The sequence below is a fragment of the Urtica dioica genome, chromosome 9 (assembly GCF_054948205.1).
Source record: "Urtica dioica subsp. dioica isolate 48M chromosome 9, U.dioica_male_clone48M_v1_H2, whole genome shotgun sequence".
NCBI lineage: Eukaryota > Viridiplantae > Streptophyta > Magnoliopsida > Rosales > Urticaceae > Urtica > Urtica dioica.
Genome location: NC_142764.1, coordinates 19,884,198 through 19,955,808, shown reverse-complemented (window position 1 = coordinate 19,955,808; position 71,611 = coordinate 19,884,198). Strand labels below are relative to the sequence as shown.

At 36.2% G+C, this 71,611-nt stretch overlaps 5 protein-coding genes and 1 pseudogene across 5 annotated transcripts; 1 reads left to right on the top strand and 5 right to left on the bottom strand.

Annotated features, from left to right (window-relative positions):
• Positions 1–14,747: 14,747 nt before the first annotated feature.
• On the bottom strand, positions 14,748–18,081 carry LOC149385608 (putative complex I intermediate-associated protein 30). Its single transcript, XM_089627190.1, has 8 exons — positions 17,765–18,081; positions 16,523–16,625; positions 16,332–16,445; positions 16,183–16,224; positions 16,007–16,098; positions 15,832–15,912; positions 15,625–15,723; positions 14,748–15,283 (listed from the first exon to the last, which is right to left on the bottom strand). The coding sequence occupies exons 2-8, from the start codon at positions 16,572–16,574 to the stop codon at positions 15,092–15,094; spliced, it is 672 nt and encodes a 223-aa protein (XP_089483316.1). The 5' UTR covers positions 16,575–16,625; positions 17,765–18,081; the 3' UTR covers positions 14,748–15,091.
• Positions 18,082–19,626: 1,545 nt separating this feature from the next.
• On the bottom strand, positions 19,627–20,557 carry LOC149385607 (putative complex I intermediate-associated protein 30). Its single transcript, XM_089626372.1, has 5 exons — positions 20,341–20,557; positions 20,150–20,263; positions 20,002–20,043; positions 19,826–19,917; positions 19,627–19,731 (listed from the first exon to the last, which is right to left on the bottom strand). Exons 1-5 carry the CDS (start codon positions 20,390–20,392, stop codon positions 19,627–19,629), a joined length of 405 nt encoding a protein of 134 aa, XP_089482498.1. The 5' UTR covers positions 20,393–20,557.
• Positions 20,558–30,921: 10,364 nt separating this feature from the next.
• On the bottom strand, positions 30,922–31,757 carry LOC149385606 (auxin-responsive protein SAUR78 pseudogene; annotated as a pseudogene).
• A 6,775-nt stretch (positions 31,758–38,532) lies between these two features.
• LOC149385605 (HSP20-like chaperones superfamily protein) lies at positions 38,533–39,378 on the top strand. The gene is made up of 2 exons (XM_089626602.1): positions 38,533–38,863; positions 38,946–39,378. Exons 1-2 carry the CDS (start codon positions 38,642–38,644, stop codon positions 39,201–39,203), a joined length of 480 nt encoding a protein of 159 aa, XP_089482728.1. The 5' UTR covers positions 38,533–38,641; the 3' UTR covers positions 39,204–39,378.
• A 374-nt stretch (positions 39,379–39,752) lies between these two features.
• On the bottom strand, positions 39,753–45,772 carry EDA25 (CCAAT-binding factor). Its single transcript, XM_089625661.1, has 16 exons — positions 45,054–45,772; positions 44,736–44,811; positions 44,422–44,541; positions 44,208–44,283; positions 44,027–44,095; positions 43,852–43,938; positions 43,525–43,596; positions 43,225–43,317; positions 42,881–43,042; positions 42,643–42,726; positions 42,408–42,551; positions 42,222–42,311; positions 42,005–42,087; positions 41,537–41,911; positions 41,204–41,426; positions 39,753–40,686 (listed from the first exon to the last, which is right to left on the bottom strand). Exons 1-16 carry the CDS (start codon positions 45,715–45,717, stop codon positions 39,976–39,978), a joined length of 3,129 nt encoding a protein of 1,042 aa, XP_089481787.1. The 5' UTR covers positions 45,718–45,772; the 3' UTR covers positions 39,753–39,975.
• A 5,792-nt stretch (positions 45,773–51,564) lies between these two features.
• On the bottom strand, positions 51,565–58,762 carry LOC149385603 (phosphoinositide phosphatase SAC2-like). Its single transcript, XM_089625639.1, has 16 exons — positions 58,099–58,762; positions 57,362–57,566; positions 57,095–57,260; positions 56,190–56,412; positions 55,792–55,868; positions 55,431–55,618; positions 54,980–55,077; positions 54,691–54,824; positions 54,465–54,593; positions 53,997–54,363; positions 53,534–53,655; positions 53,336–53,449; positions 52,555–52,740; positions 52,280–52,462; positions 52,127–52,184; positions 51,565–52,018 (listed from the first exon to the last, which is right to left on the bottom strand). The coding sequence occupies exons 1-16, from the start codon at positions 58,195–58,197 to the stop codon at positions 51,911–51,913; spliced, it is 2,457 nt and encodes an 818-aa protein (XP_089481765.1). The 5' UTR covers positions 58,198–58,762; the 3' UTR covers positions 51,565–51,910.
• Between the last annotated feature and the right edge of the window lie 12,849 nt (positions 58,763–71,611).

Genomic DNA, 71,611 nt, shown 5'->3' with positions numbered 1-71,611 from the left:
TCACACATCGAGCATAAGTCGATCTCACGGGGCATCCGCCATTCCAGCTTTGGTGACGCTTCTCTGTCTGCATTCGGAAGATTGGCTCTTATTCCCCAGGCGTGAGTGCGAGTCTCTGTTAAAGACGAGTAGTGACGTGGACTTCGTCTGTCATGGAATTTTTGACGCCCAAAGGGTAAGTTTCCCTCCGTTTGTTTGTTTTGTTTTGCAATAGTCTCGCTTTGGCTAGCCTGTTCTTCAAATCGTTACAGGTGCTTGCTTGAGGAGCGGGACTCGACTCGAGGAGAATGGCTCGACTCGAGGAGCAAGGCTCGACTTGAGGAGACCGACTCGACTTGAGGAGTGAGGCTCGATTCGAGGAAAATGACTCGACTCGTGGAGCGAGGCTCGATTCGAGGAGAACGACTCGAGGAGAGTGACTCGACTCGAGGAGCAAGGCTCGACTCGAGGAGGTTGACTCGACTCGAGGAGCAAGGCTTGACTCGAGGAGGATGACTCGAGGAGCGTGTCTCGACTCGAGGAGCAAGGCTCGACTCGAGGAGGGTGACTCAACTCGAGGAGCAAGGCTCGACTCGAGGAGAATGACTCGACCCGAGGAACGAGGCTCGAATCGAGGAGAATGACTCGACTCGAGGAGAATGATTTGACTCGGGGAGCAAGGCTCGACTCGAGGATAGTTATTTGACTCGAGGAGCGAAGCTCGACTTGAGGACAACGATTTGACTCGAGGAGCGAAGCTCGACTCGAGGAGAATGACTCGACTCGAGGAGCGATGCTCGACTCGAGGAGATTGATTTGACTCGAGGAGCGAGGCTCGACTCGAGGAGAATGACTCAACTCGAGGAGCGAGGCTCGACTCGAGGAGAATGACTCGACTCGAGGAGCAAGGCTCGACTCGAGAAGATTCTACATGACCTCACTCGTCGCCTAGGACTCTTCCAGGGGGAGCTTGCTCGTGCGAAGTCTCAGCTAGCTCAGGCCGAGCGAAGTTCTTGCTCAGAGGCGGGGTTCGCGAGTCTTTGCGAGCAGCTTCAATTAGCTTGCGTGGAATGGGGAGTCTCCCAAGGTGAGTGTGATCGTGTTCAGTTGGCGATGGTGAAGATGGCAGGACCTACGCCTTGTATGGCGGTTCAGGTGCGCCTTGTGGTGGCTTCAAGTGCATTACGATTAGTCATCACATGCAATGCCTTGTGGCGACTCAGAGGGCGTCGTGAGAGACGGTTTCGTGTGTCGTTTAGGCGTCTTAGGCACGTCGCGAGGGATGGCCTAGATGTGCCATGTAGGCTTTTTAGGTGCGTCTCGAGGGACGACTTGGTTGCGCCATGTAGGCGTCTTACGTGCGCCATGTAGACGTCTTAGGTGCGTCGCGAAGGGACGACTTGGTTGCGCCATGTATGCGTCTTACGTGTGCCATGTAGGCGTTTTAGATGTGCCATGTAGGCATGTTAAGCGTGCCATGTAGGCGTCTTAGGTGCGTCACGAGGGACGACTTGGTTGCGCCATGTAGGCGTCTTACGTGCGCCATGTAGGCGTCTTATGTGCGCCATGTAGGCGGCTTCAGTGCGCCATGTAGGCGGCTTTGGTGCGCCATGTAGGCGTCTTAGGTGCGTCGCGAGGGACGACTTCGTTGTGCCATGTAAGCGTCTTACGTGCGCCATGTAGGCGTCTTAGGTGCGCCATGTAGGCGTCTTTGGTGCGTCGTGAGGGACGGCTTTGGTGCGCCATGTAGGCGTCTTAGGTGCGCCATGTAGGCGGCTTGGGTGCGCCATGTAGGCGTCTTAGGTGCGCAATGTAGGCGTCTTGGTTGCGCCATGTATGCGTCTTACGTGTGCCATGTAAGCGTTTTAGATGTGCCATGTAGGCATGTTAAGCGTGCCATGTAGGCGTCTTAGGTGCGTCACGAGGGACGACTTGGTTGCGCCATGTAGGCGTCTTACGTGCGCCATGTAGGCGTCTTGTGTGCGCCACGTAGGCGGCTTCAGTGCGCCATGTAGGCGGCTTTGGTGCGCCATGTAGGTGTCTTATGTGCGTCGCGAGGGACGACTTCGTTGTGCCATGTAGGCGTCTTACATGCGCCATGTAGGCGTCTTAGGTGCGCCATGTAGGCGTCTTGGGTGCACCATGTAGGCGGCTTTCCTGCGCCATGTAAGCGTCTTAGGTGCGCCATGTAGGCGTCTTGGGTGGGCCATGTAGGCGTCTTTGGTGCGTCGCGAGGGACGGCTTTAGCCTGCATCTCTGGGATGTCTTATGGCGCGCCGCGGAGGCGTCTTAGCCTGCATCTCTGGGATGTCTTATGGCACGCCGCGGAGGCGTCTTTAGCCTGCATCTCTTGGATGTCTTATGGCGCGCCGCGGAGGCGTCTTCAGCCTGCATCTCTGGGATGTCTTATGGTGCGTCGCGGAGGCGTCTTCAGCCTGCATCTCTGGGATGTCTTATGGCGCGCCGCGGAGGCGTCTTCAGCCTGCATCTCTGGGATGTCTTATGGCGCGCCGCGGAGTCGTCTTCGGCCTGCATCTCTGGTGTTGGAATTGATCTAGGGTTTAAGAAAAAGTTTAACGCTTCGTTAAGCGGCGGAATTTTAAAAAATTTCTTTTTCAAGTAAAACAGTTTTTACTAACCTAGACAAAGTGCAAGCACATGTAAATAAAAACTAATATGAGCATAGAAGTTTACTAACCTTTGTAGACGCTTGAACGTTGAGAAGCTTTTGGAAAAAGGTTGCAACGTTCGTCTCCCCTCGCAGCACGTCTCTCTTCCTTCCTCGGCAACTCGAGCAACCACGAAAGTTTCTATCACTAAATCACTCGAGAGAAAAGGAATTAGTGTGTGGGCACTTTTAAACACTACGACTTAAGAACGAGTCTTGAAGTCGCAGAGCTAAACACTAGGTCGAATGAGGACCTAGGTGCCAAAACAAAAACGAAAAGAACTTAGAGAGAGAGAGAGGAGATGGGCGGCCACAAGGTCTAGAGAGAGAAGTTCTCAATCTCTAACTTATGTGGAAATGAATGAAATGAGAGAAATGAGGTGGGGTATTTATAGGAGAAGCATTACCTTCAAAAGGTAGTTTCCTTTTCTCTATAGAATATCAAATATTCATGAGAAAATATTATTTCCTCTTTTTCACACATCATGGGCGTCCAACATGCTTCATGGAAGCTTTGGATTTGTTTCCTCATTTGCTTCCTTCTCTCTTGGCCGAAAATCAACTTTCCTTCTAGAGGAAATTTGTTTCCTCTTTTTCTTTTGGCAAGTATCTTCATACATTAATGCACAAAATAATCTCTCTTTCACACTAAGGGCTGCACGAAATTTAGTTTCCCATTCTCTTGGGTTGGACGGCCAAAGGGCTTCTAGAAAGCCTTTCTAGATTTTTCTTTACTTGTTCATGACAACATAAGAAAAACCCATTGAGAATTTTCAAGTAAAATTCGATGAAATGAAATTAATCCACAAGGCCCAATGAACACATCATGGCCAAGTGATCTAGGCCATCATATGACCATGTCAAAAAATTTATTGACATTCATTTCATGCTATGTCCAAAAAGACAAATTTACCCTTTTGACAATTTTCGTAAAACTTGTCTCGTTCTTGTTTTGACTTAGCTTCTAGTTTAACTATTCCTACTCGATATGATTTGTGACAGTGACCTCATGGATCCAAATGAACAAAGCTTGAGCTAAACACTTGGACTCAAAAGTTCACAAACCTTTTCCAAGTTTAGCTTAATGTCAACTGACTCCACTAAAGAGTTGACACTGAAAATCTCTCGGTTCAAATGAATTTATTTTCTACTCAAGAATTCAACCAAATTATGATGAGTGGATCCACTGAATATTATCTATGTTTACCCTTCATGAATATCATCAGCTAGTCGGGATTTACAAAATTACCATTTTACCCTTCTAGCTGTTATTTCCTCAACTCCTTTGTCGCTTGTGAATAAGTTAGAAACAATGTATTGACGAGGAGCTAACAAGTCACATTGTTTCATCCAAAAGAGTCATGACTCAATTTGGACACTAGCCAGTTCATTTATTCACACTCCAAGGAACAAAGCATGAGGTGATATACATTGCATTTCAGGAATCTTGTACAGGAATTCCATATCTATGAGAACTTCACAAAGTTACTCATGACATTCTCACAACTTAGTACTTCACCAATAGGCCTTGTTCGGAATCACATAGTGAGTCCGAACTCTGACTTTCTCAAATGAGAATACGTAAGGTGTGAAATGGCATGTCTCATTTCAGGATTAAGGTAAGCACGATGCAATTCATACGTAGTGACTTCGAGACATAAGAGGTTAAATGGTTTGTTCTTATCTTGTCTCTAGAAGTGCACTGGTCAATTCAGTACCTTCGGAAGATACCTAGAAGAACTATAGAGTCTCCAACTCTCAATGCCCCATAACCACACATCATAGATTCTCATAACAATCGTACTGAGGTCAATAGTCCTTTGACCCTTAGATTGCGAATATATCGTTTTAAGCAAACTACGAAGAGTTTGTTCATGCAAATCTACATTTGTCTCTTCGTAAGTTGTTTAGTTTGTTTATGGACTAAAGACTAATGTTTTATCATAAAGCTTCAAACAGACACGGAAGAATGAATGAACGTTTCAACTTTTTATTAATGAATAAGCAATTACAAGCAAGAGTCTTCATGAGACTTTATTACATCAAATGTACAATATAAAGATTACAACTCTTCTTGTGGGCATCATTGACAACATCTGGGATGTCTTATGGCGCGCCACGAATGCGTCTTTTGTGAATGCTCGTTCCCTTTTATGTTCGGGTGTTTTGTTTTGGTGGAGCGTACTTTCTTGAGGATTTTGAGTGTACTTACCTTTGCCTATGTCACTAGCCCCCCGAGTTTTTGGGTTTATGAACGTTATCGAAAAACTTTGATAAAGCGGATTTTGAAAGAAAAACCTCGAACTTTATTAATATTGAAGAAATTTGAAATCCTAAAACATTGGCTCGTAGGCCTTATTGAATGTTGGAAAGCAAAGAAATAAAATGGGGGGAAGCGCTGGCTACTGGTAGTACTGTCTCAAGTGTTCCGCATTCCACAGGCGACGGATCAGTGTATCGTCCGTGTATTTGATGTAGTGCGTCTCGTCATGTATGATTTGGCAGACTTTGTGGGGTCCATCCCTGTTTGGGATGAGTACGTCGGCATCTTGCACTTGGGTGTCATGCAGATGTCTTCGTGGACTTCGCGGAGGACCTTGGTCGACTCGACGCTATCTCTTATTTTGGAGATCGTGTTAACCGTCTTTCTAGCGGTTTTTCCATCGATTCCTTGGATGTAGCATATTCTGGCTTGGGATTGATCTCCAGCCATGATGCCGGTTCCATCCTTGGTAGGAAACTTCACCAGTAGGTGGTATGTAGAAGTAATGACCCTTAGTCGGTTCAGCGTGGATCGACCAATGATGACATTATATGGCGACTCTTAATCAACCACTAGGAATGGGACCATGTGAACGACTTCAATGTCTCCGGGAGTTCCGAAGGTGACCGGCAGATCGATGATGCCTTCGGTCATGACTCTCTCCCCAGTGAACCCGAATAGAGGCGTTTGGGTCGGAGTTGGGCGTAGCCCCCCGAGCTTCATGCGCTCTAAGGTGGACTTGAAAACTATGTCGGCAGCACTGCCGTTGTCGATGAGAATTCTTTTCACCAAGTTATTAGCCACTTGGGCCTTGAGCACAATCGCGTCATTGTGTGGATGCACAACTCGCTTGGCCTCTTCATTGATGAAATACATCGTCTCGTGAGGCACGGACGGAGGTTCTTTATGCGTAAAGTTGACGTGCATAGCAACGTCTTCCTGAGCCACGGCCCTAAGGAATTTCTTCCGTTGTCAGGCCGAATCTCCATCTTGCGGACCCCCCAGTATGGTGGTCACAATGTTGAGTTGCGGATTGGCGTTGGCAGTAGCCGTGGTTTGGTGGGCATAAGCGGTTGTTCCTCTTCCCTTGCCAGACTCTGGTCTGTTTGTGGTGGGGCCCACAGCGCTGATCATGCGCAACACGAACTCTTTCAACTCACCCCGTTGGATCAATGCCTCGATCTGCCTTTTAAGACTATAGCATTCGGAGGTCAAGTGACCATATTCCTGATGGAACTCGCAATATTTAGATCGATCGCGAGTCGCAGGATCTTTGCTCATTGGAGCCGGGGGAGTGAATTTGTCACGTGCCAAAGCTAGGATTTGATCTGGCGTCGTGTTCAACGGCGTGAACGACGAGTAGCCCTTAAAGTCTTCCGCAAGTCGCGGCTTTTGGGGCATCAGAGGTCGTCTATTAGAAGTCTGACCCCCTCTGTTTCATCTTTTACGGGAGTTGCCTCACTCGTTGCTAGGCTCATTTCGGCGGTGAGGGCTTTGATTATCGCCCTTGCGGCCATCGAGGTAATCTTCGACTCCCATGAAGGTCTTGGCTCGAGCCATTAACTCGGCCATGTTAGAAGGGACACGGCCGACGATGGACTTAAGGAAGTCACTTGTGCGCAAGCCTTCAATGATGGCAGTGATTGCGTCTTTATCGTCAAAGCGGTCGACCTTATTTGATTCTTCAGTGAATCGGGCGAGGTATCTTATAAGAGACTCGCCATTCTCTTGCCTGATTGACCACAGGTACATCCTGGTCTTCTTTTGGACCATAGATGTAGCGAAGCGTGCTAGGAACATGTCATTCTGGTCTTTGAACGATCGGATGCTTCCTGGCCTTAAGTTCTTGTACCACTCGAAGCCGGGTCCGGCGAGGGTAAGACTAAAAGCTTGGCACATAGCACCAGGAGAGACACCCTGCATCGTCATCCAGGTTTCATAGTGCTGGATGTGGTAAACATGATCTGCTTTTCCATAAAATGGAGCAAGGTTCGGGAGTTTGAAGTTTCTCGTACATACCTCGGCCAATATCTGAGCCGTGAAAGGCGATGAATTCTCCTCGACGACCCCATAGGCACTTTCGCCTATTCCGTGTTCTCGGAGATCTCGTACTTCATTTCGAAGACTGTGGATCATAGTGATCACATCGAGACCGGTAGTCGGAGTAACTCCCTGTTCGGGAAGAGTTACCTGCCGCCTTTCATTAGACCCTTGACCCGTGCAGCGGTTCCCGTTAGTTGGGGCTGCTACGGGGATGTTTGACCGAGAGCTTAGTCGCTCTCTTAGGTCATCGCCACGCTTGTTGCGTTGGGCAGTAAGATGATCTCTAAGATCCGGGCTCGCTGCACGGAGGCGCATGCTTCGTCTAAGACGGCGCGCTCTTCGCGTGCCCTGACTTTTCGCAACATTCTCCCTTTGACCAAGTCGGTCATGGGCCGAACGTCGGGAGCTCCCTGCTTGGGAGGCCGCAGGTGCGTTTCCCGTCTTGGGTGAAGGATCCGAAGGACCGGCTTCATTCACAGCGGGGAGTTCCCCGTCCTTTGTGAGAGAAATCTCGATATCCTCCGAATCATCAGCACCCTCGTAATCTGAATCGCGGTCGCGACTTTCCTCATTGATGTTCTCGGGATCTCCATCGGGGATCACCGTGTTATGCGCGGGTTGCTTCGCAGCCACTCAACTGTGGTACCTCGCATTCTTCGCCTTTAGTTGGCGGATACTCTCCTACAACTCCATGATGCGGTTGTCCCTGCTATCAGGAGATGGAGATGGTGAGCGGGTCGGGCTTTCTTCATGGAGCGACTCTTCGTCACCACGCGCTCGGGAGCGCAAGAAGTACTTTTTGGTCCCAGTGATGTTATCGGGGTTGTTTACGCCCTCAGAACGTACAGGTGGTTGACTACTCATCTTTTCTCAAGTTCGAGAAAATTGAGTTTGTAGAAGAAAAGAAGAAGATGAACAGAAGGGAGAAGCGTACTCGACGAAGGAGACGGAGCGCGGAGGAGTCCTCGGCGACGTCTCAGAACTTCGGAGATCGCGAGCGCGAGAGAGAATGTTTGTTTTCTCTCTTTTGGAGACGTGGAAAACTCTAAGTCAAGAGTTCCTTGTTGTGACGGAGATTCCGGACGCGTAGGCGATTTCTAGTCGGAAATGCCGGACGCGTAGGTGATTTCTTGTCAAAAATGGTGGACGCGTCTAGGGTGCTAGACGCGTAGGCGATTTTCAGTCGAAAACCGTTAGAGTACTCGTGGGCTCAAGATTAATCGTTCGATCAAGAGAGGCGGCACTCGGGAGTCCCCGGAAAGCGCTTCAGAATCTCTGAGAACGAGAAATAGAGGAGAATCCACTTCACGCCAAGGATGGCATCCAGAGAAGCAGAGAGAAGTCTCAAGTTCCTTGAGAATGAATGGGATGACTTTCCCCTCAATGAGAGGAGGTATTTATAGGTGTTTGAGGGCCTTAGGAGGCTTCTTTTTCGTCTATGTGGGACTAGGGGGCGTTCACCCTTCAAGTGCAGGCGCACGGCACGTGCGGCGCATAATGCGTGGCGCGCGGGTCACCGGGCTTGTCCTGGCGCGGCGCGCGTTCTAGACGGCGTGGCGCGCGGCTTGCTGTGCATGGCTGGCCGGCGCGACGTGCTGCGCGCGCGGCGCATGGCCCGTCTCGTCGGACTCTTGTGGGCCTTAGGGATCTTCGGATATCACGCTTGTTATGCGAAATATGAAGGTTTCTACTTGACGAGAGTGACTCGATTCGAGGAGGACGACTCGATGCTCGACTCGAGGAGGACGACTCGAGGCTCGACTCGAGGATGACGACTCAAGGCTCGACTCGAGGAGAATTGCTCAACTCAAGGAGCGAAGCTCGACTTTGAGGAGCTGAGAGTTTGGCACGAGGACTTGCCAGTCGACTCGTGACGGAAGGCTTGCCGCTCTTCAGGACCTCCGGCCTGACCATCGGAGGCGCGTCTTCTAGGCGTTACGGGTTTTCCGAAAACGACCGACAACAATAGTCTTCTTGGCGTTCTGGGTTTCAGAGTGCCTGCATGAAACATATGGAAAATTGATATCTATTTTATTCGTGAGAAAGTTCAAGCAAAATCTCCTTACGTGTGACATGTTCCAATTGGCGACCAGATCGTGGATATGATGAATAAACTATCAAACTGCTTATTTCATAGACTGAGAAACAACATAGTAATCATACTTTTGGAGGAGCTCCATTCAATAGGTGTTAAGATTACAACATTAAACAACATACAATAGAAATAGTTGTTTCTTTTATTTTTAAATGTGCTATATGTTTATTCCGTGTGTCTTCTAGAAGCTGGCGATGTGGTCATGTTAGCATACTAACACAATTTTTTCAGTACATATCAAATCATACTGTTACTCGGAAAATATTTGAAGAGAGGATAATTACTTAGTTAAGGATGACAACAACGAAAACGAAGATTGAAAGCTTATATACAACCTTATCAGATTTTGTTTATATTAATTTTAATTATATTTGTCCGAATTTTATATTATTGTATTTAGTTTAAATTCTTTTATGGCTTTTTACCTTTTGTATTACATTATAAAACACTTATTATTTATTTCAATAAAAGAAAATACAAACAGATGTGTTAAGTCCCGTATGTTCCCTCTCCTCCCATTGGCAGAAAATTATTTTCATGTCTTCATTTTTGAGCTATTCGTGTATGTTTGTCGCGTCTACAAACAAACGTAATTTATCAAGTCTATTTTATTTGAAAAGTTACACGAACTATTCAACCTCAAATGTTGCATTCTAGCTGACGTTTCAATTTTTTTTATTAACTAGCCAAATCGATGATGTGGCTACTAATTTTGAATTTCTTTTACCAATTATTTTTTTCTGAATAAAATGATTTAGTTTTATATTAATTTAAAAATTAAATAAAATTCTATAATTAATATGCATTTATGCTGATTTACCTCAATAGCTGTCAATAAATGCTCTTTATTTGGTCTTCCTTATACATCACTCTCTCTCTCTCTCTCTCTGATTAAGAACGGTGTAATGATCCATCAACGAATAAGATTTCAAGCGTGGTGGTCCCGATCGAGTAGAACTTGAGGATATCTCCAGCCTCTTCATAAGCAAAGTGGGATCAATGTCCATGTCATCGTGCTTAACATCGAAGATCAATGCAACGGCGAAGAGGCTGAGATTCAAAGTTACATAGTTAGTTTCAGATTTATTGACTGGGTTTCAAGCAAATCAACAAGGAAAGAAGACAAATCGCATTAAGGTAAGTTTTTATTATTTTTCATTTTTTATTTTTAACAATAATGCATTTTCAATCCATTTTTGTTTTTACCTCTTGACGATTTTTAGGGGTTTTTCTTCCAGATTATAAAAAATTAATAATGAATATGTAGTTACTTTTGAGATTTTTTGGTTTATGGATCGTTATATGTTTTTTTTAGTACTGTTTGACAAAAAAAATGAACTTTTCATGTTTAGTGTGAATATCATGAGTTAAAAGTTTATTTGTTTTAATAAAAGTTTATTTATGTTAATAAAAGTTCATTTGTATTAATATCATTATATATATGTAATTTCGTTTATCTCTGTTTATTTCAGTTTATTTGTGTTTATTCGTTAATTCATGTTATTTCGTTCAATGTTAATTCGTTCATTCCGAGTGGCTGCTTCGGGCAGAGTCGGAGGCGGCGAAGTGAGGGAAGGTCTATGTCTTCGGTCGGAGAATCAGCGGCTCGAGACGGATGACAAGTTGACTGGGCGGTGAAGATCAACAATGAACATCTTGTAATAGTTTTAGAGAATTTTTTTTAGGGCAAACTAGAAACGTAGCCTTTTTGAAACGTGCTATTTAAGATCTAGCCCACGTTTGGTAAATTTTATAATCTAACTATTTACTAAAATTTACGACTATGAAATATCGAATATACCCTTGTGTGGTTTAAATGAGTGAAAATAAAACAGTAGTCAACGTTTGAGTCCTACTAATAAGAAAGTCAACACCTTATCAGACTCAATACACGCTTGGATTCAAATTTGAATATTTAAAAGAAAAATCATTAATGAATATAATATAAGAAACAAATTAAATATTGATTAAAATAAGTAACTTGTGAATCGTCAATAAATTTTCGTTAATTTTTATTTATGCGTTTAATAAATAAACGAAAATAAACCAAAATAAATAGACGATATATTCAGCCGACTTTTAAACAACGGATAAACATGTAAATTGTTAAATGACTAATAAAAGTCACGTCATCAATTGTGGCTATGTTTGAAACTTAGCTGAAACATTGGCTAGATTGTAATTTCCACGTTTCAAGTGGCTTAGTCCATATAATTTTTTTTTATCTATTAATGAAAGCGTTATTCATTGTAATGTTTTTCATTTATTTATTTTATTTTTATGAATTAATTTATATTTTTTAATCCTTCATTTTAATGAAGAGTATTTTTATCTGATCAAGTTGATTAATGTAGTTTATTGACTATTTTGTAAAATAAATGAAATATTGAATATTTTGATAAATTTATATTTTTGATTGATTTGTATAGTCTATTTTAGATACAAGCCAAAAAACGTAACTCAACTTGTCCTATTTTATTTATCGTGTATAAAAGATATAGGGAAAATACCTAAGGCTGATTGAATGCAAATCTGATTCTTGCCTATTTTGGAATTCTGTCGTTGTTCATTTCATATGTATATAGTGCCATTACCAAGAATGTCAAGGCTGCATGTTGGACCAGTGGACAAAATAATTGATCGATGCCAATAATGATAATAAGCACTGCTCCATTCCCTTACAAAATAGCATTCTTTTTGTGGTAGCTAGCTTGGTCTAGCGGTAATCTCACACTCACCTCGACGGAGAGATCATGGGTTCAAACCCACATGAGATGCAGAAATGCATGTCCCCTAAGATTTATTCTAATAAGTATGTAATATTGGCCAATAGTGCCACCTATTATGTAATCTTGGCCGATAGTGCCACATGCGCTTTGCACTGCTAATATATCATGTAATCTTGACCGATAGTGCATCAACTAAAAAAAATAGCATTCCTTTTTTTTTTTTTTCTTCAAAATTGCATTGTGTGTATGTGAGTGTCTGAGAGAGAGAGAGAGAGAGAGAGAGAGAGAGAGAGAGAGAGAGAGAGAGAGAGAGAGATCATAGCTAGCACTAAAGCTGGCCATATGGAACCTGGGAAATGGGATCCTCTGGTCCCGTCCCATATTTTGCGGGAAATGGGACTCTCGGGACCGTAAAAAATGGTACCGGGAAATCTCGGAACCATTTTCCACGGTACCGGGAATTCCCGGTACCATATTTCGCGGTTCCGGGATTCCCATATTTCCCATATTTATTTATTTTATTTTATTTTAATCATAAATACATTTAAAAATAAATAAAAATTCATATATTTTCAATTAAAAAAATACAATATAAAAAATACGGTACTAAACGGTGCTAAACGGGGATCCCGGTTCCGTCCCATTTCCCGGATGGTTCCGGGACAAAAGTCCCGGTACCATATTTTATAATATGAGTTTTTCCCATTTCCCACATGGTACCAATAATACGGGAAACGGGGTCCCGCGGGATCCCATGGCCACCTTTAGCTAGCACTACGACCTTGAGCCAAAAAAATAATAAGATAAATGAATACCGTCCGTTGAGATCCACGTTGATGACGAATATCGCTGATGTCATTTACCATTTTACCGATATTTTTTTATCTGTTGCATATGAATCAGACGTTTGGAATAAAAATAAAAGATGTTTTGTAGAAAAAAGGGAACCCAAATTATGGCCACAAGAATTAATGGTACTACAGTGGTACTACTAGAAGAAGAGAAGAGAAGAGAAGAGAAATAGAATCATCAAAATATAATATGGTTGGTTCTGCATAGAGAGCTATCAAGTGGTCCAAGAGTACCAAACAAACCCATGTGACATTCACGCCATGTCTGATCGAAGCACTCTCGAAGTCACGTGCCTAACCTGAACTATGTATGATTCTGTCAATATTAGCTAATTAATATCTAGATATATACTCTCGCATTCAACAATCTGTTCACAATTCTTTAATATGCATGTATTTGTTTGTATTTTTTTTAAAATGAATATGCTTGTACTTGTGAGCTTAAAAAAACGACCTAAATTCCATGCTATTCATTCTCTTTTTCAGAGGAACAAACAAATTGGCTTGAAAGTTGCTTTAACTTGGGCCGAAATAGTTGCATATTTTGGTACTATATATTCTCAAATATATTGCGTGTCAATATGGTTATTATGATCACCGAAAGTTTTAGGTTTACATATATACCACATTTCTCATTCTGCTCGATTTCTGGGGTGGACGATATATAAACCTAACCATCCGGCTTTAATGATTGGAGATTTTTTATTTTTTTTTTTATTTTATTTATTTTATTTTTTTACAAAGAAATACCTTGGAAACTTTTCAGTTTTCGATGTTTTGGAAACTTTCCCGATCTGGATGATTGCATTCGATCTCAACAAATTTCAGCCTTCCGATTATTTGATTTTTTTTATTTATATTATTTGTTTTCCCATTTGCATGTTATTTGTTTCCGTTTTTAGTTAGTCTTCTTTTTTTCATTTATGACTTGATTCTCTTTTTTAGTTAGCCTTCCGATATATAAAACTCTATATGTATGTTTTTTAGTTTAGACTGAATGAAAAAAATAGATCTTTTGATCAAATCTGTTTTTCCGGTTTTCTTATCATTCGAGTCTCATCAATACCTATAGTTGATTATTGTGGCATTTTTAATTTGGGTTGCAAAAGATCCCAAGAGCGGATCGTCAAGAGTTTGAATATTATATTTTGTGCTTAAATCTTTAATGTTATCGATGATATAATGTATTACGTATTATTAAAAAAAAAAAAAAAAAGGAATAAAAAAGGGCGGTGCCGTATTAGTTTCGAGAGAGTACGAAGAAATAAGAGTAAAGCATATGTGACATGGCTTTGGCACTCAGGCTTAACTTTCATAAAGCTTCAAGAATAATTTAGAATTTATAGCAAGATAAATATGAAATAGATATTTTATATTGTTGATAAAGAGGAAAGACAGAATTCTGAACCTCTCGGTACCTATACCTCCATGGCATCTCACATGCATTAATCACGTTGAAGAAGTAAATAAAAAAAGAAAAAACAAATATATAAAACAGGCCATACAAAATACACGCCTAGAGACTTCTTTATTCACGTTCCTCTCCACGCAAACCCATTTTCTGGTTTGTCATTAAAACACTAGAACATATTACAAAAATGATGATGCCTAATATTACGTTTGCCTAACCGATATGGATATAGATAAAAAAAAAAAACATGATTGTATATTAAAATTTTCAGATAGCCATTGTATTTAGTCAGAAAAAAAATATATTCTAAGGAAGATTTATTTTTCGGCTTTATCACGAAAAATATTCCGTGATCAAAATTACGTGCTTTTAATTGCATTAAGTATGATTTATAGGGGGCTCCGAACTAATTGGAATTTAAAGTCTTCAAATTATACTCCCAAATTGTGTTATATGTTACCCCCTATACATATCGTATCAGAAAAAATGTTCTCATATATGTGGTAGGAAGAGTGCAAACGCAAGTTGCGTGGTTATCTGAAAAAAAAAATTATATTTTTCTGATAAATTAATATTAATTTTTATCCTCTTGTTTTTCTTCAAGAATTATTGTCCTTTTTTCTGTTTCTCTTCTGAAGCTATACCATGTCAAAGAAAGAGATGAAAATGGTGGTGGTACATTTATTTAAGTCGCCACGTGTCACCAACATGAGCATGGCCTGGCCTTTTTTTTTTTTTTTTTTTACATCAAGTCAGAATATCAGATGACATTTTGTTTTCAACCAAAAACCAAAAATGGCATTCATTTCACAACTGTCTGGCTATAATGCAACATGGCCTCAGATATTTCTCAACCTAATGGCAATTTTAAACCATATATATTGCTATGTCCTCAAAAATCTTGCCAGCTCTTACAGAGAGTCTTAAATGGAATCCTATCCCGAACCAACCCCACGAATTGGGACCGCATTTAGATTTGATCCAGAAATAGCCGAACAAAAGACTCGTTTACTTCGTTGATTCACCTCTAACTTGCGGGTCAAGTAACCGTATCAGGGCATCGTTCTCAAAGCCTTGATCCAATCGATCTCGACCCTGAAATCACCGGGCCCGTTTCTGGAGCCGGGGACTCCACCCATTGCGTTCACCGAAATTGACATTCCAAGGACCCGAGAAGGGTTCATTTCAAGATCTGCATCGATCACATTCCCTCTCCAAGTCGGTAGATAGTTAGCCAGCGGAATCTAAAACCATAATCGAACAAGAACGGTATAGATAATCAACACCGTTAATAATCATGAATTACAATCCAGAAATTAAACCTCTCATAGAAAATCCGTGGGACTCGATAAATCGCTTTGTTAGCTCTTTCGTTATCTTCCTTTGTTTCTGAATTCCAATTATTTTAATTGAGATTGGTCTGGCGCTATTTAGTTTGTACTTTGCTTTAGCCTATCTAAACTATTCTTGATTATTTTTATTCGAGTTTCTTTACCAAAGAAAAGATCATGTACTACTATCGGAAAAACTCACGTCGACACTCAAATTATCCGAAACTAGCCTCGAGCTGAGCACGAACTTTTACCTTCTTGATATACCAGTTGTCTTTGGGCACGTAAACAAAAGACTGCCATGAATTATCTTCCATTTGTCCAGGCGAATTCACCCAATTTTCAGTGTAAATCTGCAACAGCACAAACAAACAAAACACAACAAAACAAACGCAATGTTACTACCTTTGATAGAGGAAAGTAAAGAATCTGAATCAGAGTTTCCCCGATCGAACACGCACTGTAGAAATATAGGATCTTCCGTCTCCTTTAATCTTCATCGCGATCGTATCGAACGGCTCCAAATCAATAAAGTCATTAAACTGCCAACAGTAATTAAAAAAAAAGTAAAGAAAAAACTACACAGAGCAAATAAAAATAAGCTAAGCTCATAGTTCCTAAGATCAATGATTTCACCTTCTTTGATCTCATACCACAGAACCCACCCCGAGAAACGTTCCACTTCGTACCCCCAACGACATCCAACGAAAGGTCGCCAGAGAAAACCCCTGCCAAAGACAATCACCATAGATTCTAAATCACCAAGAAAATAAGTAAATTGTATATAGAAAAAAATAAAATAAAATAAAAACCTGTTCCAGATTCAGGGATCTCCAGAGACGCAGAGGAAAGCCCTGCAATGATTAATTAGAAATCTGCGCACATTTTGATTACTTTTTGACGGTGTAACACAAATTGGGGGTTTTCATACGCTAAAGAAATGAACAGAGACAATAAGTACCTCCGAATTCTGAGTCGGAATACAAGTGCCAATTTTTTATCTCGTCTTGGGATTTGAAGCTGAATATGGTTTTCTCCGACGGTGGAATCAGATCCTCGGCGCTCCACGTCAACGCTTCGGCAACACCATGGCACCAAATTGAATCACATCGAAATGCAAAAATGCAGATTGAAACTGAACACTGAATTTACCTTTCTTTGTCGCACTCAATGAAGCTTGCCATATTGCTCGAAATCTCGACATAGTCTCTGTTCGTGCTTGTTTTGGTCTTCTTCTTCTTTGACAGTAAACAAACTGAAAATAGACTATACACATCAAGAACTATCAATATTTACAACTTAAAAAATGCTATTTTTACACACTACTTTTTTAAAGAAAAATACAAAAAAGAACTACCATTTTATTTATATTTAAGGTGCAAATAATCTTGATGTACATACAACTAAAAATAAGGGGAATATAACAAAAACGGTGTTTTTAAGGTGCAACATTTCTAAAATAGCGGCAATTATAAACTTTCTATAACTTAATTTTTTCAAAAGCTAAATAGTTATTCTCTTATAAATAAAACGGGAATTAGGCCAATAGCCCAATATATCGCCCTCATGTAATAAGTACCTCAAGTTTCATTTCACTTAAAGAATAGCTCACCATCCCCGCAGTAAATTGATAAACTAAAGAGTAAATTAAATTTACTTTTTAGTTAATTAACTTAATGCAGATCTTGTGGACTATTTTTTTAATAAAATGAAACTTTGAATAGAATCTTAAAAGATCTAAAGGAATGATTAGTTATAACAAATTCCTCTAAATAAAATTATAAACAATAATAAAATGAAATAGAGCCCAAAACACTAAACAAATTAAATTAACTGTAAAAATTACGAAAAATAACTATTTACAATTTTAAAATACTATTATTTTGCAATAAAAATTTAAATATGTGATGTAGCGGGAGGTGGGCTGAAAAATAAAAACAAATGTAAAAGAAAGGGGATAAATCTATAGATCTGTTGATTCGCTCGCGAATGCCGGATTATAGCTTCCCAGACTTATTGACTCAAGAAATACTAAGAATTAGGCATCTAAAACTCGTCGATTCAAATGAATGGAGTTACCACATAAAATAACAAGTCTCAACCACAATTTCAAACACAGAATCAACCCAAGAACATCCAATCACGGCCATAAATTAAAACCCCCCAAATTTCAAAATTAAGAACCCTAATTCACCATTTTCGTCCAAAAATTCAAGAAATAAATCCAAATGACAATTTCAATTCATAAATCCGAGTTCTAAACGTCACAATCAAGCTCAATCAACCAATATAACACTTAATCTCGTGAAAATTCCTTTAGAAATCGAAAATCCCCAAATTGTCACGAGTAACCCTAGATCTCAAAAATTAATCTCGGATTTAAGTGATTCTCACCTAATCTTCGTGAGATTCAGCCTCCGTGGAACTCTCTCTCTTTACCGGAGACTCTTCCTCGGGCGGCGGCCACGGCGAGCTCGCGGCGACTTCTTCTTCTCGGCGGGCGCGGTGGCTCGGGTTGGAGCTGATGGCCGAGCGTGAGGTGCTGAAGAAGAAGAATGAAGAAGAAGATGAGGAAGAAGATGGTGGTGGTCGGGATGATAATGAGGAATGATTCTTGTTGCTGAAGTTTTTTTTTTTTTCTTCTGTTTTGTGCAGGTGTCGCACGCGGCAAAGGAAGGAGAAGAAGAATCGGGAGAGAAGAAAAGGAAAGAAGGAAAGGAAAAATGAGGCAAAATAAATAAATAAAAAATAATTTTATATGGAAATGAAAATCCCATAATTGCTCATTAAATTCTCCAGTTTCATCACCGACCTAGTTTGACCCCGAACTCCAACTTTTCATTTCAATTGAGCCCGAAAAACATAAAAACCACGTCCTTGTCACAAAATTTTGTGACAAAACCGTAACCGATCGAACTTTTAATTAAAAGATTCAAACCGAGAATTTTCTCATTCGTTCTCGATTAATTCAAATATATTTAAGGTTTTTCGGAAATAATTCTCGTCATTGAGAATTTATTTTCTTAAATTAAATTCCGGAATATCTCATCGGAAAATAATTTATTATTCACGACGAACTCGATAAATCCTCTATTTTATTACGAGATTTCTCCTTACCTTAATATATTTCAAATCCAAAAATACTGTAAATACTACTTAGAAAATTAATTTACATAATTTTTCCGTCCTTTGATTAACTTAATTTACAAGATTAATCTTGAAATTTTGATTCGCTACATTCTCCGATAAGGGTCGAAGAGCCACTGAGTTGCTGGAACTAGTACATTCTGATGTATGTGGTCCGCTCAGTCAATAGGCACATGGAGGATACAAATACTTCGTTACATTCACCGATGATTACTCACGATATGAGTTTGTCTATTTGCTCAAACACAAATCCGAGACCTTTAACGTATTTAAGGTCTTTAGGGCTTTAGTGGAAAAGCAAACTGGAAAAGTGATCAAAACCCTTCGATCTGATCGAGGTGGTGAGTATATGTCTGGAGATTTCGATGACTTTCTTAATGAAGAAGGTATCGCTTCTCAGCTTACCGCACCTGGCACACCTCAACAAAACGGAGTGTCAGAGAGAAGAAACCGAACTCTTATGGAGATGGTTAGATCAATGATGAGTTACTCATCACTCCATCTTTCCTTTTGGGGATATGCCCTCGAAACAGTCGCATACATTCTGAACCAAGTTCCGTCTAAAACGGTTCCTGGTACTCCTTATGAACGATGGACTGGCCGTAAAGTAAATCTTGGCCGCATCAAAATTTTGGGTTGCCCTGCACATGTGCTGAGGCAAAAGACTAGCAAGTTGGTTAGTAGGTCAGAATTGTGTCTGTTCATTGGATATCCGAAGGAAACCAAAGGTTTTACTTTGTATAGTCCCGAGGACAATAAGACTTTCGTTAGCACGAATGCTCGTTTCCTTGAGGATGACTTTATGAAAGATGTAAAACCTAGAAGCAAAATTGTACTTGAAGAAAAGTTGGGTGAGGAAGTTTCTACCTCATCTGTAAGAACTGTTCTTACCCCAACTGAAACACAACCTAACTCTTCAGAATCTCGTCAAGTAGTACTTCGACGTAGTGGGAGGGCTTCTCAAAAGCCTGACAAGTACATGTCTTATGGAGATACTCTCGTAGCCGTCTCCGACATGGATGACCATGTTTCCTATAGCCACGCGATGGTTTGTTTTGAATCAAACCCTTGGTTTGACGTCATGAAAGTTGAAATGCACTTGATGTATGTCAACAAAGTCTGGAAACTTGTAGACCTTCCCGAAGGATTAAACCCACCCCTTTAATCTTCATCGCGATCGTATCGAACGGCTCCAAATCAATAAAGTCATTAAACTGCCAACAGTAATTAAAAAAAAAGTAAAAGAAAAAACTACACAGAGCAAATCAAAATAAGCTAAGCTCATAGTTCCTAAATTAATGATTTCACCTTCTTTGATCTCATACCACAGAACCCACCCCGAGAAACGTTCCACTTCGTACCCCCAACGACATCCAGCGAAAGGTCGCCAGAGAAAACCCCTGCCAAAGACAATCACCATAGATTCTAAATCACCAAGAAAATAAGTAAATTGTATATAGAAAAAAATAAAACAAAATAAAAACCTGTTCCAGATTCAGGGATCTCCAGAGACGCAGAGGAAAGCCCTGCAATGATTAATTAGAAATCTGCGCACATTTTGATTACTTTTTGACGGTGTAACACAAATTGGGGTTTTCGTACGCTAAAGAAATGAACAGAGACAATGAGTACCTCCGAATTCTGAGTCGGAATACAAGTGCCAATTTTTTATCTCGTCTGGGGATTTGAAGCTGAATATGGTTTTCTCCGACGGTGGAATCAGGTCCTCGGCGCTCCACGTCAGCGCTTCGGCAACACCATGGCACCAAATTGAATCACATCGAAGTGCAAAAATGCAGATTGAAACTGAACACTGAATTTACCTTTCTTTGTCGCACTCAATGAAGCTTGCCATATTGTTCGAAATCTCGACATAGTCTCCTTTCGCGCTTGTTTTGGTCTTCTTCTTCTTTGCACATGAAACAGTAGCTGTGTTTACGATTTCTTTTCTGGGGCTTGACAACGCGATAGGTGTAAATTGTCGTCTCTGTATGATTTGTCGTTTTTGTGAAACGTTGTACGACCGTCGTTTTCGCGGAATCAATCTATCATATTGATACTTGTGTTATTTAGGGGCTTGGACTGAGAGGCCTTCTGTAGGCTTTCGTTTTTAGCTTTTATGCTTTGGGTAAATATAACATACCGTATATGAGTGAACTATTTTTTTGCTCAAGAAGGGTAAACTATTTTAATTTTTTTTTAAATAGCATTTTTTTACAATTAATTTTTTTATAAATAAATTTGTAAACAATAAATAAATATAAGTAGAGTGAAAAACAGTAAGCAAACTGAAAAAAATACTATAAACGTCAAGAACTATCAATATTTACAACTTAAAGAATGCTATTTTTGCACACTATTTTCTAAGGAAAAATACAAAAAGTAACTACCATTTTATTTATATTTAAGGTGCAAATAATCTTGATGCACATAAAATTAAAAATAAGGGGAATATAACGAAAATAGCGTTTTTAAGGTGCAACATTTCTAAAATAGCGTTAATTATAAACTCTTTATAAATTAATTTCTTATAAATAATTATTTTCATATAAATAAAATGGAAATTAGGCCAATAGCCCAATATCTCGCCCTCATTTAATAAGTACCCCCAAGTTTCATTTCACTAAAAGAATAGATCACCAGGCCCGCAGTAAATTAATTAACTAAAGAGTAAATTAGATATACTTTTTAGTTAATTAATTTACTACAGACTTTGTGGACTATTTTTTAATGAAATGAAACTTTGGATAAAATCTTAAAAAAGCTAAGAGAATGATTAATTGTAACAAATTTCTGTTAATAAAATTGTAAACAGTAAATGAAATGAAATAGAGCCCAAAACACTAAACAAATTAAATTAACTGTATAAATTACGAAAATAACTATTTACCATTTTAAAATACTATTCTTTGCAATAAAAATTTAAATATGTGATGTAAAATAAAGGGGATAAATGTATAGGTCTGTTGATTCGCTCGCAAATGCCGGATTATAGTTTCTAAAACTTATTGACTCAAGGAATACTAAGAATTATGCATCTAAAACTCGTCGATTCAAATGAATGTATAGTTTCGGAAGAATTGAGAGAACATTCTCAAAAGATTTTTTTTTCATTCCATCATAATCTTTCTAATAAAAAATAGGTTCTCTTGATATATAGTGCATCAAGAGACCTTTCACAACCCAAACAACAGAATTAAACAGAAAATAAATGCCATTAACACACATCAACATAAAAAAATAAAGGCCAGTAACACACATAATTAAAACAACAAAACTAAAATAATCAAAACTGATAGAAAATATAAAACGTCATTTTGAAGTCCAATGCGTCTGAACTTTTTTATGTCGTTTCCAATAAAAAAAAATAAAAACTATTTCAGTGTCTATTTCTGCACGAGAATGCTAAGTTTCCCAAAATTATAATCCAGTTTGCCATGCATCATTCTCCTTGCGTTTGACAGAATTGCTTCTCGAATTCGACGTATCTTCAAATGGTGTGGATAAATGATAATCTTTTTAGCCAATTGTAGATAACAAAACTCCAGCCCTCCATTGAAATAAATAAATCCACAAATATGTTATGGGTCTGGTTTGATTGATCACCAGAGGAAGAGCTATCTCCGGGTCTTCTTCTTCTTCTTCTTTATCATCATCACCGAATATTGGGTCACCTAATGGCTCAAAGAAACATTCTTCATCTTCTTCGCCATCAATCTTGAACACGTGTGATATAGGGTCGTCCTCAACGAATCCAACAAAACTCTACATGATTCACGATCCTCTTCAACTCTGATACCAACTGATGCAGCAAAAGATACGAGGATCAAATAACTGATCTAAGAACTGAAATAAAAGTACCGCATAGTCGAACTTGATCGTTGATTCGAGAAAGAAGACCTGATCAAGAATCTTCTTTCGCCTACTAATTCGCGCACAAATTCTAGACTCGAGGCATCCAATCACCATTGATTCGTGCACAAATGCCGATTTTCGGACATCAACTCGGAACTTGCTCATGACGCTCGGATTTGGGGGAAATTCTCAATTTTTAATTTTTTTTAATTCATCAACATCATAATCTTTCCAATACAAAACAAGTTCTCTTAATTTATAGTGCATCAAGAGACCTTTCACAACCCAAACAAATTAAATAGAAAATAAAGGCCCTTGACACAGTAAATAAAGGTCGCATTAACACACATAATTAAAACAACAAAACTAAAATAATCAAAACTGACAGAAAACATAAAACGTCATCTTGAAGTCCAAAACATCTGAATTTGACTTGAATCACTTAACCCCAATGCATAGCACCGATCCTTTTTATTATGTCGTTTCCAATAAAAAAAAAACACTACTTTTGCGTCCATTTTTGTTTCGGCAATTTCAAGTTTTCAAAAACTATAATCCAGTTTGCCATGCATCAAAATGCTATTCTTATAATAAAGAACCAAAGAAAAATCTACTAGGAATTACCACAAAATTAAGTTGAGATTATGTGCTAGACTATTTAAATAGGTTCTAAAAAATAGTTGTCCTCATTTTTACTATTATGACTTTTTTTAAGTTGGTCATATTTAGGTAATAATATTTACTAACAACTCTTGTTTTTTTTTTCTTCCAAACATCTTCAATATCTCATGATCTCGAAGACTTATGGTGTTGTACGTCCATAAAGGAAAGTTCGAAGGCTCACAAGTGAGTTGCAAGACATGTGAAGATATAAGCCGTGGAGGTTCTTGCATATAATAACCTCCTTTACATGCCGGCCTAAATCAGTTGGCCATGACAAACGTCTTATTAGGACTTCAAACGTAAGAAGTTATTAGTTCAGGTTTACGAAAAAAAAATTGTATGAATTCTAATGGCAACATAAGTACATATTGTTTTCATATGGATCGGATTTACTACCTAAATTTTTTTTACGAGAAAACTACCTATTCTTTTGTTTTAGTGTTACCGTTGCTACCTAATCTAATTGTATGGTCCAGATTTAGCATTTATAAAAAACAAGTTATGTTGTTATTATTTTGTAATTAAGTTGTAAAAAAAAGAGAAATTAAATAGAATGAAAAAAAAAATAAAAATGAATTAAAACAAAGAGATTAACCGTGCCAAAAGGAAATTAGAAATTAAAAAACTCTAGATCCCATAATGTCGGCGATGGACGAAGAGTCACAACCAGTTGACGATGAAGATGTCGAGCTTGAAGAGGAAGAGTATCACGACTATGGAGAGCACAAAGCTGATATGCGGAACACGAATCACCGTAAAAAATGGTGGACCGCTATCAACGAGTCTGTAACGGTGTCAGAGGTGAGATTGAAGACTCTGATGGGCATAGGGATAAGAGTGACCTTGAAAGCTTACAAAGCGACGACAACGATAGTCAGACGAGGAAGACTTCAACCCGATAAGAAATCTGGAAAATTTCAAGTTCACACTAGATATAGAATTTCTCACAATTGGCCATCTGAGGAAGATTCTGAGTTAGGAGTTCATAAAAGCCGATAGGGAATTTCAATATTGTTTTAACGACCAGAATCGAATCAGAGCCAAATGTCGAGGGACGGGGTGCAAATGAGTTCTGTATGCCAAGGTTCTAAATTCAGACAAGAAGGAGGTGAGTATTAATACTCTATTTGATAAGCACGAGTGTGGGATTGTCTTCAATAACAAGCATGTTACAAGTACGTGACATGTCAATCACTTCTTGGACCACTTCAGACTCAACCCGAATTTGGTCTATCAAAACTTTAAGGAATTAAATTCTGCAGCAAAGTTCTGCGATGTGCCCAAGAATGTGTTCTATAAAGCAAAGAAGGCAGCAAGAGACGCTTTAGGTCAAGAACAGAGTCATTTGTGGTTGATTTGAGGTCAAGAACTTGAACATCCCGATCTTTTTAGCTTAATGGCATACCATGCCCACATGCATTGCCGTGTATATGGTCATCAAGTTTGGAAAAAAATGGACTACATCAATGATTGGTATAAGAAAGATGCGTATGTGACAGCATACAACGTCGTGATTCAACCAGTGACCAGTCCCAATAAATGGTCGGATCCTGGCCTCAACCCCATTGAACCACCACCAGAAATTTCACTGCCAGGTGAACCAAAGAAGAAAAAAATAAAAGTCAAGACGAACCACCTCCAGAATCTAGTCCACCTCCTCCTTCAGAACACTCTAGGAAAGGCCAAGTGAATCATTGCAGCAGGTGTGGCCAAACTGGGCATTCACACTGCACTTGACAGAATCTAGTTTATGAACAGGGTTGTTTCTGTTTTATGTGGATTAATGGTGGTATTATTGAATTGTCTAATTAAGTTTATAACCAACTTATATGACAGGTACACAAGGAAGAAAGAGAGCACAATCAAAGAAAGATAACGTCACCGTCGAGTGTGAAAAGAAGGGATCGGAGGAACAAACAGAAAGCAAGGGCAAAAGAGTCGTAGCCAAGCTCTTCACAGCCTAGTTAATGTTGCAAAACAACTTAGTTTAGGCCTTTGTTTTGCAACTACATTCAGAACAGTTTAGGCCTATTTTTTGTGGCCTTTATGTAGATGTTAAGGCCTCTTTTTGGTACAATTTCTGTGGTTGTTAATGTCAATATCTTGGCCTGTTTTTGGTACACAGTTTGTGGCTGTTAATGCCTATTATGAACATGATTATAAATTTTAATGGCATGTCTGATTTTGATACAATTATTAGACTAAAATATCATAACCTTTTTCTAATTGCAAAACAAGAAATCTAAGCTTTTCTGAGTACGACACAAGCACATACAAATCACCAAAACACTAGTTCAAACAACGATACATGATACCAAAACACATACAGATACCATCACACATACTATCCTAGTTCCAACTGATTTCCGTGTTGTTCTTGCAGTAGATGCTTTTTCAGCGTTCCATTTGATTTCCATGATGTTTGAAGCTTGGCCTTCTCGAATTCTAAATGATTTATATGTCTTAGTAGACCTGGAATTACTTGCTTTGACTGGTCGCACATTTCAGTGTCAATCCAAACAAAGCTATTGAACCCACCTTCTGTCTATTCACGAACAAAGGAAACCATGCAAACAAATCGACCACCTTCACTGTCAATCCACAACCACAATAGCATCATCGACCAGACCAAATGATTTCGAAAAAAAACATACCCTTTTCTCGTAACAGCTACCAAATCTCCTGCCGAGGTTCAAGTTAGTCCATGACGCCCTCTCAACCAATGGAATGCCACACTTGCAAGTCTCTTCATCTTTTGACTGAGAAATTGATTTCATGAGAAGTTGGTCTCCTCGCCTCTGCAAGTCTCGTGGTCGACTCGATGCGCAATTCCAACTTCTGCAACTACTATCGAACGACGACGGAGATTTTTGTTCTCCCATTATCGCGACGAAGACGATGAACCAGAAGAAAAGAAAAAGCTAGGGATTTCGAAAATAACCGTATCTATTTATTTCTTTTCCTTCTATTTATTTTCTGTTTTAAAATTGAATAATTCAAAAGATAATATTTTTTTTTCTCATTTATAAGCATTTGTTGTTTAAAAATTGACCCAGTACTTATTCTCAGATTGTTACACGTTTTCATTCTGTTAAACTTAACAATGCATGTAGCAACGGTAACACTAAAACAAGAGAATATGTAATTTTCCCGTAAAAAAAAAGGATTAAGTAGTAAACCCGATCCAAACGAAAACGATATGTATTTATGCCGCCATTTCGTCGGTAATAAATTAAGTAGTCTACATGAGTGGTGACTGTCTCACTATTGATTTTTCCTATTAAGGATTTTTGGCCACTTAAATGATATGATATGATTGTGCTCGTCTATTTGTGATAATCTACGATTATTGTGTGAACTGTTTTATCAGTGTGCTGTTTGAACAAGTCTATTCACTAACTCGTGCCTTTTTTTTTTTTTTTAATCGAACTAACTCATCCCTTTTCAAATTATATAAGAATGTGTCAATACTTTTACCTATTTGGGGGACCATATCTCAGAAACTAGCAAGGATTATATAAGAATGTGTAAATACTTTCACCTATACAAGACTTGAGTAACAAATACGAAATGACGGTCAAGGAAGAACACAAAAATCCATTTAGATCTTTGAGGTCATGAGTAGAGGAAATTCATTGTACCCTAAAGACTATACCACAATCTAGATGAATCTCGCTCAACTTCCACACGATCATGAAATAATAGAATTAAGATCATATTTTGCAATGAAACTGGACCTACAAAGTCCTCACAGACTTTTTAATAAATGCGAAAAAGCCCGAAAAATTATATTATTGATAGTAAATGACATATAATACACAACAATACCTTATTTTTTTTCAAAAAAAAAAAATATGCGACAGATCTAACAAATGTGTTTTGAGAATTCCTCTGGGAGCAAAGGACATTGAAGAGTTGAATATGGTCAATGAAGCCAAAAAAGCTTTCAGGGAAATTGGTTGATCCAGCTAAGTACTTTTGCAACATTTGATACACATCATGTAGTTCCAAATGTTTATGTGACAAGTTTTGTCACATTCATCACAAATTGATTCTCTGTTTTCTGTTTCCTTACTTTATATTCCATGCGTGATTGGATTTAAGTCACTTTAGTAATGATTATGATTATCTTATCTACGAGGATATATGGGGTAGTATGATTTAAGAGTAAATGCTAATGAAAAATTATTTACTTCTTGAATAAACCTCCACGCCGTTATAAAAACAAAATTATTTTTTGCTTTAGCTCATACAAACGCAAACGTACACAATAATAGTCATCTAGATGTTAAATTTTCTAGAAGGGTGGAATAATGGTTATAATTCGCGGGTTACGAGTGTCATTTTTAAATTTAGTCGTAGACAACAAAAAAAAAAAAAGAAAAAAAAAGGACTACGTTTCTACTCTCATTGTACTAATGTATACATTCATTGCATATGTAATAACAAACAAGTGGACATGGTGGTACACGACCAAAGCTTAACAAATTGAATAGAAACAATGGCATAACTCTTGGAATTATATAGAAATAGTGTTTCAAGTTTCAACACTTGGACTATGCTTGGACACCAATCTCAATTATGTGCTGTATTCAACCTATTTTTTTCTTTAATTTTTCAAGATATATTCATGACTTTTAGAAGGAACACATGACCATGGGGACGAAAAGTACAAAAGCAAAACCACGTCTTAGCTGTAAAATGAACTATATAGGATCACGTTCTATTCCTGCTACATTAGAAACTGGTTGACATGTATCGATAGATTATATGACCTAAAAAGTGGTTGCAAATTTCGCCTCCTTGTATGTACATATTGAGATTTTTTCTTTTTCTTAATTTGCTACATTGTACTTGTTTAACATTGTCATCACAATTGCTTAAATTTATTAGATAATTGTGAGAACGTAATGCATGCAAAATAATAAATTATCACATAAATTGATAATCTAGTTCGACTAATGATGCCTACATCTAGAAAGCGTTTGCCCAGGTCGAAAAAATATATGAGTGTGTGAGCGAGCTCCGTATAACTCTAGGTTAAAAAAAAAAAAAAAAACTCATAAGAATGAGATTTTACGCGTCCAAATTTCGATTCAAATTAGGAGTTAACTGGGGTTAAATCGTAGCAAAAAACTGTTTCAATAATTAATGCTACAAATTTGTGGAAAAAGCTGATCAATAGACCGACTACAACATATAACATTCTGTTAGCTATCAATTATCTTATTAGGTAACCTAGCCAATAGATATGTAACAACATACTTAATATGCCATCAATACCCTTAACATATCTCCGTAAAACAAAATACAGTGCATTCATGTCATGTTCACGGTAAGCGTCAAAATATTATTTTTTTAAAACTGCCTCCATTGTATGTATTAGTATTAAATATGTATTATATTTACAAAAGACATTAACAAACTAAGTACACATTCTCAAACTATATTGTAATACTGGCATCTCCAAGACGAGAATGTTATGTTCAGCACGAAGCTTGTAAGAGCTATAGGGGCTATAGCCCTCCCTCAATTTTTTTGCCCATTTTTAAATTATTATATATTTTTTTACTCTAAAAATTTATAAATCAATCCTTCTGATTTTTTTTCTTTCCGCATATTAGCCACCTTAACTTGAATTACTGAGTTCGTCTCTGGTTATGCTGTTTGTACGTGTCATTTATGTTAGTGCAACAAATTTTACATTATTAATTTTTTATATTTTGCATCAGTTTGTGTTTATCATGTAAATACTATAATCTTTTAGGCAGTACATTTTCCAAGATATTCATTTGCTTGGTATCTCTATAGATATAAACGATATATTGTGTGTATATATGTATCTCATTGTCATATCCTGTCGTTGTTGGTATTTCAATCATTGACTCGTGGTAGTACATGAGATGAAAAATTAATAATTTTCTTTTCTTCACGTTTGTTTTACGTCATGTTTTCTTGTAAAGCATATAATAGTGTTCTTTCTTTGGCATTCAATAGCTTGTAAATATGTATTATAGAAGGTGCTAAAATATTATAATAAATATTAATTTAACTTGAATTCAAATCTCTTACGTACGTATTATTTAATGGTAAAAAAAGCACATAGATTATGGCATGTTTGTTCTTACTCCAGTAGCCTCTCGTTAAGTTCGTGTTTTCCTGCTAATGAGACACTAATTAATCTGCACTTTTTTTAATATCTACTTTCAGTTACATATTACTAAATATGCATAGAATACTTCGTATCAACATATAATCCGGCTGGTTAATTTAGAGTGATGATTAATTATACTAAATAAAGTTTCCTTTCAAAACAAGCAAGCTATGTATATACTAAATTAGTGGAGGCCTTGGTTGGCATGGATAAGATTTGCCTGACGATTTTGGCCAGGTTTGTTAGACAGTGTATATTATATAATCCTCTTGTAACAGTTTTTTAAAAAACATTTTAATAATATATTCTTTCCTGCCAAGTATATAATTAATGATCTTGTGGAATACTCAATTTTTTTTTCTTGGTAAGAAGACCGTCCCCTAACTACTTGATTAACAAGAACATGATTGCTAAGATATATAGTAATATATCATATAATAAAAACTACTGTCGTTTAGTGCTTGGTTGGTATAAAGCATAGAGCCAAACTACCTAATCAATTAGATTTTTAAACAAAGAATTTACATATAACTTTATGCGAAAATCAGTCAAAGCCTATGCATCAGTTTATTCTATATACTTTGTCCACAGCTAATTTTATCATATTAAAATATCACTAAAGTATATGTGATTATATTGATATAATATATGTCTATTTGGTCGTCCCTTCCAATGAATAAAACAGGTATAACGACACCTTTTTTTTAGTATATATATGAAATCTACAATTAGGCCATATTGACTATATCATAGTTTATGTAAATAAAAAGGGATTGAAAAAATATATAGCAAGAAAGTCATATATACATCACACTGGCATGGCCTTCACAGGTATATGTTAATCATGTCTTTTTTGTGCCAACCATCTTTTATAAAAGAGAAAAAGAAATACTATGTTTGTGCGGTTTGGTAGTTTCATAGAGTTGTCATGGAAGATATGATTAATAATATCCTTTATAAAATAATGGTTTAGGAGGATTTCAATTCGTTCTCTTAGAAAAAGAATACAGAATTTCAATAAGAAATTGTCAATACACATACACGTCACACAAGCAAAATTTATCCCAGTTATTTATGAAGTGATTGTAATTGTATAAAGTGCGTTCTTTTAGGTTCAAATCCGTTGTTAATAATGAGCAAAATGTTTGTATTTACACTGCGCTCTTTCAGATGCAAGTCTGTGGGTACGTAGTCTTTGAGAGGTGTATTTATAAATACATATTAAACAAAAAATTAAAAAAATAGTCAACTTAAACCTTTGATATTATTAAATAACCAAGGTTTGATAAATATAAGGTAAATAGCCATAAATGATGACGTGACTTAATATGACAGTGACTATTTACTTAATATTTATGTTTATAAATAAATAAAATTGGTTATTTACCTAATATTTATCAAATCTTGATTATTTAGCAATTTCACCAAACATTTAAATTGGTTATTTTACTAAATTATCCTATATTAAAACGCATGGTCCGATGCAATGTACTGCACAAATAAATATGAAAACGACTCACCTATATATATTCGCACATTAATATCAAAGAGCAATAAAATTATGTGATGCAGAACTTAGTAATTAATATTTTACTGCTACAGTTACCCAGCTGCCAATAGCAGCAGCAAGGTTGAATTGCAACTCTTCAATATTTTTTTTGTATGCCTGATTCGTATAATTTCAGGTCGATGGATTTATTTATTAAAAAAAATTACTGCAAAAAAATTTCCCAAAACAAAATAAAAATTGGCATTTACATTGCTTCAAAACAACCAGTATATAAATCTTAAAAATGAGACAAACAATTCTCAAGCCTCAAACAACAAGATCAATTGTTATAAAAATAGCCGGAGAAAGAGAAAGCAGCAGAATGGTAAAATAAAAATTGACAGGTACGTAAAATAGCTCTATAACATCAAATTAATGACTCAATTTCCTACAAACAAACAACCCTAATTAATCGCACATTCAATTAATAGCAGTAATAACAATGAACACAGCCACATATATATATATATATATATATATATATATATATATGTATATATCAGCAAGAAGTGGTGGTGTAGAAGTGGACGAGGTGATCGGTGGAGCCGACGGCGTTGTGGATCATCCAGAGAAGGTGCTCGAACATGACGACCTCACAGTCCGCCACGTAGACACCTCCGTCATCCTCTTCCCGGCCGGTGCTGTCCACCAGCTCCCGGAAAAGCGGGTGCTCCGCCACCTCCACCGCCACGTCATATCTCCGTTGGGACTTCCCGACGTACACCGCCACCGCCGCCGCCTCCTTCTCGCTCGCCGTCCGGCCGAACTTCGTGAACGACGGGAGTCTCTTTATCGCCGACTTCAGCTTCGTCAGCGCAAGCTTGTTCCCAACTCTCGCCATCGATAGATTATAATAATAATAATTCTGATGTGTTTCTGTGTGTGTGTGTGTGTATATATATGTGATGTGATTTGAATTGGAGCCCACTGTTTGAGAGTACCAGCTAAGAGTTTAGTGCACATATAAAATATGAAACCAGCTGCGCGGATATATATCTAACTATATGCCTCTCTCTCTCTTTATATATGGTCATTTTGGCGTGACTCTTCTTTGGCCCCTTATTATAATTTATTTTGTTTTCTTTTTTGTGTGCGTGAAATTACAAGGAGGTCCTTGCATATTATATCATGGGTGCAAGTTGGTCGTTATTGAAATACAATCTTCTTAACGTCAATTTCCGCATAAAGAATTTCTGACTGATTATTCTTCATTGCTTATGACTGTTGATTTTGATTATTATTGTTATTATTATTATATAGGAATTTATGGCAAGTAACCATTTAAGATAATAGCCAAATTTAATTTTATTAAAAAAATAGCTCTCTTACTCGCAATAAATTAAATTAAATATAGAGTTATTTTAATTAATTTAATTTATTGCGAATTGATTGATTTTTATTTATTAATAAAATTAAAATTGAACTACTTTTTAAAATAAGGATATTATATAAAAGTAATTGCCCCTATTTATATACAAAGGAAGAGAAATAATACATTAATATTATTTTAATAAAATTAGGAGAAATCAAAAAAAGGAGTTGAGTTGTGGCAGGTGCCTTTCACGTATGTGTACGGGAATACAAATTGTGTAAACTAAATGAAATTTCTCACAAATCAAATGATTGGATTGCAGAAAAGAAAAAGATTAGGCCACCGTTTCAATTATGCTTTATTGATTTAATTCCATGCCAACTGTAATCTGTGTATTTTATATACATAATATTATAGAAATGTGTGTACGTGTATACTTATTCTTGAATTGAAGTTAGATACATTTGATTTGATTTTTTTTTTTTTGGCATAAATTGTTCTACTTACTTTTGCAAAATATTAAACATGATTCGGTGCTAATTTTTAATTTACAAAAATAATTTGAATTAACAAGAGCTATATTTGGTTATAAAGAATTATATCATTTGGTTTCGTTGTGAATGTTGTAGTTGTTTGTGCTCAGACCTCTCTTTATTACTTCCAACAATGACAACAAAAAAACCTTTGGTGGGTAAACAAGCTACCAATTTCAATTGGGTTTTCTTATTATTAATTTTCTTTTAGTTTTATAACAGCCAAAAAAACAAAAACACCATCCATGAGCATCTTCACCTCAAACTATATCATTTTTCTTTATTTCTTTACCATCCAGTACCAACTTTTGTCCATATATCAACATATATTCGTGCGTTACCATTTTTTTTTCGGACAAACCTATGCTCTGTTTATGTCTCTTTCCCATGCATGAAAAACGAGAGTACTGTAATGAAAATGAAAGATAAATTTTGTGAAATATTTAACTGTTCTATATAACGATTTATATTCATTCTAATACTGAAAAAAAAAGCTGCAAGATAATATAAATAAAAGATAAAATATCATATATATAAATAAAAGATAAAATATCATATATATATATATATATATATATATATATATATATATCCTCTCCAAATTTTAGATAAATAATATCTGTATCTATATCTCGAATTTTCAATAATATTTCTTAGCATCAAACTTATTTCTTGTTTATTGCTTCTTACTATCCGTTAAAAAAAATTAATTACTCAAATATATTTTTTTCCTCTAATTTTTTGTTGGCTTTTTTGTTCGTTAATAAATTTTTTAAATGACAAAACTATCAATGTACACAAAGAGCCGTCACCTTTTTCTTTTGCTCAAAATAAACATGAGCGCTCAGAAAATCAACTGAAATTTTGTTCCATTTTACTACTATTCATGATACATGAATTATGTTTAGTTCACGCAACAAAATTTCTAATACTATTATTAAAGAATATTTTAAGTAATAATTTTTTTTATATTACATGAATAATACCGAAACAACCCGAAACAGAGTGTTTCGTTCTGGTTTGGCAAGAATTGTGACACTAGTCATAATATAACAATCCGGTCATTTAGAATCGAAATTCCAATAGGATTGGAATCAGGATGATTAGAATTTTTCCCCAAATTTAGTTCAAAATCATCTTAATACTATTTTAAAGGTAGTTCAAGTTTAGTTCAGAATTCTGGTATTGGTCGAACGCTTGTGATTATTCAAGAGTTATTGAAAAACAAAATTTGAATAACAATATTAAACAAAGCAAAAGAATTCACCTTTTTTTTTAACATTGTGTCCTTAACTATTCAACGCAATGATACAAAATTGTAGGAATTTGAATCCCCAAAAAACCCTGAACTCACAAGAATTCTCACACACACAAACACAAGAAATTGTTGACGAGGTTCAGCTCGAAAGCCTAGTCCCCGCGAACTCCTCAATGAAGGTAGTTCGAGTGTATTATCAAGATCAACACCGTTCTTTCTTTTCTTCTTCACTGTCTTTACAACGTACTTCAAACCAGTGAGAAAACACACCAAGAATGACAAACGCTCCTGTTTCCCTGAGAAAGAATTTCCCTCCCTCACAGACGATTCACTCTTCACTCAGTGTATATCTCAATCCTCACTTTTCTTCTTAATAGTACTAACTGATTGATTAAACTCTCTAACTAACTAAGACTGACCCTGATTTATAGACTTAAACATCAGAGTCAATCTCAGTCGTCAACATCTACACAACCCGTAGATTCTTGACACGTCTGCACTCACTAATAACAAAAACAAAGACGACACGAAAGAAAAGGAAACGACACAACTTGAAACTGATATCTTCACAAAAATGATTCTATATATTTATTTGCAAACCACTTATATGTAGGCAAGTCACTTGCCCCCATACAAATATTGTGAGCCAAAACATTTAAGGTTCTTGAAATCCAACACAAACTATAGGTTGTTTCAGGATTTCGAAATCAAAAAACAAATGATGCACATAGAAGCTCGCATTTCTTCATTAGAGAGAGACGGTAACCATATCATGTTCACCAATTCAAAAATAGTAACCGATGGTCCAAAGGGCACACAACCGATGACAATGGTGGGTTTCCAAAGACGTCGATTTCCGTTGGCAATGAGAGAAACATGAGGTGTAGAATCTGATGCTCCTCAGCTTCCGCAATAGAATGCCAATTCCATAGTGAACTAAAGCCCTACTACAGGATATGTTGTTACTTTTTAGCCTCTAGTTAACAAAAAAAAAAAACTTATTTGGAAGGTGTTTTGAGGTTCTACATTGAGTTCGAAAGGAGTTAGAGCTATTCGTGGACGACGAAGGACTTTCATAAGCACAAGTGAGATGATAACCCAAATCTACTGAGTAATTTATTGGCAGACCATAATGCCACAAGATTAACTCTAGGCTTGGTCACATCAATGTGCCAAAAAAACCCTCATTGACAATCTCTATACACCAATTACCAGTCTCCTCGAGTATGAGCTCGGCGACTTTAATGGATTTGACATGGTCTTCCTGTTGTATGATCACACAAAGAGAACATAACCTTGTAGATTACATGATCTCCAATGACCCATCTACAAGAATTTTTGAAGTTCTTGACCCCAACGGAAAAAAAGCATATAGAAAGAAGGACAAATATTATGACTTTCGAACCAGACCGCTACCAATAATGGTTTAGACAGCCATTCTTCTTTGGCAGTGTTTAGTTAAAGCACGCTAAATACTTATTGCCGAACCACTTGTAGAATTTATATTCGCAAAGGTGTTGCCAAGATTTTCAGTGTATCTTTCACCACTCCGTCTCTCCACACCATCAAAACTTAGCTGTAAGAGTTTTTCTATCGACACAAAGAGAGGATGCAAGAAAAAAACACACTCATTGAATAAATTTGGAGAGCTAGTGCGTCTGATCAATGTTTTGAGAGAGACGAGACCGTACCCGATTACAAACCAAACGACACAAATGTTTTGTGTTGCGACTTAATTGGTACGGCCAAGTATTTTTGGTGGAATTTAGTCAGCCCAACTTAGCTCGGAGATCTTCTCAGTCCGCACTTAGAATGTTCGGACTAAAAGACCGTTGAGGAATTTAAGGAATTTATACTTTGACTCGACGCTTTCTCGTAGTGGTCAAGAGTAGCCTTGATAGCTTAGAGATCTCCTTTGTTTGTATGACTAAACAAGGGTGTCATTGGTGAAGAAAATGTGTTTTATTTGGAAACTGCTTTGAGAACTAGAGAAACTCAGGAAATTTCCATTCATTATCATCTCGAGAAAATCACATTTGAACCGGTGGTACGCTTTTCTCGTGTCAACTTAGGCGTTGATCCAACCTCTAGTACCTAATTTTCAATTTTATTTTACATAATAAAATGCAAATGCTCAAAAACAACAATAATTTTATATGTATTCAAATTGACTATGTAAAAATGCACTGAGTTTGAAAAATTATTGGATCCAACACGAGTTTGAGTGAATAAGCTGATTGAAAAGATTAGTGTTTCTAGTGATTTTTTATAAATCACATCACATCTTAGATAGATTAGATACCTTTGGTATTAGGACCACTTTCGGGTGGTTGAGGAGGCGGATCAAAGTTGCTCCGGTTAGGACCAATAAACAGACATTTGTCACCCACTTCCCCATTGCACTCCACATTTTAAATTGACCATGCTGATGTGAAGAGCGGTAAAAATACTCATTTTATCAAATGAGATTCGGCCCACTAGACTGTTAACAAAAGGTCTAAAACCTCCATTCGCTGGCTGAGACGATATGAAAATATCTTTGAAATATACCTCAATAATATTTACCATATCTTTATGGTTGTCGCAAATCATCTATGATTCGTTCTCGAGACCCTTGATCGAGATTTTCCTTCTATGACTAATCGGATTTGCATGAAAGAGAATTTTGTATTTAACTCCCCAGATTTAAGCCAATTAACCCAAGGCCATTGCCGCCAATATCTCTCCTCGGTGATGATAAGTCTTGAAAATAATTTTTTTTTCCTCCCTTCTACGATCGGATTATCTACGGTCATAAATCATGCTACACCGAAAGTGGTCAAATAAAAGAAAAACTATTTTTGTCATCTCATGAAGTTCAACCTGGTGAACTTCTATGTCTTTTTAGTCGGTAGCACGGTGGCAACTTGTGTCACTGAAGCAACAAAATTTTTATACAAAAGACTCGAATGTTGGAACCCGGTCATAACGGTTCTTTGGATTATCCCACCACAACGAAATTTGATGAAAGACCACGACATTAGAAGAAGACATCGTGATAATTTTGAGAGGGGCATTTGAATCAACGTTCGCATTAAGGATTGACTTATTGCTTACCGCAACTGCGTTGGAAGTTATAATCCGCACCGTTGAGGATTTTGGAGTATTTAAGAATTTTGCATATATATATATGTATATATAAATATATTATATATAAATATAACAAACAAAATGGATATACATGTATTATATATAAATATAACAAACAAAATGGATATATATAATTTTGGTGATTTTAGCGGTATTTCAAGCTTTTGGTGATTTTACAATCGGCGTCAATAATTGTAAATAATCATCAGACTCCAAAATCATAAATGAAAAGCTAAAATCGTCCAAATAATATCACATCACCATCATGAATATTTACTTAAAAATTTATTAAAGGTTAGCTATCTATCAAATCTCCAAAATTTGGTGGTTTAGTTACTCAATTATGAGGAATAATCTACTTCTATTCTCTATAGAATGGTAAAAGAAATTTTACTCGCTTTCAAACATTTTCTTTCACAAATAAAGGCTAAATCATGTCGAATTAAATTACATCTCTAAAAGTATCCAAAAAATTGAGAAATCTAATTCCCATGTTCTTCACTTGATAAGAGTAATATTTTACCACCACAGTCAAACCCTCCTAAAATTCAAAGATCGAAGAACATTTAGGACCAACGTCTACAAAGTGTTCTATCTTTCTTTTGATTTTAAAAGACCAGATTCATTCCTTCTCGTCGCGATTCAAAGATCTCTTGGACATAGAGACGAAGCTAGAAATTCAAATTAGGGGGGCTAATACACAAAAAATAATTCAAGTGAGGGGCTAATTTATAAATGTTAGGGTAAAAAACATATAAAATTTTATAAAAAAGGGCAAAAAGTATAATTTTTTTTAAGAGGGGTTAAAGTCCTCCATGAACTGGGTGTACCTTCGTCCTTGCCCAGACCTCCTCACCCAAAGCCCTCTTATTCAAATATCGAATGATCTTTATAGCAAACGCCTGCAAAGTGTTCTCTCTTTCTCTTTAAATCTAAAAGAGCATTCCACCACTTTTCGTTAGAACTTGAAAGTCTTCTGTAACTCGATTTTTCGGGTTTTTACTTCAATCTTTCGTAATTTGTAAGTTTTTATAAACTTAGAAGAGTGATTTAAAACTCTCCAAGATAAGATACGTGGCTAAATTCACCCGCATCACGTGTCTTTTAGTAGTGTTGATCGAAAAAACGCATTTACCGAATCCTTACCATAACTTAATGCGTGATTTTTTCAAGATTCAAACCATGGCTTGTCTCGGCATGGTCAATTTTATCCCTCGTTGGCGTCGTCCACATCGCAAGCGCACACATTAGCAAAGTCGAGCCCTATCTGGCCTATATAATAAAAAAAATAAAAAGATCTTGGACTTGGTCGATAAATTTATGTCGTAGTACTAGTTTTAATATAGATACTAGTAGCTAGGCTAATTTCAATCCCAATGCCAAAGAAGGATAAAGACCACCAAAAGAAAGCCACGTAAAACAAATAACCAGAAAACTGGCAGAGATAGTAGCGAGAGTTGGCCACGTGTAAGCCTTCCGACATTTCTAGACCATTCTCGACTCCCCTTCCAGCTTCCGCTTTAATTTTCTCGAACATTCTTACTCCAATTTTAAAGTCTCTCTTCCCTTTTTCGCTCTCACTACACCATAGTCGCTTGCGAAATTCAATATATCAATTTCCGATCAACCATTGTTAAAGAGAAAAAAAAAAAAAAAAAAAAAACAAATAGAATGAGTAGAGTGGACTCAAGCGCGCTCAATGGTGGCGCGGAATCAGAGGCGAATCACATATTCCATAATCTCCCAGAGACGATCGAGAAGCTAATGTTTCACTCTCATCACCACCACCCCAGTGAATCCACCGCCACCACTTTTCCCGTGGATATCTTACACACCCCTAAAGACTACGTCTTTTACATGGACGTCCCTGGTTTGTCCAAGTCTGACATTCAGGTACCAACATTATGCCCTAATTTGCTCGACACTACGATTTCGGAGATGGTGACGATGTTTACAACGGAATCGTTGATTTCAGGTGACGATTGAGGAAGAGAAGACTCTGGTGATCCGAAGCAGCGGGAAGAGGAAGCGCGAGGAAGGTGAAGAAGATGGCTGCAAGTATCTGAGGCTGGAGAGAAAGTCGCCGCTGAAACTGATGAGGAAGTTCCGGCTGCCGGAAAATGCCGACACGTCGGCAGTCACGGCCAAGTGCGAGAACGGAGTCCTTACCGTCGTTGTCCAGAAGCTTCCACCGCCTCCTAAGCCCAAAACCGTCCAGATCGCCGTTTCTTGAGTTTTTTTTTTTTTTTTTTCTTTTGGGGTGTACTGATTCTCTGGGCTTGTAATTGTAGCGCTGCTCTGTTCAAGGCTCTGTATTAAACAACAATCATGTAATGATGTTTTTTTTTTTGTGGAAAAGGTAAGTTTATGTATTTTGTAAGGGCTTTTGTTATTGAAGTTGGCATTTAAGACCCTTAACTATATATTTAGAAAAATAGTAACTTTTTTTTTTAAATATAAATACTTTATCTATCAATCTAAGTTTGAAAAAACACCCACTAATCAACTATAAGCATATTTTGCTTAAATTAATCAAATTACATTCTAACTTTAAAGATACTAAATTAAAATAAAATAATTCAAAAATCAGATTTTGTTTTTATAACCTCTTAGTCTTAGAATGTTTTTTTTTTTAATATGCCTCTTATAAGTTGTATTAGCTAATTACATGATATGTATATATTTGCTGTTTGCATTTTAATTTCATAAAATAATTTTTATATACATAACCGAGTAAAACTACAAAATTAATTTGCATTTCAAGACTGAAATTCTAATACAGTGAGTACAAAAGACTTGTTGTCGTACTTTTTTGGTCTATGGCAAACTCGCACAAAGCTTAATGACTGACTGGTTGAGCTTTGATACACTCAACAGAAGCTTATACATTTTGCAAATAAATAATACAACATCAGCTATTAAGAAATTCAAGAAGAAAAAAAAAAAAAAAAAAAAATAGTCTTGCACTCTTACTCGGACAAAACTGGATACCAAATGAAAACTCTTTACTCAGATGACTTCCTCTTCTTCTTCTTCTTCCGGGACTTGGACTTCTTGTGCTTTTTCTTCTCTTCCTTGTCATCATCGTCATCTGAACCAACACCATCATCATCATCATCATCATCGTCGTCGCCGTCCTTAAATAGATGCTCATACTCATCCAAGCTGGCAAACGGAGACGCCCCGGCTTTACGCTTCCTCTTAGGCTGTTCATCCTCGTCCTCATCCTCGTCCACATCTTCACCATCGTCAGCGTCGCCGATCTTGATGATATCATCATCGTCGTCGTCGTTATCACCATCGAGACTTTGATCATCGTCTCCAAAATCAAAATCTTCTCCCATATCCGAGGGCAAATCAGCGTCGTCGTGGTCAGCGGCGACCAAGTCGTCGTCGTCGTCTTCTCCGGCGACTTTGTCGAGGTCATCGTAGTCGTACTCGCCGGCGTCGTCCGGCTCGACGGAGCGGTCGACGGAGTCGAGCAAGTTCTCGATCTCTTCGTTGTCGCTCTCGTCGTCCTGGCCGTCGTCGCCAAGCAAATCCTCGGCGTCCTCGTCGGATTTCTTGTTCTTCTTCTTCTTGTTCTTTTTCTTCGGCTTCTTTGACGAGTTCTGTTTGTTCATGTAGAACTTGTGGAAGACGAGGTCTTCCGGCGGGACATCCTCGTCGGCCAGTGAGAGGATCTCCGGTCCGATCAAATGGTAGTTCATATCAAGCTATATAAGAAGTAGCAGAAGAAGAAGTTACTCAGCCGAGCATTAGAAAATCTAAACGAAAAATGTCAATTTTTTAGGTATGAAATTACAATTTAGTCCCTAAATTTTTTTTCCGAAACAAAATTAGTATCATTGCATTATTGATTCTGTAGCATTTTTGTTGAAATTTGATACCTTAACGGTTTATGGCAATCTACAAGCTTAAATAACTTACTTAAAATTCAAAAAATAATCACCAGAACAAAATATTATCTGAACTTTTTAAACTTGTAGTAGTCTTTTTTAGTTGATCATATAATAATTTCATTGAATTATTGGTTTTGTAATATTCTTTAAAAAAAATGTATGAAATTCAATACTTGATAGCTTAAAAAATATTAGTTATACATATAAAAATACTAATTAAACTAGATTGTTACCCAAAAAAACACTAATAGTTAAGAAACTCAAATGCCACTTGCAGAATAGTTTAGAGACTATGCAGTAAAAAGTCGAGTTATATTTTTATTTGGCTAACCTTCTTGGAAGGTTCAATTTGAGAACCACCATGCCATGAACTAGACTTGGGTTTCTTTTCCATGAACTTGTCCAGAAAAGCAGGGAGCGAGAGGTCTTTCACCGGATCTCCACTGTAGATGATATCACTGCCCAACAAAAGCCTATTTGCCCAGTTCGACACCGATGGGTGTACGTGCGAAGCCAGAACTGTTAGCTCCCACCACCCCGTTCGATCTGCATTACTGCTCATAGAAAGAGAATCAAACTCGATTTTAAGCCCAATTCAAACCAGGGAATAGTTTTATCTATTTTGTCTTGAACAATAACTTAAAAAGAGGCGAAAAAAACTGACCAGTAAGACGGTTCTCTATGCCGTGGTTCATACCCTCCTGGCAGTTCACACCTCTTCAAGGATTTCACAGATTGATTGTTTCCATGATCGGGACCAGAAAGTTTTCCAGATTCCGTTGCATTTTCCGAATCTCCTCGTACAACGAAATCATCATCGTCGTCTTCTGCGTCGGAAGATTCATCATCGGACAAAGAGGCCGGAATGTCGTCGTCCTCTTCGGAATCTTCTTCAGCAGAGATGGTTGACGCACGGCCGTTCTCGACAGGCCCGGCTTGTTTCTCGGCTGGTTTGGGCTTCTTCTCATCATTCTCCTCTATAATATCTTCGAAATGCTCGTCTTCTTCGTCGACTAGTTCGCTCTGACGCACCATCTGACTGGTGAGAGGCAATTAGAAAACATGTTGACGTTAGAAGAGAAGAAGAAACTATCAGCACATATAGGTTAGTACAGTAGTGTGATTCACTTACCCTAAGCCTGGTCTTGACTTGAGAACTTCAGAGAGCAAAAAAAGGTATCCACAAGCATATTGAGGTTGCTGTTGAAGCGCTACCTGTTTTGGTGGACAGAAAATGAAAAAGGATAAATCTGTTAATTTGAAAAGTGAAAAGACAAGCAAACCTTCTTTTAATAGCAAGGTTTAAGTTCAAACCAACAAAAGAAGTAATAAAATGAGGTCGCTAGAACCTGCAACAGACGCTTTGCAAAAGCAGCCAGACGCTTCAAATTCACATCAGTTTTCATTGCCGCGGAAAGAAGTGCAATAAACATTTCCACCTGCAATTTTCGTTAAAAAGAAAAAGGCGTTATTTCGATATGTTAAAGAACAAGCATTTAGTGGAGAAAAAAGTCAAACCACAAGGGCTAACTTGCCTTGGAAGATTGCACTGAAGCTGGAAGGAGAAGTTTTCCGTACAAGGCCCGGTAAAACCTATCGCTTGCAACCTGATTCTTCGACGTGATCTTATGAAGAAGCCTCAAGGCTTGAATTCCTACATTGAAGTTGTCGGAATGAACCTGCATCATCATACAAAGCAAAGATCCCTTAGTGGACATAAAAATAAATACAGACGTAACATATATAATCTATAAACACAAAAGCCATTACCAGTTGGAAGAGCACTGGTGTTTGGCTCTCTATGATATCATTAGCCTCAGTGGTGGACACGTATGGAAATGCTCTATTGACTCCCTGTGTCGAGGGAAAATATTATACAAAGATATTTGTGAGCTCTGTGATCCTACAAATAGCTAAGATAAGGGATCGAGAACGAGCAAGTGAGACGGAAGAACACAAAAGAGATACCACAGTTACGACATTGCATAAGTAGAAGAAAAATACTAACTGTTAGAATAGCCGATAGCAGCGTGGTCCAATCAGCATGAGAGTCCACTGTGATCTCTGGTTTGCTCTTTGAAGCCTTCACACTCGATGGCTTGCCAGTTTTATCTTTTTGCTTGCCACTTTTATCCTTTTGCTCGCCACTTCCAGTTTCCGTAATGACAACCTGAAATTAAGGGTTGCAGGGATCTTTATCATGATTTGTTGATGTTTGGGTCCCATATTGGTGTAATAGCATGCTTGGTATAAATAATGATGGATATGTTGCATGGTCTTTTTAAACACCAGAACGAAAAAAATATAACAAAGGATAAATTTTGTAAAAAAGCAGTACAAGGGTTACAGTACCTTGAACAACGCAAAATATACATCAATCAATCGCTTTGCAACTTTTGGTCCGTCTCCTTTGTTACTCAGAAATATTTGACTCAAAAAGTTAACCTGTATAGATATCCAAGAATGTTTCATTAGGATTTCCAGTTAAACTGTTAAAGAATATTAAAAATAAGTAAACAGCAACAGCTGGTTTATCATAGGTCAATAATAGTAAGCCATAATATAAATGTTGATATATAGCAGTATAGAAACTGATAAATCAATATAAACTATTATAGAATGAGCATACTGATGTGTTGCATGGAAACTTACAGCATGGTACTTGGCTCTAAGTTCCAAATGAGGCCGAAAGAGAAAAGAGTCCACCTCGTTAATCACTACAGCCTGTAAGAAAAAAACCAGAAAATAAATCAATACTAAACTAGTATACTTGGATTCTGCTTTCTTAATAAACCAGTCCACGCGACTCATTCCGTTGCATGTGCAGAGATATTTGAAAGATATAGAACAAACTACAAAAAATTTCAAGGACCCTTGGTTTGGTATTTTCATATACGATGCATATGCAATCAAAGTGCTAGTTTATCAATGACCTTAAAATTACAAACGAGATAAAACAAAGATGTAGGATTATCGAACCCTCATATTTGGATGTTCAGACTGAGATAAAAGCCTCGTCAAGTGATGAGCAGCGTTTGAAGCACTAGCTCCCTTTGGATCTCCTAGCTTCAGGTAATCAAACAATAAGTTGAGTCAGGCATTGATTAAATCAAAGCTAATAGTACAATGATGGCCCAAATGAATGCCAACTTACTTTATTAACTAAGGCGGTGAGTAATCTGCGCTCTTGCTCTGCTTTACTGTTTAATAGAACATACATTATCTGAACGCAAAGAAAGAAACGTGTGCATCAGAATCAACTTATATTTTTTTACGGGAACAAAGATAATGCTAACTTTTAACAGGGACGGAAGCACAATTCATGAGATTTTTACCTTCACTGCCTTATCCTTTAAATGAGGCAACACATCTTTAGATGCTTGCTCAAGCGCCACAACGAAACGCTCGTACCTGAAATTACAATTTGCTTATGAAGACTGATGGTATATACACCAGCTAATGGGATAAAGCCAACATCTTTTAGTCGAAGATAAAAAAAAAATATTCAGGCTCGGGCAGGTAAATAAAAAGAATAAGAGAAAAAAGTACCTTTGTTTCAAGCATTCTTCCCAATGCCAAAGGAGCAAGAGAGAGTAACCGTCTTTATTCTCGGGTATCTGCTTTAGTGGCTGCTGGAATAAGGTCTTGAGCTTACGATCGGGTAACAAACTAGAACAGCCACGAAAAAGAATCCCTTTATATATATCACATGACTTTTTATTATTATTATCATTATTATCAGATTGCGTCCATTTCTAATAGTTGGAAACACGTTTAACATGTGAAAGCTACTAAAATTCTGGCATCTAGCCATGAAAGCTAAACCAGCTAAATGAACGAAGAAACAACAAGAAAGAGCTTACCTTGAGATGAACAACTCTTTCAGCGCATCGAAACCCATTACCGCACGATTTTTCCCCACTCTAGTCGCCACCAATCCTGCCAGAAAATGCTTGTTCAAACGAAATGAAATAAAAGTAAACAAAATCTAAGCAAACATAGTCGAAAGCTATTGATTAGTTTGGAAATTAACTAAGAATCCTTATCAAGTAAAGTAAAACAACCAGGACAAAACCTGTCTTCTATAACATCATTTTCATTGCAGTACCACATTGTATCACAAACCTCAACTCTTGAGAGAGAAATAAAAGACCATTTATTTTATTTTATTTTATTTTTACCGAGAAGAGCGTCAATAGACCTCAGATTGGCGACCGGATTATCCCCAACGAGAACCGAAAAAGCGGAAACCTTATCCTTCTCTGTACCAGACCTCATACTTGCGTAGAGCATCTTGATATCTCCACTCTGTCCCCTCGAAGACTCGTAGTCCTTCGCGAACTGAGCCATAAGCCTCTCTCCGAGCTCTTTCTTCTCCGCCACGATGCCCTTCCACTCCTCCAAATCCCTAGCTCCGGCCACGGCCTCTTTCCCGATCACCTTCGCTTCCAGCTCCTCCGCGTCGCTGTACCACACGCCCAGCGAGCTCGGCTTCATCAGAGGAAGCTTCGGAAGGTTCTTGAACCTCTCGGGACCTGGATTCCTTTCGTTCGAGACATCGAGCGAGAGGACCGAGGGTTTCGGCTTTGGCTTTGGCGTTTCTCTCGGCTTGAGGTTTCTGTTGTCGTTTTTCGCTGGTTTCTTCGATTCGTCGTTCGGAGATTGTTTCGGCTTTTTTTCGGGCTTCTTCGGCTTCAAATGAGCGGGCTTTCGAAAATCGGCGTCGTTGAAGCCTGACGACGGCAGAGAGGACGCCAAGCCGAGCGAGGAAGCGAAAGAGGCTACGTCGGACTTGATAAGGTCTATGTCGTCGTCGGTGTTCGAGTTTTTCTTTGATTTCGCCATTGTTGCTTCCGAAGCTCTGATTCAGAGCAGCGAGTTTGTTTATTTATTATTGTAATTATTTTTTTTTTTTTAATAATTTCTAAACCCCTTTGCAGTTGTGTAGGGTTTAAGAGTGTAATGGGCCAAGGCCCAATCTAATAGCCCATTGGTTCAGAATGGGCCACTAGTTTAAAGGAGGAAATAGCCTCCGATAATCGTAATTTTTTGGGATTATTCATATTCTATGACTTTTGGACCAAAATCAAATAAGTCCAATTTAATCCTAAAATATGACTACATAAATTGAGCTATTACATTTATATCCTTTCACTCTTTATGAGAAAATTAAAACCTTTTTCTTTTAATTTTATAACCTATATCAATTAATTTTATTTGGATTTAAAATTTGAAACCGTCCAAATCCCTTTTCTTTTCTTCTCCTTCGTCCAAACAAACCCACTGACCGAACAAACCAGGCTTCGGTCTCTCTATCTCCATTTCACTCACTATATCTCTCCATTTCGCTCTCTCTCACTGAAACCCTAAACAAACCCACCGTCCCTCTCTCTCACTCCAGTTCTTCTACATTTCTTCGGCCGAAACCTACCGCGTCTCTCTCTCTCTCTCTCTCTCTCTCTCTCTCTCTCTCTCTCTCTCTCTCTCTCTCTCTCTCTCTCTCGTTCTTCTCCATTTCTTCTTCTTCTTTCCTTCACCTTCGCGCGCCATCTTCACCAACCGGGCTCCTCCATTCACGCGCGCTCCAAGCTGAGGAAAACGAATCTCGCCGCGAGCCACGGCGGCGCCGGAGAGAGGGAAAACGTTTTGATTTGTGGGGTTTTGTTTTATGAGGTGTGTTTGATGTTCTCAAGCATTTTTAATTATGGTTGATGCTTGGGTTTTGATTTATCGGGGCTGTTTGGGTGTTGTTTAATTTTGGACGAATTTTGGTTTGGAAAATTTTGTTGGCCGTGTGAATATTTTGAGGTTTGGTTTCGAATTCTTTGATGCTGTTGATTATGAGGCTGTGATGATTGTTGTGAATTCTGGATACTTGGATTTGAATGTTGTCTTGGTTGATTTGATGATTGTTGTGCATTAGATTTTGATCTGAATTGAGAGACTTGATGATATTTTGTCAAATCAAAACAAGCTATATTTTCATTTGATCTGTGTTCTTGGCCGTGTGATGTTTGTTTTGAAATTCTGATGTTTGGGTGATTAATGATTTGAGAATGATTAAGTATGGTTTGTTAGCACGGGTTCGCATTGATGATTAGAATTGTGACATGTTAACGTGTTTTGTCGCTTTGTTGCGAGTTTTACTTGTCGAGGGTCTAGACTCGATATAGGCGGGCTACGCAGAGCCCACAACGACTGTTCGGGGCGGCGAGGATGAGGCCGGGAAATGATGGAGCTACGCTCGAGCATCAACGAGGCGAAGCCGAGACCGGGTGAATAAAGGCGTTTCGGTTTAGGCTCGGAGACTCGCGGAACATCCGTTTTAAAAATTCAACGAGTTATCTAATTATTATTACCTTGTAATTATTAGTAGTATCATGAATGTTGGAATGATGTACAGTTTGTTACACAACTATGGAATAGAGTGTCGAGATCCTGCCCAAAGGAGAGTAATGTTACCCAGTTTTTTTCTTGATTCATATGTTGTAATTTTCTTATTTCATATGAAATAGCAAACTGGAGAGTATGTTGTTTCCCAATTTTGATAACATGTGTTTTGTATAGACAGTAGCTAGTTTATTGACAGTAGCTAGTTTATTGATATCAATGTCAATAAACTGTCTGGTTTATTTACATTGATGTCAATAAACCAGACAGTTTATTGACATCAATGTCAATAAACCGAGAGGTTTGACATTGTTACTTCAACGTTATTGACATCCTTATCAATAAAACTGTTGGTTTTAAGAGAAGTAGAAGAATTTCATATTCACAAAAGTCAACATCCATAATTATAAAGTATTACATCATCTTCAGAATTACAAAATGGTTACAAAATTAAAACTTATTCAACGACTACTTCTCTGAGACAAAGGAAGAAGATCGTCACATGTCTTTCTATTGTGTGCTTCTTTGCTCAACTTCAACAGGAATGTCCCATGCTTTAGCACTGCCATGGGGGTGAATGACACCTAAATAATAACCTCAACAGAAAAATGTCTCACCTACAATGAACAAGTATTTATAGTTAGTTCTGGAACAATAAGTAATTTTTGTTCTTTTTTTATTCATAATAATGTCAATAAACATTGGAACTTATTGGTATTAATGTCATTAAAAAGTCACTAAGTTATAGAAAAATAATTAGTTCATGTTTTTTTTATTCATATTAATATCAATAAACATTGGAACTTATTGATATTAATGTCAATAAAAAAGCATAGTGAGTTATTGAAAAATAATTAATTCCTGTTCTTTTTTTTATTCATATTAATGTCAATAAACATTGGAACTTATTGGTATTAATGTCAATAAAAAGTCACTGTTAGTTATAGAAAAATAATCAATTCATGTTCTTTTTTTTTTATTCATATTAATGTCAATAAACATTGGAACTTATTAGTATTAATGTCAATAAAAATTCACAGTAAGTTATTGAAAAATAATTGTGAGAAAGAACATATCACATTAGTATAGATCTTACCAACATTAAAGTAGAAAGAGCATGAAGGTTTAACCCATGTACCACTATGCTTGACATACACTAAAATATCACCCATTACTGCATAAAAGAGTGTAATCGGGATGTTAATTTCATATTTTAAACGTTTAAAATTCATTTATAAACATTTAAAATCATAACAAAAAAATTAAAAAACTGTGAAGATTTATTGACATTGATGTCAATAAAATTGCATTTTTATTGACATTGATGTCAATAAAATTGCATTTTTATTGACATTGATGTCAATAAATCTTCAAAGGATTTTCCCAGAACCGTTGAAGATTTATTGACATTGATGTCAATAAAAATGCAACAATGTCAATAAATCTTCAACGAATTTTCAGAAATTTTCAGAAATTTTCACAGATTTTCCATGCTTCAAATAATCGTTCTTTCGTTGTTTTTTAACTTCAAAGACCACAGGAATTCAACGACTAAAACGCTAGTACAACAAGAAACTTTTTTTAGAGAGAGAGAGAGATGAGTTGAAAGAAATCCGAAAGCAATCCTCAAATTCTAAACATAATCCTCACTAATGGAGTCCAAAGACCAAATATCACCAGCCAATTTCACAGAATCCTCACGGAATTGAAAAATCCCCAAATTTGAGTATAAACCCTAAATTTGGAATTCAATCCGAGAAAGAGGAATTCTTACCTCAATCCACGAAATTAACCTTCCTTGGTGAGTTCTCACTTCTTCCCCGACGTTTTCCCTCGCTCCGGCGCCGCCGTGGCTCGCGGCGAGACTCGTTTTCCTCAGTTTGGAGCGCGCGTGAATGGAGGAGCCCGGCTGGTGAAGATGGCGCGCGAAGGTGAAGGAAAGAAGAAGAAGAGAAAAGGGTGATAATAAAATTGAGGGTATTTTTGTACTTAAAGAAAATAGGTAGTCATAGAATAGGATTAAATTAGACTTATTTGATTTTGGTCCAAAATCATTGTGGAGGTCATAGAATAGGAATAATCCCTAATTTTTTTCAATATTAGCTGCTGAACGTTTTATTTTTCATAAATAACCGTTTTAATTTTTGAAGCGGCTGATAACTAGATTTCAATAACTATTGACCATATTTAACTAAATGTTAGCCAGATTTCAATATACCACAAATATTTTGAACCAAATTTCAATAAATTTTAATCAGATTTCAAAAACTAATAACCAAATATCAATAGTTGTTAACCAGATTTCAATAACTATTAACAAGATTTTAATAACTATTGACCAGATTTAAAACAAAATGATATTTTTTTCCGGAGAAAAGGAAAACAGGTACTGCCAAAATATTTTGAAAACATGAGTGAGATATGAAAAGTGACGCACGTTTTAGTTTAATTATGTAATTTTTCCAATTTAAAGCTCATTGGAAAATGAACCGTGAATATATAAGGATTTGGACAAAATCACTTGGAGTGTTTGAAAAAAAGGAAATGGCAACATAAATACTTAATATTTTCGGAAACATACACTTAAATACTTTTTTTTTTCTTTGCGCGGCAAAAATACATAATGTTAAGTTTCAGTTGCATCGTCAAACAAAGCCCGTTAAATTTGACAAAAATCCACGTGTCGGCTTGGGTGGCATGTCTTCAGCGGTGTCTGGATTGGCAACCATCATCGGGACAAAGTCTTTTAATTTTTTTTTTTTGGATGAGGTCGTCAATTTGTCTTCTTAGTTGGATGCAGTCGGCGGTGAGATGGTCGTGATCTTTGTGGAATTCGCAGTACTTACTTTTGTCTCGTATGGATGGGTCATTGTACATAGATTATGAGTTGGTGAACATATTCTTGTGTAACGAAAGGATCTTGTCCGGCATGTGATACATCATCCATTTTGTTTTAAGAGCTTTGTAAATTTATATTGTGTTGTTGTCAGTGGGGCAAGTAATATTGTGATGTGGTGTTATTGTGTTGATGCTAGTGGACCCCAGATAAGTGAGGTTCACGAGGTGTGTGGGGAGTTTGTTTGGCTACATGGGTTGTTTAGAATGTTTACCATTTTTCTTGGGCCGGAGTGAGCTCATTTTTCTCTTGGGTATTATTTTTTTTTCTCCGTCTGCTTTTGCCATTTTGGTCATACGAAATGACGCTACATCAACAATAGCTCTTTGGTCATTTACAAACGTAAATTTGTAGAGTGACCAACTATTTGTTGATTTTGAATAGTAGCAATTTACCAAAATTAACATAATGAAAATTTCTAAAATACCATTTTGAAATTATATTAGATAAATGAGTATTGAGAATATATTAAACCTTGTTGTTATATCTTAAAATCGAGCGCTAAAACGTGGGCTACATGCAACTTCTAAACGATTTTTGCATTAGGCATATTGTTGTAAAATATTGTCAGAATAATTTGGCCACGTCCTTAAAATGTGGCTATATTTGATATTTGCTTGAAATTTACTTCATGTCAATATTTATGCTGATAAATATACAATCACTCTTTCCATTGAAGTTTTGTGTTATTATTCTTATGCTAATATGCAAGCATATAACTCAAATTTAGGTAATTTTAGTAACAAATATATATATATATATATATATATATATATATATATATATATGTGTGTGTGTGTGTGTGTGTGTGTGTGTGTGTGTGTGTGTGTTTCTATGATTATTTTAGATATATAAAGAGTTCTAATTGAAGATATCTGTTAAGCTAGAGTTCTAAACTCATACGTCAGTCATATTACGACGTTAGGACTATAACACTTTAGCTAGAGTTCTAATTGAAGATATCTGTTAAGCTATTTCAAACAGTTTCGGCTCCGGTGGCTATCTAACCATATAAAACGTTAGAAATAGTCAACGTTTCATTAATTTTTTGTAAATAGTAACGTAAATCTATTTATGCTATCAAAATATTAAAAAACGCAGAGTAAATTTCTAATAAATATGATTATTTATGAAATATTTACAATATTTTTTTGCTATTTACGAAAAATTTACAAAACGTTGACTAAAACGTAAACGCTTATGTTTATGTGGCTTATATCGCTAAATTTTTGATAATTTAATTTGTTATTTGAGAGTTTTATATATTTGTTCATCTAAACTTGGTCTATATTATCTCGCAGAGAACAACAGATATTCAAATAAGCAACGAGAGAGAGAGAGAAAAAAAATTGGAATGTAAACATATATATATATATATATATATATATATATATATATATTCAAATTCGACCATCTCAGCTTTATAAAATGTAATATTTACAAGGTCCAAAAACTTCTTCAGAGTTGGTTTTGATCCAGGGGACGAGGTTAAGTCAAACTGAATGAAAAAATCTATGCCTATTTATGTACTTCTATTCAAAGAATGAAGAGCTGTGTCTGATCAAATCAACCCCTGCAGAAACTCACGCGGACCAAGGCTCTTTCGAACCTTTTTTTTTTTTTGTTTGTCGAATTTGAATCATTAACCGATTATTTGCTGTACAATCAACCCCATCCTTCGGACCGGGTTGAGTCCAATGACGGCACGGAATTATTGCTTCAAATGGATTATTTCTTGTACTTTCTATACTCTCAATAAAAGAGCAAACCTCCATCACATACCCACTTGCCGAGGAACTCGGGAAACTCCGCCAGTGCGGGATCGTCGCGACTCGGCTCTCCTTCGGTCCTCTCGTTTTCCTGCAAAAACCAAACAGAGAACGTTAATAAATTGCACGTGTAAATGAAATAAATGAACTAAAATTGTATCTCATGAAAAAAGCAAGAATACATCGAAAGAAAGTTCACCTTCACACCGTTACTTTGTTCGTTCCCAACCTTCCCGGGGAAGAGGTTGCTGTGGGACCTACAACCACACACACAGATGTATCAGTTTCTTATGCAGCCGAATTGAATCCATCAATATAGCTACAGGGGACATTAAAAAATTACGAGAATTACCTTTCGCGCGTTTCTTCTTCACAAGAATTTCCAGACGATGTTAGCCAATCGGAGTCCATGAAATTCGAGAAGTTGGAGTCGTCATCGTCGTCGTCTTCGTAACCGATGTGATCGCTATCTGGAGAGTTTTCCTCTTTAATGTACTTAAGGAACTGCTTTTGCGACATTATCGGTGTATACGACCTACTCACCAAACGAATTTATTTTTTTTATTAAGCCGTGCTAAATAATAACAGACTTCAAAGCAAAGAGAGCCAAATATATATAATAAAGACCTGCAAGGTGTATGAGTTTCGTTGTCACAAGTTCGAATCTGAGGCGTGGAATCTGAAAGTCCTTCTTTAACTCCTTGTTCTTTTACGGACGACAAAGGCTGATTGCATCCACTTACCGAGCCTGCTATAGGTGTATCGCTCTCACATGGGATATTTCCATCAGAGAGTGATCTCTTTATTACCATCCTACAAAAGAAATAATTGTCCGTGTAAGTCTTTGACGACAAAAAGAAAATGTGGATTAATAAGAAAATCTGGGACATCTCTACCAGAGGAGACTCAAGAGTCAAGATCTTCGATATCGAACTTAGCAATTAGTTTCATATTTTCATTATTGGAAGTGTAGGCCTAACTCACACCCAAACTCTGGAGCATTTATAGGAATGAACATCTATGCTACATTGTAGTTGGTTTGACTCTGTTATAACATGATAAAAGCGCGGGCCCACTCACACCCAAAGGGTGGAGAATTGCAATCACTTGCAATGCTAGGCTAAGTTTTTATTTTTTATTTAAAAAAATAAAATCAGTATTAGAAGGCCAAGTTGTTCAATATAAAGAGAACTTTGTTTGTGTGCGTGTGTGTTTGTGTTTTTTCTTTTTCTTGAATCAGTTTTAAAAGGCTAAGTTGTTCTATGCAAAGAAAAAAGTTCACGCCCAAAGGGTGGAGGATTGTCAATCATTTGCATATATACTGACCAAAGTGGGACTTTTTATTTTTTTATTTATCTTAGTTATAGTAAAAGGCTAAGTTGTTCTATATAAAGAGAAAAGTTTGTACCTCACACCCTCCTCGGGAAAACTCGAGTCACGTTTCCCGACACTAAGATGCTGGTCTGAATCCAATTCCCATAGCGCAGGTCTCCCGTGTTGTGGTTGAAAGTGACCCAGAAATCTGTAACATAACAACAAAACTTCAGATTGCACACCTTTCCACATTTTTGTGAATTTGACTAAAACTCGTGGATTTTCGGCGTACACATTAATAGAGTCTTGTTTTTCACGGTCCAAGTAGGCATTATTGTAATATCGCTGCACAGTTCTAAATAGCTCTTGGGACTGCATTGCCGGTTTCCATTGCCCTCTTCTCTCTGAAAAAATCTGTTTGGCGTGGACAATGAAAAATAGTAAGACGAGATTTAATGCTATGAGAAATAAAAGGAAATCATGACGACAACACAACAAGGCGATTATAATAAAATTATCGATGGAAATGACAACTGATTTCTTTGGAATCTGGACCAGAATAAGATCTCATGGTGCTAAGGTGAAAAAAAAAAAAAAAAAAAAAAATTAATCGTAGTTAATAGCTAACAATGTTTTAACTATAAGGTTTGTCAGTAGTCATGTGACTTTCATGACTAATAGAAATATCAGTTGTTAGTCACTAAATCAATTCTGAAACTATAATTCCCTAGAACACTATTCAAATTTATTTTTACCTTATTATGTGCTGCGGAACCACCATATTGAAATGCCAGTATGTCGCCCATGATCTCGTAACGTTTCATCAGCTCATCAGCCAAGGGATCATATATGTTAATTTTCGGGGACTCTATCAAACCCAAAGTATAAAGCTGATGACCAAACGCAGCCAATCCATATGCATATTGTGCGACGTTTGTGCGATCCAAACAGTCGATACAATTGGTCCTCAGAACCCCTCTCTGAAGTGTCAATGGCTTTTCATTGTGATTCGTACTTGCTTCATCGCTACAACTTCCGTTACAAATTTCTAAATCTAGATTATCATCACTCTCATTCTGGCTGGAAAGCGTGTCTGAAAAGCGGTCACCGTTTTCTCTTTGCCTGGCATTAAATTGCGGTATAAAAAATCAGATCAACATAAACAGACACATTTGCTTTGTTGGAAAACAAAAGAAAAAAAAATGTAGTAAGCTAGAACTTACTCTGCGCAGACAACATCTAGATCTCCGCGACGATTTACATTTGAAGCTGCTTGGCAGTAAAAGATTCCATTTGTCTTTAGTGCATATGCAGCCATGTTTCCAAGCTCCATTAAAACGCTTATGGCTTTTCTGCAAAGATTAAGCAGTTGAACCACAAATAATTACATTCCATAACCACACTAACTTCTAGCTTATATCTTGCAAATGAGGAGGAAAAAAAGCTTACTTTGTGGAATGTTTGTGTAAGTCCCACTGGAAAAACCTAAGTTGGTTCTCCTTTTCTAAACCACTGTTTATGAATCTGATAGCATTAGCAAACTCTGCACGAAGAATTGTCTCTCTAGGTTTCTTTTCACGCCTCTATTGACCAAGAAGATGTACAACAATATGAATAGAAGAATACAAGAGCATCAAGGCACAAGTTTACACAAAGTTCATATCCATAAAAATATTACAACAATCAGCTGATGTGAGTTTAATATTTGAATGGTCATCTTGTTTAAGGACATGATTACCTTGATTAAATTCAAAATAATAATTGGATTCCCATATCTTTTAACAAGATTCTCAAAGTGAAGTCTCGTCGCCTCGTAATTATGGTCTTGTCTTGACACTGAATGAAGCAAGAAAATAAATTGAGATAAGTATGATGAAGACAAATCGGGGGAAAATAAAGGGTCCATTAGGTATATAGCCATATTTACACTTTCACATTGCTATGTAGCCAACCTTTCGTAAATACTAGGTAAATGACAACGTCCATGTATTTACAAGCCTAAATTGACGTAAATACCCCACCATTTTATTTCAATGAAAGAGAAACCAGAAATACCACGTCATGTTTGTGGCCAATTACCTATTATTTACGAAAGGGTGATTATATATAGCAATGTGAAAGTGTAAATATGGCTAGTTACCTAATTATTTGAAAGAAAGAAAAATTAACCAGGGTTTAAGGGGTCATACACGTAATGTCGGGTTTCACAACTATTCGTGAAGTATTCTGGGACCAGTAAAGGGGGATCGATCCCCGAATCTGAACAACAGAACTTATTTGCATTGGCAAGCCTTCGGAAGCATTTTCAATCACGATTTGCTCCGTCTCGACATCATTAGCAACCCTGCCCCTCTCATTCACACCCCGCTTTAAGTATCTGCGGAAACAAAATGCAAAATAAACTAAACACTGCCGTACAAGGAAAATCATTTAGAGTCTTGAAACACTAGTTTTTACTAGAAGATGGCATTAATATAAAGCCAACTACATCTATATTATCCGCAGAAAATATAATCTAGATATTTTGGGGAAAGATTCATGTGAGCAAACCTGGTTCCGGCATAGTGGCGTGAGCGTCTAGCAATGAGGGTTAGTGTAAAGGGCCTACCACCTACAGATAGATCAACCTACAATGTACAAAGCCAAAACAAAAAGCATTTTCGAGCCTTTAAATTTTATGCATTGCAGTGCAACAATTTCTCAAGCAAAATATATTGTTGAATGAACAGAGCGTTACTTAAAAGCTGTCTGTTTTTGCAGAAAAGATGTCCAAAATATGTAAAAATAAAAAATAAAACTAGCTTTCTAGCAAGCAAAAAGAATGCATAAGTTTGGGGAGTTTCTTGTTTCATACATCAATGCAGAAATCATCTATGGTAAGAAAGATTCCCTTGGGTATATATGGTCTCTAAATGTAGAATCAGTCATAAAATTAGTATTTCACATACCTGATCAAAGAAGCCATAAACCAAAGCAACAGTCCACAAAGTGTTTTTAAGATGATTTCGAATTCCACGAGTCAAGAACTCATTCCAAACGAACATTGTTTCATAAACGAACTGCCCCCCCTTATAATCAGTCAAGTTTTTTTGTAGACTACGCATTACATGGTATGAGTAGCTGAAATAGAAATCTTTTGTGAGGTCCACTGTGCATAGAAGCTTCTTGTATCTAAGGAAACAAGGGAAGAAAATGACCAGCATTAGATAAAGATAAGTGTTAATTTATATCTAGTAAAAACATAGGCAATGGTGAACAATCGTATCAAGAATAAATAATAAGTTCTCAGCAAATAACAAATAAACTATAAATATAAATATAAAGCAAAAAAATAAAATATAACAATAGTTAGAATTAGCGAGGAGGTGATCGCCCTCTGCAAAACCCTGACAATACCTTGTCACATTGAACATGTTATTTTTACATCACAAGTTCACACAGCAATGGAGTTTGCCCCTGTAAATTTCAGGAGATAAGCTGGGAATATCCTAAGTTAAACAGTACTGACAAGAAGGATCAAGTAATTAGATGTCTAATTACAATCTGGAAATCTGCTATGCATTCCATCTTAGGGGAATAAAACCAATATACCAAGAAAATTCGGAATGAGTCAGACTGAATCGAGGAAGCTTACACCAGTACTTTAACATTAATGTGTGTCAACGTACTCGGTACAACTGGAAGATGACGCGAAACATAAGCTATTAGCTCAGAGTTTTTAGTTTATACCAAGAGGACAAAAAAACGCCATCCAAATACATCCGAAAGATGATCGGTTCCTAACACTACTCTCTTGGTTCTCCTCTAAAGTACGCTATACGTGTTACATGTACGTGCATAATGGACAAAAGACCTGTTCTCATCCTTAGTATTAGGCAAGCTTTTGCGAGCAGCGGAACTAGGAACTTGAATCATCTTGCTCTTGGAAACTCCATATATTGTATGCCCGCAGATCGTTCCAAGCTTTCTTCTTTTTGTAATTACAAGCATGTAGTAAGGTCCTAAAAATCTCACAAAACCTAGAACCAAAGAGTAAAATATTTAGTTCATAATCCAAAGGGAAAAGAGTTGAAGCATATCATCATGGGTTTGAACTAGAACACGCAACAGTAGGACATACCAATAATTCCATAACAAACTGCCAAAAGTTTGAGTCCGCCCACAGCCTTGTTTCCTTCGTGTATCCGTGTCAAAAGGTCAAAGCATTCGAATTCCGAGTATGTTGTGGGATCTTCTACAATGTTCAACTCAGTAGGTTCGGTCCTGTCGATTTTCAAGACTCTCCAACATGTCCTGCTCTTGTCTCTTCCGATCATGTAAAAGTTCTGCATAACATGTGAACAGTTTTGTTAGTACTGAATCGTAAGTTTCTCAAAACGATAGAATCCCAGCCTCTCATCAAGATTGATAAACCAAGCCACCATATTTTACTTAATAAACCTAAAAAAATGACTCGCTTAAAGCTCTTTTTAAAAAAAAAAAAAATTGCAAAACCAGCTCGATTCAGTAACTTGAACACAAAGGCAAATTTCCAATCGCACAATTCTATCCATTCCAATCATTCTCGTCAATCTAAAATGATCCACTAATCAATAAAACAGGAAGAAGAAAAAAAAAAGTCTAAAATTCTGCATAAGTTAAACAAAACTGAATTAGATATAAGAAAAATAAATAGAGACGAGACAGAGAGAGAAGAAGCCATATAACTTCCAAATAAAGACCGACAAGGAAACACTCATACACATAAATATGCACAACAAAACAAACTCCCAAAAACGAAACGAAAGATATACATACACACACAAATTATATATAATATACATGTATAGAGATAGAGAGAGAGCTAGAAGAGAGTACCGAGGGTGTTTCGTAGAGTCTGAATTTCTTTAAATAGAACGATTCATGATTAAGTTTCTCAGTGACGCGGCTAAGAAGGTCCTCCTGGGAAGATGCCATGGCTGCTTCCAAGGTGCTCGCTCTCGGGCCTCAGCTTCGGAGACCGAATCAAACCGCAAAAATCTCGGAAAGCTTGACGACGATGAATCTATTTATACATACGCATACGACGCCTATGTATCTATAGGCGAATAAAAAAAAATACAAGGAAAATGAATAAATAAGAACACAGATTACAGAGCAAATAGCGCCGTCGTACCAGCTTTTTGGAAATTAAATCACAGAAAACAGAATGTCCAGTGAAGAACGCACAAATAAGAAAAACACAGAATTGGAAAACAATTCTAGGCTCTAGAGAGAGAGAGAGAGAAGGAGAGGAGAGAGAACGTGAAGGCTTAAGATCGTCGGCCGGAGAAGTGAAGAGAGAGAGAGAGAGAGGAGGTAATGAAGCCTCGGCTTTCGTATCCACACAAAATAATACTAATAATAATTTAGAAAATAAATGAATAAATATGGGGAAAAAAATATTTATATTGATTGACAATCATGAACCAATTTGCTTATTATGATATTCCTTCTGTGGCTTTTGTGTAATCGGATCCTATAATTATTCTCTCTATAACTATATTTTTTATTATAAAAAGTTAAAATTCGGCATTTGACTCTATCAATGACTTGTTACTCGAACGAGTTCTTCGTCGTATAACGCGGTAATCTCTCGAAGACTGACCAATATAAAAAAAAAAAAAAAAAAAAAAAAAAATATCTTCGCATAAATGACAAAACTGTAAATTTTGAATAATATATATAGGATATATTTGAGTGAAATTATTGAGTTGTCATATTTTAGAAAACAATTAGATGTTGAAACAGCTCAAAGATACGAATATATATCAAGTATGTGTCTAATAATATTATTTAATTCAATTTGGTAATATATATGAAGGATTCGTGAAGCTTAATTAATTAAGCAGCAAGCACATGACTTTTATTATTATAAATTCAAATATTCGCACTTGTTTTACGATCGTGACAAGCATTGGTGTAATGGAAATGTATGCATAGTATTATTAGATTAAAAGCGTAGACAGAGTTTTTTTTTTCTTTCTCGAATATTATTAGACAGAGTATTCTATACTCTTTTTTTACGCCTAGTTTGGGACCATTAATTTTTTCCCTTAATTTTGTTTTTAACGAACTTGGATAGATTTTTATGATTGATGGGAATCAGGAATATGCCAAATTTATATTTTTCTTTGATGAGCTTATGTTAACTTTTAGCAAAAGAAAAATGGAATATTTTTTTGCATCGTGGAAACAGTAACTTAGATGATTAGATCGTTGATACAAATGCAGGATCGATGTTCTCTTCTTTTTCATCTCTTTCGATGTGTATTATCCTTAATAAAATGCAAACCGTTTTAATTCGGTGGTATTTAAAACAGTCAAATAACATTTGAAGGTTTTTAGGGAAACTCTTTAAAAAAAAGGCATTTATAAATGTTGACTTAACATGACACTCGAAATTTAAAAAAAAAAACATCACATTCGAAAATTGTGAATAATGTCCTTTCGATAAATTTGAAAACTATAGTGAATACACGTGTGACTATACTGAATTGAATGCAAGAACGTTATAAGAAGAATTTTTTCATTAAGAATAATTCACTAGTGTAGGAAGTTTATTTTTATTTTTTATTTTTTAGTGTCTTAAAAGTATAGACTTTGATTATGATTTTGGACTTAAACACCACCATCTGACGCAATAACTAATATTTAAGTACTACCTAACTTTTTTAGGGGTGAACTAAATCAATTTGGTTTGATTTTGCATAGCTTTGATGATCGAATCAAATGTTTTTAATCTTAGCATGTTTGGACTAATAACCGAACTGGTTTAGTTCAAAATAAAAATCGTTAATCTAATTTAATTAGTATCCAATTTTTTCAAACAAGTTTTGGGTTTAGAGTATGTGGCATATTGATAACAAAGTGAAGAATTTTGGTTTCAAATAATACAAGTTTTGAGATTATGTGAGGATATTCAATTAATGAAAAGTGTGGATGTTACCTCAAGTATTCAATAAGAATTGAACGTGTACCTAAATTTCCACGAAGAACTTTTGGATTACGTCCATCTAGATGGGGAGACTATCATATGGAATTAGCAAAGATGTTGACATGAAAACCAATGAGTTGAAACTTATTGGAGAGTGATGAGTAAAGTATGGAAGACAGAGGGCAAATGATTTACAGAGGAGTTGGAACCCGGATTTCCAACCTTTGGTTCATGCATCGTGAAAAATGTACTATTAATTACAAGAAAATATGTTTTTTCTATTATTTTTTTTAAATTCAATCTAACCAGCATTAATCTATTCAAAAAACACTAGAGATTTTATTTTCTACGCCACAGACACATTATACAAATTTACTCGTAACATTTAATAACGAATTTTGAACCCCCTAGGACTTAGTTTGGGGTGACTTCTGCGAGAAGACGATGGTTCAATCCCTAAAAAACACAATATTGACGATTTGTAATTTGTGTTTAAATGTTCAATGTAATTGATGATGTGATATATGATGTAAAATTAAATTACTAAAAAAAAAAACTAATTTTGAGCTAATAAGTCGAAGTTTTGTGATGTCATAGTTTGTTCTTATCTTACTTATCTAGTTTACTAGGCATTTCAAACTGGTATTGATAAATATAAATTTAATTTTTTTTTTTCAAAATGTTTTATTACGTTGTTCATCACTACGCCGTATTGGGAGCTCGCTGCGGAAAAATATGTTATTGAATATTGTGTCCGACGAGTGTTAGATATGCATACTTATTTAATTTTGATAATAGTAGCAATTATAAGTGTGAATTTTTTTTATAATAGTAGCAATTATAAGTGTTTTCACACATACTTATTATTATTATTATTAAAATTCATTTTGCTTTAATAATATTAAACTATTTATTTTTTTCCAAAACAAAAAAATTCAATGAAAGTGAAATGTTGACATGTTAAATAACAAAAATATATTTATATTTATTAAGTACAAAAGAGGTTTCAAGTTTTATTGAATAAGAAAAAAAGTATGGTCTCTCAGGGACAAGCTTATTAAGAAAAGGTTTTTTACATATGTAGACGATATACAGCCTTGGCAAGAATAAAATTGTGTTGTACTTGTATGTAACATATATACGTATTAGAATATTATGATAAATAATTCAACGAACCAAACATGAATGACTTTGGTTGGGGAGTGGACAACCCCATTACATATGAATTAATAGCCTACATATGGGTTAGCTGTATCCACCATGACCAAGACCAATCCCCAACTGTAACTCATTTTCTACACATATTTGTATTAGTTCTTTATAGAACGTGTGTAGATATATATCAAAAAAAATATATATATATATATATATATATATAGAAATAATCAGAATTGCGAGACTATTATGATAGTCTTACATCGTGGCTATTTTATTGTTCACAATTCAATGATAGAATTGTACATGGATACCCATCATGAGTATTCAAATACTAGAGTTTTAACTTTTTTTTCTTTAATGCAAAGAAGTTGATTGCAAAACCCTAAACTAATCACAAATTATAAAAAAAGTTAATTTGGAATGATTCAACAAGATGTCCTATTTATATATAACTTTTATTCACGGTTATAAAAACAATGGATTAACTATTTAAATTTCTCTTGAACTCCTGCATTCGTAACAACTCAACAACGTTGTTTCACATCATACATATATACCCTTATAGTCTTTTATGTTGTCAAATGTAGTCTTTTAATCGAATGTTCTTCATGACGAGATTATGTTTTTATGCACGTGCATGTTGTTTCGAAGGTAATTTGATATTTTATATAAGGAATATATAATATCAAAATTGATGACGCCAATGAAGAAGAAATGGGGGCAAAATTAAAATTCGAACTCCAAAATGAATTCTAATTTCAAAATCCTCAAGTGGAAAAGCAAAACTCTAACCCTCGAATTAGTCGTCTCCTTTGATCAAAGTCATGCTTCTGTCCCCAAGCCACTCCCCTCGCCCCATTTCATCACCAATGCGCAAGCCTCCGTCCTCAGCCTATCCGGCAACGGACTCCACTAGAATTGAGAGAATCATCGAGCTCGATTTTTTTTCCGACATTCCCAAGCTTTCGAGACCGCCTCGACTGGCTCGACTCCATCAAGATCGGCAATCCTCTTCAGATCCGCGATGCACAACTCAAAATCATCAAGCGACATCAACGAGAAGTCCGATCGACATATTCATAATCCAAGCTCGATGTTCGTAAGAAATTTCACTTCTCTCATCACGCTGTTACACTGGAGACGAAGTTCTATCTGGCGGAGACAAAGAATAAATCTGGGACAATGTTTATCCAAAGCTGTCTCTACACGAATTTTTCTGTTGATACAGGAGCGAGAACAAAGAGAGCTTCTCGAAGATTATGGAGAAGGTGAATCGGAAGAGGAAAGAAAAGTACGTTTTTATTAGAAGCAGAGAATAAGAAAAATGAAGTTACTAAAGCTATTCATATTCGAAGACCGATAGGATCACTGATGGGTTCGGGACCTCCTTGCTGGAGAGCTGAAACTTCATGACGAAGAATATTCTAATTTATCACCCGGCCAATCACGGTGAAGACGAAACAAATTAATTTCATTTGTCCTCTAAATGTCTCTTATGACATCCAGTCCTGCATGTTTTATTTTATTTTTTCAATTAAATATATAATAATAACTAATGTAAATTAAGGATATCCTCATAATTTTTCTCAAAACAATAATAACATGGATAATTTTTTTGCGGCAAAAATATATAATGTTACATTTTAATTGCGCCGTAAGTAACTCCGCTGTCAAAACTAACGGAAGTACACATGTATGGCTCATATTTAATGAAAAAGAAGTTATTTTTTTTTAATAATTTACAAAAATAAAATGCACGAAAAACAATTTTTTTTTGTAATTTAATAATGATATAAAAAACTAAAATACATAATAATGATATAAAAAAATTAGTTATGCATTCTTATTTAAACATAAATAAATTTATTGTTATATCATTATTAATTTATTTTTGGGCAATTAGCTCAATAGCTCAATAATCCATCATCTTTTTAAAAAATAGACAAAGTTTCATTTTATTAAGAAAATAGTCAATCCGGCCGAAGTAAATTAGTTAACTGACTAAGTTAATTTAATTTACTTCAAAAAATAGTCTTCCAGGCCAAAGTAAATTAATTAACCTGATTAAGTCAATTAATTTACTTCGGCATGGTGGCCTATTTCCTAATAAAATGATATTTGAGCTAGATCCTCAAAATAAGATAGTTAATTGGCTAATTACAAAAAATACTTGTTTTTTTTTACCAAACTATTAAGTTATAAATTTTAAATTAAAGTACATAATTTAACTTTTCATGAAATCTGAGCCGTCCACGTGTATTTTCGTTAGTGTTAACGGTGGAGGTATAACGCAACTAAAACTTAACATTAGATGCTTTTGTCATATAAAAAAAATTAAATATATAAATATAATTTCTCCCAAATATTAAGTATTTTTTGCTATCATTTCCTCCATAAAAAGTACCTTAATTTATTTGTCTATATATATTTTTGCTCGGATATATTTGTCTAATTGTATATAACGAGGAGTGAGTTGCTTCGTGCAAAAATTAAAATTAGAATGTTGATAAATATTGCCTACTATTATCGGGAAAGAAAGGAAAGACACGTGAGTGGTTCTTAGCATCATCTGGTTGATAATTTTACACCACCTTTAAAATAAAGGTCGTGAATTCAATCTCCACTAACGTTAACTAAAAAAAAAAAGAAAAAAAAGAAAAAAATTCACTTTTTCCCCCCTGAACTATGACCTCGGTAACAATTTGCCCCTGCTATTCTGATTTGTGTCAACTGTTTACCTTGAACTTATGTTTTGTATCAGAAGTAATCCTTCCGTTAATTTTTGCACTGGTCTGTTAGTTTTTTGATGACGTGGACAGTATATTGGCAATGTATTTCAATTGTTTGGTTTGGTATTTTAAATTAAAAAAAAAAACGTGGAAAAGAATCAAAGTGGATTTGACGAAAAGACCCTTGTTATGTTTTCAAATTTTCAAAATATTGCCACTCTCTTCTTCTTCGTTTATAACAGACCAAAACACGTTTGAATAAAAAAAACACTGACCAATACACCTCCACCATATAAAAAAAAAACACTTCCAACATGGGCCTTCTCCGCCGGTGCGCCCGATCATATTAACTTATGTAAATAACAATAAATATGAAACAACTCAAGAGAAAGAAAAAAAAAATTGATCTTTTTTTTTTTTAATGTTTTCTGGATTTTTTTTTTTTTGGAATTTAGAGAAGGACCTCGTGCTTTTTTAAGTATTTTTTTATTTGTTTTTTCTTTTCTGTTGTAAAAATTAATTAATGAAGGGTGTGTAGCGTAATTTTAACTAACTAACAACGGGCAGTGTAGCTCATCAATCAAATAAATAAATATAACTTGTAAAACAGTTACAGTTTTTTCTTGAGCTGTTTCATATTTATTGTTATTTACATTAAAAACATTTAAAAAAAAAGATCAATTTTTTTTTTCTTTCTCTTGAGCTGTTTCATATTTATACTGTCCACGTCATCAAAAAACTAACAGACCAGTGCAAAAATTAACGGAATGATTACTTCTGATAAAAAACATAAGTTCAAGGTAAACAGTTGACATAAATCAGAATAGCAGGGGCAAATTATTACCGAAGTCATAGTTAAGGGGGAAAAAGTGAAATTTATTAAAAAAAAAAAAAAAAAAACCACGTGAAATGTGTATTTTTCATATGCGTGACAACGACTCCACGTGTCTTGTCTGTAGTCGGTCAAAGCAATCATTTAATGGACTTCAAAAGGATCTATCCATTCATACTGAGCTTACACGGATATATTAAAAAAAAGCTTACACGCTTTAATTGTAGCAAAAAAGAGAAATCTTACACGCTTATCCATTTAAAAAAAAATCTAACACGCTTTAATACCAATTTACCAACCTTCCATGATTGGTTTATCGAAGTTTGATGATCATGCTAAATAAATATAATTATTCTTTTGACAGCCTAAAAAAATATAATTGGTCGCCTAATCTACCTCAAACGAATAGTCAAATAAATTTGAGCATGATCTTTCGTAGTGGACTAACACCTGGGCAATGAATGATAAATTTCACTTGTTTTATTATTTTTTTTTACAGCGATAATTTGAATTTAAAGCTTTGTCCTAATAAGATATTGAAAATACGGTCAATTAAAAATAAGACTTACATTAAATTAATACGGAATTACTTAATATAATTTTTGTATATCGTAAGAAAATATATTGTGAAAATTACTGATCTACTTATTACGTCATTATTAATATATTTTTTTAAAAGATTATTAATATGACTCTTTTAAATGATTTACATCATAATTTAAGATGTTACTATACCTTCTTGTCATCATAACCTGCTCAAAAATATAAAATATTGTTCACATTTCTATCATGCGCGTTAGGAATTTAGGATTAATAAATAATGGAATAAAATAAACAGAAATATCACAACATCTATATTTCTCAAAGTATTTCTAAATACGTCAGATAAAGTTCATTAAGTACAAGTTTATTAAGTCTATTGTACCATTATTTTTCCAATACGATATTGGCTTTAACTCCCTTTTGCTTGACATCCAACACTGAAGTTATTCATATCGATTCTTTTTCTTTTTAAAAATTTATTATGCCTTAGAGTTCGGCATAAATAAGAAAGTAAAAGATCAATGATATCATTATTTGTTGTTTTTCTTTTTTGCCAGTGGAATACACCAAAAAAAAAAAAAAAAAAATTGGCAGTTTTTCATTCTTTTGGATTTCTTTTTCTGCTGGGGTGATATATTTTCCCAATTTCTTAAATTTCAATTAAATTACTTAGAAATATAGTGAGAAAATGGTGCCTGACAAACATTTATCAAAATAATTAATATTCTATTGTCAAATAATCAATGTTTCATACAACATGTACGTTAATTGCAATTTAAAGTTGATTATAACGATGTTTATTTTATTTTATTTGACTAGTAATCGCTGAAATATTATATACTTTGAAAGGTCTTCATAACTCAGGTGTCCTTATATATATATATATATATATATATATATATATATATATATATATATATATAATTTGACTAGTAATCGCTGAAATATTATATACTTTGAAAGGTCTACATAACTCAGGTGTCCTTATATATATATATATATATATTTGTAAATGAGGCTGGTGGCGAGGCTCTCCAATATATGATCATGTCGCTTTCTCAACTCAAAATAGCCTCATACTAAATTTAAAGCTCGTGTAAAGATGTCAAAATGTGTATATATAATTTAGCTTGTGTGATGGGAGTCCATAGAGAGAGAGAGAGAGAGAGAGAGAAGCGTGTAATAATAGAGAAGAGCTAACGTGGATTATCACTCTGGTTTGATAGCGTAGTTTTAGCAAAGGAAGCATTTAATTGATTCCACACACGCGCGCACACACACTTCTCCTCTCTAGTTATTGCTTGTGGAATATCAAAGCTTTCCATTTTTCAAAACCATTTCTTAAAGCGAATATATATATATATATATATATATATATATATATATTATATATATATATATATATATATATTTTTTTTCCTTTTTCTTTGATCAGTTGTATACATTTCGCCACGACCCTTTCATACGAATACATATATATATATATATATATATATATATATATATTCCTATTTCTTTTTCTTTGATCAGTTGTATACATTTCGCCACGACCCTTTCATACGAATACTTCTAAAAGTGGCTATTAATTATTGCTTAATAATTTTTTTTTCTATATTTATCATGCACATAAAATGAATTAAAGCTAGCTCTCATCTCTTTTGTACTTTATCAATAATAGGGTACTTTGTGCGTTATCTTTGAAGCCAAGGAACATTCAAATGAACAAACAATTGAGAAGCCGTGAAAAGATTTGTTTATTTCTTCTTGGTGGATATTTTTCTTCAAAAATCCGAGACCAAATGCCAGTGTTAGCGATACTCGTCTAAAATTAGAATAAACTAGCCTATTAGCCTGTGCGGCCCAATAGCTTGAGGTTTGCAAGCAGGAAAAATTACGTAATTGGGTACTGAGTTATCTAATTACCTAACGTTTTAATTTGTTCTTCGATTATGTCTCCAGAATAACTATTGAGATTATACTTCATACCTATTGGTTGCGAATGAATATGAAAAACAACTTTTTTAGGCGAAGACGACGACTTGAATCGAACACATAATAGAAAATCCACACAAGGAACAAGATGTTCTCGAGAAACAATGTATTATATGATTTGTTTTAAAACAAGATAACCTATGCAATTTCCACCTATCTGTCTATCTCGATGTGCAACATGTAGTCCATCGACCCATGCACTCAGTGGTCTATGTAGTTGATCTTGGCTTGTCGTGTTAATCTCTGTAGCTCGCAGGGCAGGTTGTTATAGCTAGCCTACGTCGCACCCGTCCGCATGGAGGTGGCTCATCTTGTGATCCGACCACAATAACCATATTGAAATTACTTAACGTGTACTGAGAAGGTTGTTCAACTAGCGTGTGGAACAACTTGTAGAACAACTGATTGCTTTTAACAGTTTTAATCAAGATGATATACAAACAAAACAATCAAACAAAAAGTAATAAAGGACACACAAAATTGGTAACCCTGATCGGTATAAACAACCTACTCAGGGGGACTAATACGTCCGGTGGTGAAAATCGATTCACTATCTCAATAATCAAAGGTACATGACTTAGGTTTGTAGACTCCCTCTCAAACGCCTAGTTTTTTTTACTTCTCCAATGGATGGCAATCTGAGATTCCCTCATACAGAGACTCCCTATCTTTTTCTTGCGATTTTCCTCTCGAAGATCGCACAATCCTCTTCTGAAGATCTTCTCAACGTATCAACGGAAAAACACGCAGTCACAACCTTTGTACACATCGTGGACAACAACAGCAAGTTTCTTGAACCAGTTGTCGATAAAATCTCCTAACAGAGAAACTAGTTCAAGATTAAGATCGAGGCGAATTGACCTAAAAGTGCCAATCGATCCAATGAAGCCTTATGAGGATTTTTTTTATAGAGGTCAATAACAGAATCTCCGCGAATTAAATCGATTAGGAAAACAAATCTGATCGTATCTCCATAAAAATTGGAACTAAAAATATTTTATTTTTAGTTCTGTTCGAGCTGAGGAAAGTGACTGGCGTAACCTGGGTTGGTTGAACAACTTCTTGCAACTTCGACTTGAACGACTTTGACAGACATTATTTTTCCAAACTTAACCATACCATAGATGATCCAACACCATGTTTTGTATTTTTCCTACTTTAACATGGCTTTGACCTTCTCATCTTTGCGCAAACTTATAGTCTTCCATCGTTTGTTTTACCTTTGCACATGTTCAACATTGTGGCATCCCCATTCCTACAAGGGTCCTCTGGTCAATAACATGTTTACTTCTTCTATATAAGTATGGAGTGTGAAAAAGAATAACAAACTGGACTGGAACACTAATTTTTCATCCGTCGGTCTGATTATAATATATAGATTTGTATAATATGATTCGGCCAATTTTTAAATGATCAAAACAACTAGGTCAGGTTCAAAAATTGAAACCATAATCTAGATTGGGTAGAGCCGATTTCATATATATATATATATATATATATATATATATATATATATATATATATATATATATCTTCTTACTTTACTTATTTATTTGTGATTTTAAGGAGTCTACACTCACTAGGACAAAAAAACGTTATCCGGTGCGACGAATGTCGCACCGAATACTTCAAATGTCGCACTTAAAAGTTTATTAGGTGCGACGGCGTCGCACCGGATAACCCGTAGCAAAAGGCATTAGGTCGCACCTAATAGTCATACCTCTAGGTGCGACAATGTCGCACCTAATATGTTTTTTAAATTAAAAAAAAAATTACAAAATCAGAAATAGAGGGGGGGGGATGCTGATCGATCCAGGCGGCGGGGCGGAGGGCTGGTCCAGGCGGCGGTGGGGCGGGCGGGCCGGGGGCTGGTCCAGGCGGCGGTGGGGCGGGCGGGCAGGGGGCTGGTCCAGGCGGCGGGGCGGGGCTGGTCCAAGCGGTGGCGGGGCAGGCTGGGAGAGAGAGACAGAGTGAGAGATGGCCGGTGAGACAGAGATAGCGAGAAATAGAGGGGGACGTACCAGGGAGGGCCAGCAGCGGCGGAGCGGAGAGGGATGGCGGCGGGGACTGGCTGAGAGAGACAGACAAAGTGAGACGGTGAGAGACGGCCGGTGAGATATAGAGAGAGATGGGGACGTACCAGGATGGGCCGGCAGCGGCGGAGCAGGGAAGGAAGGCGGCGGGGGCTGGTTGAGAGAGAGAGACCTTGTGAGACGGTGAGAGAGAGAGAGTGAGTGAATGTGTGAAAAAATGAGAAAAGTCGGGTTTAAAACCCTAATAATCATATTGGGTGCGACAATGTCGCACCCAATATGAAATCCCAGATCCAAAAAAAAATTCGGCGGGATTCGCTGACAAATTTAAGTTTAAAACTCATTGGGTGCGACATTTGTCGCACCTAAAGGTATTAGGTGCGACAATTTCATATTAGGTGCGACATTGTCGCACCGAATAACACTAAACATTAGCGAAATTTTTAGTCATCCGGACGAGTATCCGGTGCGACATGTCGCACCTAATATGGGCTTAGGTGCGACTATTAGGTGCGACATGTCGCACCTAATACCCTTCCGCACCCAATATGTTAATTTGTAGTAGTGACTTAATAATTCAAGCTAACATGACAATTGAGAGAGAATATTTTTGTCAAAGCGGACCTTACTAAGTCTAAAATGACTTGGTTTGTTTGGTTTGTTTCTTATTTGGTCGGTCTAATATAAAATTTTCAAATCTAATCTAAAAAGACTTGCTTTGTTTGGTTTGTTTCTTATTTGGTCGGTCTAATATAAAATTTTCAAATCGTTTAAAATGGTCTAGTCTAATTTGAAATCAAACTAGAACAAACCATAATGGACACCACATATAAATTTCACTCTTCTTAAGGATTCAAGTTAATGTATCTCTCCATTTTAAATTGTTTTATCTCTACATACTTCTCTCTCTTCTATAGAGAATAAATATGTCCACAATTAGCCTTAGTCTCTCACGTGGACCTCTAATCTTAACTACTTGAAGGGTGAAGTAGCCATCCATAGAACAACCTTAGCACCTCGAACTTCATGATTTTTTGTTGTTAAATGTAGGTGACGGAAGCCAAAGACCTACACTCTAGAAACAAACATGACAAACTCATAAATTAGTTCATTCATTGTTGGTTGAACATGAACACCGCTAGAAACAAATAAACAATCCAAAAATTGTGTATTTTTGTCTGGTAAAAACTACATTTATCTTTAGTTACTTAGTAGAGTTAATAATTTGAAAGTTGGTACTGAATTTATAAGATTATCGTCCAATTAAGAAGAGTATTTGATAGATTATGACTAAAACTACGCCAATCAAAGCGAGTATACATCTCAAATATATAAAATATTGGATAAGCATAACACTTCGGATAAAAAAAAACTTTAAACTCATTCTTTAACTAAGTGCATTTTTTAGCTCATCTAACTCAAAATTTCTCTCGACCCAGAAAAACATTTTTCGTTCATCAACTAAAACATATAACAAAGGATTTATCAACTTGTCTCAAGCTTTACAACAAGTTTCAGAATTTTTAAAAGATTTTGAGAATGTTCTCTTATGAGTAGTTGGTATTTTGTTATTTTTCTACTTTAATATATGTTTCAAATTATTATCCATCATAAAATCCTAGATTTATATGGTTTTTTTTTTCAGTGAATAATGCAATTTTCATTTTTGTTTTATTTTATTGCAGTTTGTGATTATGTCGCCTTGAATAGTCGTATGCATGATGCCACAACGTAGCAAATATGTTTTTTATTTTATTTTATTTTATTTTATTTATTTATTTTTATCAATAGCACATATGTTTAGTAGGCCGCAGATGGCCGAAAAAAAGCTATAATTGATTCCAACTGAAGCATGTTTTAGTGATTTTTTGGTCTTCAAGTGTATAATTCTATCAAAAGAATTGGGAGATCGTGGGGGAGCGAGTGACAACGGCGTGTTTGGAGATCCTCAACGATGGAGGCTCGGTTTCGGACATCAACGATACCATAATCACGTTGATCCCTAAAGTCGACAAGGCCTCTAAGGTTAGCGAGTTCCGTCCCATTAGTCTTTGCAACGTGATTTACAAAGTGGTTTCTCGTTGTCTTGTGACGAGGTTGAAGGGTATTATGGAAAATATTATCTCGG

Excerpts from the sequence above, each read along its gene's own strand:
- LOC149385608 (XM_089627190.1), bottom strand. The coding sequence starts at position 16,574 with ATGTCGAGATTTCGAGCAATATGGCAAGCTTCATTGAGTGCGACAAAG. Across the intron at positions 16,225-16,331 it reads TTCCGACTCAGAATTCGGAG|GGCTTTCCTCTGCGTCTCTG; the intron begins GTACTTATTGTC and ends TAATCATTGCAG. Across the intron at positions 15,724-15,831 it reads GAAGATCCTATATTTCTACA|ATTTACACTGAAAATTGGGT; the intron begins GTGCGTGTTCGA and ends GTGCTGTTGCAG.
- LOC149385607 (XM_089626372.1), bottom strand. The coding sequence starts at position 20,392 with ATGTCGAGATTTCGAACAATATGGCAAGCTTCATTGAGTGCGACAAAG. Across the intron at positions 19,918-20,001 it reads GATCCCTGAATCTGGAACAG|GGGTTTTCTCTGGCGACCTT; the intron begins GTTTTTATTTTG and ends TGTCTTTGGCAG. Across the intron at positions 19,732-19,825 it reads GTGGTATGAGATCAAAGAAG|TTTAATGACTTTATTGATTT; the intron begins GTGAAATCATTA and ends TACTGTTGGCAG.
- LOC149385605 (XM_089626602.1), top strand. The coding sequence starts at position 38,642 with ATGAGTAGAGTGGACTCAAGCGCGCTCAATGGTGGCGCGGAATCAGAG. Across the intron at positions 38,864-38,945 it reads TGTCCAAGTCTGACATTCAG|GTGACGATTGAGGAAGAGAA; the intron begins GTACCAACATTA and ends CGTTGATTTCAG.
- EDA25 (XM_089625661.1), bottom strand. The coding sequence starts at position 45,717 with ATGGCGAAATCAAAGAAAAACTCGAACACCGACGACGACATAGACCTT. Across the intron at positions 43,597-43,851 it reads CTGAACATCCAAATATGAGG|GCTGTAGTGATTAACGAGGT; the intron begins GTTCGATAATCC and ends TTTTTCTTACAG. Across the intron at positions 42,552-42,642 it reads CACCAGTGCTCTTCCAACTG|GTTCATTCCGACAACTTCAA; the intron begins GTAATGGCTTTT and ends ATGATGATGCAG.
- LOC149385603 (XM_089625639.1), bottom strand. The coding sequence starts at position 58,197 with ATGGCATCTTCCCAGGAGGACCTTCTTAGCCGCGTCACTGAGAAACTT. Across the intron at positions 54,825-54,979 it reads TTATTTTGAATTTAATCAAG|AGGCGTGAAAAGAAACCTAG; the intron begins GTAATCATGTCC and ends CTTGGTCAATAG. Across the intron at positions 52,741-53,335 it reads TTTCCCGAGGAGGGTGTGAG|GATGGTAATAAAGAGATCAC; the intron begins GTACAAACTTTT and ends TTTCTTTTGTAG.